At 36.2% G+C, this 72,089-nt stretch overlaps 3 protein-coding genes across 3 annotated transcripts; 1 reads left to right on the top strand and 2 right to left on the bottom strand.

The window, feature by feature from the left end:
* The first annotated feature begins 6,257 nt into the window (after nt 1–6,257).
* Nucleotides 6,258–13,961, top strand: LOC129235922 (circadian clock-controlled protein daywake). Its single transcript, XM_054870004.1, has 4 exons — nt 6,258–6,387; nt 13,119–13,359; nt 13,443–13,629; nt 13,719–13,961. Exons 1-4 carry the CDS (start codon nt 6,258–6,260, stop codon nt 13,959–13,961), a joined length of 801 nt encoding a protein of 266 aa, XP_054725979.1.
* An 8,073-nt stretch (nt 13,962–22,034) lies between these two features.
* Nucleotides 22,035–23,059, bottom strand: LOC129249778 (circadian clock-controlled protein daywake). The gene is made up of 3 exons (XM_054889414.1): nt 22,900–23,059; nt 22,459–22,833; nt 22,035–22,393 (listed from the first exon to the last, which is right to left on the bottom strand). The coding sequence occupies exons 1-3, from the start codon at nt 22,997–22,999 to the stop codon at nt 22,092–22,094; spliced, it is 777 nt and encodes a 258-aa protein (XP_054745389.1). The 5' UTR covers nt 23,000–23,059; the 3' UTR covers nt 22,035–22,091.
* A 9,650-nt stretch (nt 23,060–32,709) lies between these two features.
* Nucleotides 32,710–63,003, bottom strand: LOC129235956 (inhibitor of nuclear factor kappa-B kinase subunit beta). Its single transcript, XM_054870051.1, has 6 exons — nt 62,892–63,003; nt 35,105–35,511; nt 33,996–35,039; nt 33,738–33,925; nt 33,223–33,657; nt 32,710–33,034 (listed from the first exon to the last, which is right to left on the bottom strand). Exons 1-6 carry the CDS (start codon nt 63,001–63,003, stop codon nt 32,974–32,976), a joined length of 2,247 nt encoding a protein of 748 aa, XP_054726026.1. The 3' UTR covers nt 32,710–32,973.
* Nucleotides 63,004–72,089: the final 9,086 nt, after the last annotated feature.

Raw genomic sequence — 72,089 nt, 5'->3', positions numbered from 1 at the left:
TGTCGTTTTTGAGTCGCTGTATTGCAACTCTCACTTCGGCAAGACTTGGGGTCGGCATCAACACTCCATCATCCCTGATGCGGGATTGCGGAATATCAGCTCCAGAGGCAGGATTGTTGTGTTCTGCATCTGCAAACAGCATGGATAAGTGTTTCCTCTACAATCTCAGCACACCTTGCTAATCCGTTACCAGATCAACATTTTCGTCTCTACTGGATGACGCCCCGATCTGGAAACCTTATGACAGATACTTCCCTTATTGGAAAAATTTTCTGGCGTCATTTTGGTTGTGACTCATCTTTCCGTTTTTTGCGTCTTATGAGGTGCCTTTCTTCCCTTCTTAGACTGCACAGTGCGTTGGTAAGCGGCGTTTTTCGCTACGGTCGCCACCTGGGACTCATCGTCATACCATCGGTTACGTTTGATAGTGCGCTGGTGAGCTCGATATGCGCGTACAATGTACACCAACCTCGTCAGGTGTGGGATGTTGTTAGAGAAGTTCAGTGAGATGAGCGGAGTAGGCGTAGGCTGTCTGTTGCGATAGCAGCTTTTTGACGTCCAGCTTTTCTTGCCACATTGCTCGTTTTATTTTCGCTACACATAAGCGTGTGCGTGCCTCGGCTGCTACAAGTAAGTGGTCGAAGTCGATGTTTGAAGCCCGCGTGGTACAATAATCGAGGATGCTGGAAGCGTGTCTTTTGTCAATCACAATATGATCAATTTGATTCCGGGTTCGCTGATCAGGGAACAGCAAGGTTGCCTTAAGGATATCGAGATGTTGGAATCTGGTACTACAGACTACCATGTTTTGTGCGCCGGCGAAGTCGATCAACCATGGTTTGAGCTGGTGCGGTGTAGTCTGAACTTTCCGCCAGTCGCCCGCAAGACTTCTTCTTTCCCAATTTGTGCATTGAAATCCGTGAAAACAATTTTATCGTCGTGTTTTGAGCAGCTTCCGTAGATTTTCTCGAGTAGCGCGTAGAAGTCGTGTTTCGTCGATTCATCCTTCTCAACCGTCGGTGTATGCGCCCATATGAGGCTGATGTGGAGGAACTTGGTTTTAACGCGTATTACTGCTAGCCGTTCGCTAACAGCACTAAATCACGACACAGCGGCTCGCAGCTTCGCGCTTTCCACAAATCCACACCCAAACAAGTGCCTTTCCACATGACGGCTATAGTAGATATCGCAGGCTGCCATATTATGGGTGCCTTCTCCTATCAATCGCATTTCCTGAATGGCGCTAATGTCAGCCTTAAATTTTGAGAGGGCACCGCCAGCTGGATAGAGACACCTTCTCTGTAGAGCCTTTGGCCATTCCACATGCTTGTCCGCAAATCGTGGTTCTTAAGACGTTTGCGGGAGTCGTCTACAGAAAGGCGGTTCTCATCCGAGGCAGTTGTGCGTCTTTTCATTGGTTGGTGTTGTTATGTGGCGGGCCCGAATCCTCGATATCCTGGGTGGTATCGCCTTCTCACATTAGCTTGCTCTTTTCAAACGGATGTTCAGAAGCTACCCATAGGATATTTGGTCAAAGCCCGGAAGTTGTGAGTTGCTTGAATTGTGTGTAGAAGATTTTGTGCTGGCCACTCCCAAGTGAATGGCGATCAGAGACTTTCCTCACTTGCGTGGACTTCTACACACGGCTTAAACGCTGTGATAAATTTCCGCACCTATCCGGGTTTTTTATTTCGTAATTCGGCTGGATTATTGCATAAAACATATGCAAATAAATTTTTTTAATAATGTTTACTAAAAAGTTTTCCACACGCAGCACTGCAACGATTTCCGTGGCAAAAAATGTCCACTTCCGCAGCTTTACTGTTATAGCAATCAACAACAGACTGTTGCGTTCATTATGGCTGTCTTTGATTTGGTTTTTTATTGTACACACATACCTATGCACATTATGGTTCGTTTGTTGCATGCAACCTAGAAAAGCATGCAATTGAATATTTTTGAAAATCTGCACCATTTTCCCGTTTAGCGCGTGGTACACTGTAATGCAAAATTTACACCTCACAACGTCAAGGCAATTTCGTATTAGCACATAAACTCTTAGACAAAATACAAAAACGAAAAAAAAAATGAACAGACGTCAACAAAAACAGAAATTAACGAGATTACTGGAATGTCAACTTGAATATAAAAATGACAAAAAATATGAGGTAAACTCGCACAAGCGAACATTGGCAATAGACTGTAAATTGACGCGCCAAACGTGACTTGAAATCTCAAAGCAACAAAAAACGAGAAAGATCACAATAAAATTTGAAGTAAACGCAGCACGACAACTATAAACGGGTCGAAAACGCCTGAGCAACAGCTGCTGGCCGCTTTGCCAAGAAAGGGGGGAAAAAACAAAATTGCATAATGCGACGAGTATTTTGACGCCGACAGCGCTGGCAGTGGCGGAAGACCTGCCGATTGCATGGGCGCCTTCTCTGGCGTTACCGGTACGTCACAAATGATGCGTTGTTGTTGTTGTTGCTTGCTATTTGACACCAGCCATGAACAAGTTGTATTGTTTACAAATGTGTAGTTGAGTGGCATGGATCATCGCTTATCCCATCCTCTCATATACTTTGCTTTCTTACTTAGTTTCAAATAAATCTACAACTTATTAATGACATTTAATGACTTTTCCGCGCATTGGCTACGCACTCTACCATAAATAATTACATATATAATAATACAGATATATATTTATGTATTCCATTGTTTGATTGCTTCATTTAAATCTTAAGTAACTTGATTTTTTGGGTGATGGTTTATTTTGTGATTAATGGGGGAACTGGTTCGCCAAATGGGCAGCTCTATGCCATACTGTAGCAGATGTACGGGTATCTATTATGTAAAAAATTTAGTAACTAAATGTTAAGCCTCGGTGTTATGTAATTCGAATAAACGAATGAACCGTCATCTCCTCGGTCATTGCCAAATGCTTTTGTAGCAGCGGGCAAGCCGAGTACTGCAAGCTACTAATTTTAATCTCTCACTCGAATAAAAGCAAAAAAAAAACGAGTATTGATTAATGAGTTTTAAGCTTAGTTAAGCGTTGAGTGGCTTAAGAAGAAGGTGAAATTATATTTTGTAATCTAAAAAAATAGCGAGGCTTAACCCTCTGAAAATGAAAGACTTTGTAACGAACTTCGTAGTTACAAGTCTTTGAAATGAGTTTACATTCAGCCCGATTCTGAATAGAAACTTTCCGGGAGATTTTTCATTATTCCTTTTCCTCCTAATATGAAAAACATTTTTTCTTAGTTCTTCCTATCATTAACGAGTTTCGAAGAAGAGAAATTGTGTGAAAACCAAGTGGGTATTACAAATGTAAAAAAGATAGAATTTCATTTTCAAACCAGTTTTCCGCCAGCAAAGTGTGACGGAAGAGTGCACCAACATGTAAACATTTTGACTTTTGAATGGAATGAAATGCTAAAGAACTGTTTTCAGGTCGATTGTGCTCGCCATTCACTGTAACGGCAGCCCCTTCCTCGTTTCGAAAGAAATAAAGACCGATAACGCTGCCAGTGCTCTATGAATTTCGCGAAAAGATTTATTTATTAATTATTTTCAAAGTCAATTTCCACAATTTGGAAGCGTTATTCTGCCGATACACGTTTCTTGCTGACTTGCATGACATTGCAATTGAAATTTGAAAAGGTCGAGCCAAGGAGCACCAGGAGATTTGGTGGCTCCTAAAACACTCAGGCTAAAAAGCCCATTATATTATATTTAAAGCTCTGGAAAGGGGTAGATAGTCAAGGAGGGAAGGAGAAAAGTATCAGAGGAAGAGATAGGAAGGAATAGTGACAGAGATAGAGATAGTTAGTCCTGTGATAATTTTCCAGATTCCTTGGCAAATCTGTAAATATCTTCCAGTTTTAGAGAACGAATATTACTCATTCTCATGATATCGGAACCCAAAACTCGTAGCCGTGCTCTAGCAAAGGCAGGACACTCACAGAGAAAGTGCTCGGTGCTATCCGCCTCCTCCAAGCATGACAGGCATATCGGGTTCTCGATGATTCCAATGGTGGACATATGCTGACCCCATGGGTTGTGTCCTGTAATGATACCGACCATCAACCGAATGTCTTTCCTTCTAAGTTTTAGTAGAAAATTTGACAGTTTTCGGTTCGGACTTGTCACAAAACTTCTAGCAGTTCTGCAGCGTTCTAGACCGGACCATCGCTCTTTATATAGATTGTTTCCATAATCGCTGATCCAATTCATGATTCTTGCGGAACTGATTCCGATTATTGGCTGATTCACGGTTGGCCAATTCATCGGCAATTTCGTTTCCTTGAACACCACATATTAACAAAATCCGACCATTCATTATTTATTCTTTGTTTTTATTTTTTGGAATTTTTTATAAAAATATAGGTCATATAACAACAAAAAAATTAGAAAAAAAAGTTTTATGACTTGTGAAAAGTTCATAAAAATTCGGCAAATCCGCATTGAAATTTTAAACTTTTTAGTCAGAATTTTTTGAAATTTTTTTTCATTCCTTAAATTTTTTTTTCTAAAAATTCTGAGTACGCACTTTTATTTTTATAGCGCATTCAATTTTAGTACTACAAAATACAAGCTTTAAATAGTTCAAAATTTTTGTTATATTTTGATAATTTTTTATCCTGACGCGGTTCTTTTCTTCATTTGATGAATGTCGTTAATTATTTTTATATGGAGAAAATTTCAATATTTTTAATCCCATTCAATTTTAGTAAAGTGCAAGTTTCAAGTGGCTCGAAATTCGCGTTGATTTTTAACAATTTTTCTACGCTGAGGTGCTGTGCATTTTCTTCCTCCTTCGTTACATGGAGAAAATGCTGAGTATGCACCGATGTATTTTTGTTCTTTGTTACATTTAACAATCATAACAATTGGAATTTTGTAATATTTGAAAATAAAAAATAAGAATTATAAAAATAATACGAATGTTTTATATGCTTTAAGAAATTGGATTATTGTTGTGTTTTTTGTTTTTTTTTTTTTTTTGGATTGGAGATGTTGGGTGAATAATTTTCTTACCCAGTTGTCAAAACTCATCCAATCTCTCAGGATGGGTTTGACATTAGCAGAACTATTATTATTGCAGTAGGAACAGATTCTGGAAAGGTTTGGGTCGGACAGTTGCTCATGTGTCAATTTTGTCTGTCCTAAACTGAGGCGAATGTGCCTGGCTAGGACTAGTGTATGTATTAATGTATTTTAGCAACGCTAGTAAAAATATAAAAAAACCGATTTTAAATGAGAAATATGTCCGTTGTATATCTTTCACCTGTTACTGATGTTTCCAAAAACTTTTGAAAAATATAGAAAATTAAATTTTTTTTTATTGCAAAACTGTTTTGGGGCAGTATGACACTTCAGATACAGCTATTAAAAGTATGTGCATATAATAAACTCTGCAACAACAAAGTGGTGAATGCCTTTGCCATAAATGTATAGGCAGTTAAAACCTCAGTTGTATGTAAGTTTTGACGAGCATTAAGGAAACGCCTTTGCAGCTAAAAACCAGAAAAAATGTCAACTTAAAGGCCGAATAACTGCAACATTTGTAAAAACGGAAAGTGGTCAAACTGCCATGCCATATATACTTATGCACATACATATACATATGCATACACATATGTACATATCTGCATACCGGATCACTGAAAGACATGTTTGTTATTGTTGTTGCCTTGTTTTGCTTGCGCACTGCATTGCATGAAGATGGAAAATTGGCAGAAATAGCTTGGATCATTAACAACCACGGTGGTGGTGGTGGCAGTGGCAACAACAGCTTTGACTTACATTTTGCTACAATCACAACAAACACATGTTTGTATGTATGTAGTTACAACTACCAAAAACAAATATTGCTTAACCATTTCGACAGGTTAGCTGCATTTGCTGGCAGCTGTGAAGACTTGGTCCAAAGTAGCCACTAAAGTGGCGTCACATTTCGCTGCGAGTCGTCGCGCTTAACGGTTGTGGTCGTGTTCGAGTTGGCAACAAATTGAAAGTAAAACTCTTTTTAAGGAGTGCGCGAAATCCGTTTACCTCGGCAGCAGAAGTAAAAGGGATTGAGGGCAGACACATTGAAATACGCGCAAAAGAAGTGGCACAGAGTTGTAAATAACGGTTATAACGATTGCGCAACATAATACAATTTTCTTCTTTTTTTTGTTTTTTGGCCAAGTGACAAACTGCAGTATCGGTGGTATTTACAAAATAAAAATTAATAAATCGGTAAAAAAATGTCACTCCGTTACGATATTTGGAAAATCCAATACAGTTTGTGCATTTTTGGTGCGATTTGCCTATCACAGGCGGCCGCAATCTATACCCGCGAAATAATCAATAATGCACCGCAGCTGCAAGTGCGACGTAAGGAAATTTGTATTGCATAAATGTTTATAAAAATAAATGGATTACACAAAATTTAATGAAAAAGAACAAATAAGTGAAAAAATACCGAAAAAAATGAAGAGAGAGCAAACATATTTTCTTATACTTTTATTTAAATACGAATGTTGGTTTGTTTGTTTGTCTATTGTTTACATAACTCCTAAACCGTTAATCCGGTTGCGTTGAGATTTTGATAATTTGTAGTCGACATGCCTGGAAAGGTTTGAAAGCGAGGTGGCGCTGTGGTCGGCATAGTCATAGAAATCGTATTTATGGTTCGACTCGGTTCATGCTCGGAAAATATATTACTTGTACGTACAAGGTGGCGCGAAATTAATCATCCAATCTTGTTTTTGAAAATATAAAAAATAAATAAAAAATAAAAATAAAATTAAAAAATAAATAAATAATAAATGATTTTGAGTGATGGAAATCTTCATTTTGACCTTTTCGCGCTCCATTGTTTGTCTCTATGTATACCGCAGCTGTCTAGCTCACAAGTGTCAAATATGATGGATGTACGTTGGCACTTGCAAAAATTATAAAAAAAATTGTTAGATCTTCCGATAGGGTGCTTAATTTTGCGCCACCTTGTACACGTACACTGCGTTGAAAAACTATAGCACCGAGACTTATTGACAAGTTTTGACCAATTATTTGTATCCTATTAAATTTGAATAATTTGTTATGAAAATATAGTTCATTCAAAAATCATATGAATTCATTTTTGTGCAAGTTAACAAACTTCAAAAAAATGAAAAACATCTGGTCAATATTTTCCACTTTTAATCAGAAGTTTTAGAAAATGTTCATTAATGCAGTTTTATAGCTGATATTTAGAATTTGTTGAAAATTTCCAAGAACGCAGTTTTATAGCTCATTGAATTTTGGTCCAATGAAGTGAAAGTTTTAAGTGTCTCAAAATTCGCGTTGATTTTTGACAATTTTTTTGCTGACGGTGTTGGGTATGTTCTTCCATATGAAGAAATGTCGATCATTTAATGTATGGAGAAAATGGGTAACACCCTCAAGGAAAAAAATTATAAAAAATCAACGCGATTATCGAACCACTTGAAGTTTATACTTCGTTTTACTGAAATTTGATGGGCTATAAAACTGCATACCTGAAGTTTTTCTAAAAATTTTCATTATGTATTATAAAACTGCGTACTCGAAATTTTCTTATAAATTCTAATTAAAAAGTTTGAAATTTGGATAAAAAGTCTTGGTTTTTTTTTTCAATTCACTAAAATTCAACGGGCTATTTTATAGCTTAATCGATTTTTTTGCAAAAAATTCGAATGAAAACTGTAAAATTTTGATGGAATTTTTTAAAATATTTTTAAATTTGCACAAAGATTGCACTTGGATTTACTTGTATTTTGTATATATGGAATATATTTTCATAAAAAAATTATTAAAATTAATTGTAAACAACTGATTAGTCAAAGCTTCTCAATACCTCCTAGTGTTATAATTATTTAACGCAGTGTATACTTAAAAAGAAAGTGGTTTTAAAAAAAAGTTCAATAGATGGCGCTGAAGTTCAGATATTTCGAGAAATCGTATACGACCAGATTGGATAATATACAGAATATGTATGTTTGTACTCAACCTCCTCGAAAATATCCGAATGACAAGTTTAAAGGGCATCCGATTCATTTAAAAAATACGTCGGAAATTGTGAACTCTGAAAATTTGTCTCAATGTCGGGTTCAGCGGCAACAAAACCAGCGAGTAACGAGGTTGAAATTAATCTGATGAGTTTTAAAAAAAATGTTGAAATCAAAAAAAATATTCAACATAAGCTTTCCACCCAACTTGTGTTGAATATATTTTTAATTTTAATATTTTTTTTTAAATTCATGAGATTAACTTGAAACTGGGTGGAAAGCTTGTGCTGAACCTTTTTTTATTTTAATTTTTTTTTTAATTCAAGGAATTAACTTGAAACAACTGAGTGGAAAGTTTGTGTTGAAATTTTTTTTTTATTTTAAGTTTTTTTTTTAATTCATCGGATTAACTTGAAACTCGTTACTCGCTAAAAGAATTTTTTCTAGGCTGACAGATGACTCACTTTTCCTGAATCAATCGCGAAAGCAGAAATATTTTTGTAGAAAGTAGAGCCACTAGCTAGGAGGTGGAATAATCTAGCATTTGCAAAACCGCGAAAATCATGTGTACACAGAGTGCAGACAAACCGCCAGATTCGTACTAGCCCTGTCTAGAAAGAACAGCAGAACTATCGAAGGTACACTGACAGATCTCAATTTGTTACCGGCACTCATACAGTATGGGAATCACAAACAACGATATCTGCAGATTTTGCAATGAACTAGAAGAGAGGGAAACGCTAGAACACCTTCTATGTTCCTGCTCTTCATTAGCTAGAACCAGAAAAATGCTTAAGAGCTTTACAATATGAGAAGTTAGAGTACCTCTAGGTCTTCCGAGTTTACTTAGAGTCGCATAAGACGCAGACGTATTACAAGATGTCTACTACAAAGAAACGTAAGAGTCTAGCTCCATCTGTTAACACTAAGGATCAATATGTGATGGCTTTCAGCCAGCCAGGTCAACCTACCTACCAACATAACCTAACCTAGAGCCGCTAGCAAATTGATGCTGTGCTTGAGTTGTCTATAAAAATGATATAGGTATAATAAGAGCGTGACGAATTGCCAAATTTTAACTATTTTTTTTTTTGTATTTAACTATTTTTTTCTACAATAAAATTCATATAACTGAAAATTTCAAACCTTGTACAAGATCCATTTTAATAACATTGGCAAAGAAACCCCAAGCTAAAAAAAGAAGTTGTCTGTAAAGTCGGTTTACTGACGATAGTTTAACGTGACAACGTCATAAGAAAATACTGAAAGAAAAGAAAATTTAATTTTATTTGTTTGATAGATATTTTGTACGATATAGAGAAGGAGATAAATGGAATCGGAATGGTTACATTTACACAAACGTGAAAAATGACGAAACATTTATCAAATTCATGAAAGATATGTTCAATTTCGATTGTGCATCAGACGTTAATAAGTCATCAAGACTAAGAGGCAACATCATCGATTTGCCTTTTTCAATTCTACTTTCATTTCCTACTTTTCCTATCATCGTCCTATTCTCAACAGAGAGATGGTTCATTACCATGCACACAGGAAGAAGGGATATGCAAATACAAATATGTGAATTTATATACATATGCGCAGATACATACATATATATGCTCACTCAAGTAGGAGAGAGCCAGATGTCGAACGTTGCCGAACGCGTGGACCGATTGTGCTCTTTGTCGTTCGTTCCACGCTCTCGCTTGCAGTTCAAGCAAGGTAACGCCGCATGAACAAGATAACGCCGCATGAGCAAGGTAACGCCATATGAGCAACGTAACGCCGTATGAGCAAGGGCACGCCGCATTTTTTGGTGCGTGCAGCCGGCTACATCGAATTATAAGACGTTATCACGTCAAAATGTAAAAAGAATCGGCTGATCAGCTCAATGAACCAATCCTTTAAACTCTTCCTCAAAATTCTTCATAACCGCATAAATGCTATATGCGAGGCTGTCCTGGAAGACTCCCAATTCGGTTAAATTCAAAATTGCAAAGACGTACATAAGGACACTTTCCGATATTTCATAGATTATGAAAAAGTCTTCGACGGTGTAAAACACGACAAGCTACGCTACAGCTAACCACAGTCACTAAACAGAAATTAAAAAGATTTGCGCTGTATACAACAGCTCTATTGGAACCAAGCCGCAGAAGTTGGAGTAAACAATGAAAATACAAATGAAGTCGAGATATTAAAAGGCATTTCAAGTATGCATTTTGTCACCTATTCTTTCTAATATTTATTCAGAAGCGATTTTTCAAGAAACACTTTTTACTGCACACGAAAATCGTTCTAAAAGCCGGGCCTTAAAGTTGATCGGTATTTTTAGTATTTAGCTATTTTTTATTTATTAGTATTAGTTATTTCAGTATTAGTATTAGAAAACTAAAAGAGTGAAGTGTTAGTGAAAAATTGTTCTCGGTTCACTAAAAATATCCACATGGTCTTCCAAAACTATGCACTTACTTTTTGGAATTAAAAAATATTAAAAAAAGTGGATTTTCGTAAAATGTATTGAAATTAATTGGATTTCTTTAAACTCTCAAAAAATCCTACAATGCTTGAAAATGCCAATATAGGTGCTATATAGCGACTATTCTAATTTTAATTACCTTCATAATTGAATTGAAGGTTAAATATTTTATCAACTACAGCTCCGACTCCAGCTCAAGCAAGATGGTTCGTAAGTGCGTGATTTTCATGTATGAGTCCACTGAATGTTCGCAGAAGCGAAAAAAAACAAACAGATTATTCCAATAAAACTATGTATATTATGAAACCCAAATTAAGTTGAGAACCACCGATTGGTCAACTTCAAAGTTGAATTACTTGTAGAAGATCGGAAGCTATCGCACGCAGGGTTGCAGAGGAATTTTTGGCTTTTTGAAAAATTAAAACGTTTAACAGGTTTTTTGCATACATATATTTCTGAAAGAAGTTCTCATATTGCAGATTTTTACGAAAAAGTGCAAGTCAGATGTTAGTTTCGTTTTCTCTTTGAAATATCTATATGGTTGTTAATAGTGTTGTTCCCATACGAGAAATACTAATTTTTTTTGTTTGAAATCTCGTTGCTTATTCAAAAGCAGTGCAAAAGATTAGAAATCTGGTTTTATACGTGTTTGAGCAAAACAAGCAAAAAAAAATTTGTTCACAAATTTTCGAGATTTATAGTAGCACCGCTTTCGGTCTTAAAGCTCATAGCCCATTAGAAGAGTAGGAGGATCTTAAAAATAGCAAGGAAGTCTCTGAAGAGTGAATTTTAGAATAGATCTAATACCAGTAAGCATCGAGTACTTATCTCCGGCACTTTTCTTCGATACTTTTAACGAGTACAGATACTATCGGAGCAACCCTAGTTTTTAAGGCAATTTTTGCAGCAGGTAGGTATATTTTGAAGACAACTCCTATCAGGTTTTCTGGTTTTCTCAAAAAATTTAAATAAAATGGAGAGCAAATCTTTCTTGTTTCATACTATAGCTCCCATTGCCTACGAGTTTGTTGAATTCCAAAAATTCCAAATACAAGGTGGGGCACAAAATTAACAATCCAATTTGGTTTTTGAATAACTTTCTGTTTAAATTAAAGACAATTATTTTGAGTTATGGAAATCTATATTTGACCTTTACGTGCTCCATTGATTGTCTGTTGTATACTGCAGCTGTCTAGTACGCATGTGGCAAGTATGATTGATGTACGACACCACTTGCAAAAATTAGAAATCTTCGGATAAGATCATTAATTTTGCGCCACCTTGTATAAAGTTCAGTCTAGACCGCATTTAGTACCTCCTTACTTATTTTCAGAAAACCGAAAGTTTTAAAATACTTCGCTTAAGGTTTCAAAGCAGTTATATGTAAACATTCCAGAAAAGCTAGAGCGAGGCCTTCAGGAGATCAAATTTGGATCATTTATCGAGATTACCATTGGAATTATCAGGTTGCAGCAGAACTATTGCTGGAATTGCTTTATAAGCCGAATATCTTATCCAGGGCACTTATCAATTACTGCAAACGAAATGATAGATAAGAGTGGCCTAGAGCCATTCTGTGGCTTAGGAAAGGGTTACGTCTGCTCTCTTATTCAAGAAGTAGCGGAAAGGCAAAAAAGATCTTACTGGGGCAATCTACCAGGTTTATCGCAATCAAAATCAGAATTAATTGACAGATAACATTAACCTAATCCATTTTAAAGATTGTATGGATTTAAATTAGAATAGTTTGAGAATCATCACAGGAATTCTAATAGGAGGGTCGTTTGAAAAGGTCGTACAAAAATAAAAACTACTTACTTGTTTGGCGTACATTTTTTTTACTTTTCGTCATAGTTTCGTTTTAGGCCTACAAACTTCGTCCAATGCTGTTCTAGTTTGTTGATCCCTTCCGAATAATAGGATTTGTACATAAATATAATAAAATCCTTTTCCCACCAGCAATCTCTTCAAATTGAGGAACAAATAGTAGTTCGAGGGAGACAAGTATAGAGAATACGGGGGGATGTGCAACGAATTAGAACCCTATTTATATTAATTTTGAGACTACAACTGCTGACGGGTGAACTGGTGCGTTGTGGTAATGGAAAAGGAAAATCACTCGACTTCCTCGATTCAGACGAATGCCAAGCACAAAGAAATATACCGACCTGGCTGAAATTTGGTGTGTGTTCTTCCAAGAGATGCTACCAACTAAACTTAGCCTCGATGCGGATCAATAATGCCATCTCTCTGATTTTGTACGGGTTTTTCAAACGGTCCCCGTTTACTCCAATGGAATTTGCCCGTTCTGTAGAGAGCATGATGAAACCTCCAAATATAGTATGTACTGGCATCGTGCTCATCACTGATGTATAAGAAAGACAAACACCAGCAGGCAAACATACTATACCAAAAAAAGAAATAAAACTTGATAAAATAGGACAAGTACTAAAATTTATTGAAGAAGTTGAGCCCAGCGAAATACTCTGAACCCCTAAAGGAGACTCAATAATTCTTTCTGGTCGCAGTGCTAAATCTCCTCAATACTACCACTGAAACTAATTAATAACTAAAACATTTGATTACCACTAAACTTTTTCTCTTCTCCAAAACAGCGCCATGGTTGCAGACGTGTAAGCGCGCCAATCCCAATGAGGATAAATGTTTTCGTCGATTATTTGAAGGATGTTTCCCCGCCTTTGCGGCCGGCATACCAGAGATTGGTGTGAACAGTTTCGAGCCGCTGCACATAGACCAGGTTTCCGTCTCGAAAGGCAGTGGCAATCTGGTCTTATCGGGTGGTTTTCAAAACCTTATCATACGTGGGCCCTCAAACGCCACCGTGCGGCGAGCCAAGTGAGTCAAGCAAACAAAAACAAAACAAGGAAGAAAACTAAATTTTTAAATCAAAATTTTTTTTAACCCTCACCTCAACTTAGTCTCGACCTTGACAAGAAGTTGTTGAACTTTGAGCTGGACATACCGTTGCTGCGCATACGCGCCAAATACAACTTGAAAGGGAATATTCTCTTGCTGCCACTGATTGGTAACGGTGATGTGCGGATGGCATTGAAGGATGTGAAAACGGCTGTGTACACCAAAATACATCTAAGCAATGAGCCGGAGGTGCGACACAATTTGCCTTTACTAATTTTAGCAAACCAATACCTATGGGTTGAACAATTTGTGTTTTTGTTGTTTTCTTGCTTTTTTAGGAAGTCATTCGGATCGATGAGATGAAGGTGACTTTCCATGTGGGCGCCATGCGTATTCATCTAAGTGACCTGTTCAATGGCAATGAAATTTTAGCAGCATCCATCAATAATTTTCTCAATCAAAATGCCAACGAGGTGATTGCCGAATTGCGCCCAGATTTGGAGTTGGGCTTGGCGGATATTTTCCATGGCCTATGGAACAACGTGTTTTCGAAAATGCCGCTCAAATTGTGGCTGCTGTGATGATTATGAGTTGATTTTTTATAGCTATTAAATATTTGTTGGTAGTTGTATTTATTTGCAAATTATAGTTCACATACAAATATACTCAAGGTGTGTTTACATACACAAGTGCAAGTACTATAAGATCTTAGGTAAAATTTTCTACAATAAAAAAAATATTTTTTAATTTAAACTTTGTTATGGTACGTATGTATATGTACGTGGGTATGAGGGCGGATCAATTTGTATGGAACGATGTTTTTCGACAAATTCGGATTCTGTAAAAGATTATAAGATTATAAGAATAAAAGTCCATCAGAGCATAGCTCCAGTTTCCAATCCCGCAAATTTTAAAATAAGCTGCCTTTAATGTTTTTTTTTTATAAAATCCTCTAAACATTCTAACAAAAACATCAAATCATAAATTTTTTTTTTATGAAACTGAATTAGATTCAAATCACAATGGAATACATAAATAAATAAAACTATAGTTTGATTTCGAACGGAAGCGGAGAATAACTCTAGCCAACATGCGTTACTTTGGGCTCAGTAGGCACTTGAGAAATAGAGTTCTCTCTCTCGAAGGTCCAAACTGACACTCTACAAAGAGATCATCACTCCCAGCCTACTATATGGCACAGAAGCATTGACGATGTCAACAGCAGATGAAATAGTTTTGGGCGCCTTCAAGAGAAAAATTCTACGTAGTATCTTTGGCCCCCTCCGCTTTAGTCAAGAGTACCGCTACGGGGGAACAGTGAACTATATATAAGGTACATAGGGGCATAGACATAAATAAGCGTGTGAAAATACAACAGGTACGCTGGCTTGCCCATATGAAAGAAAACGCTCCAGCTAGGCGAATTTACGACACGGAAGGAAGAAGTGGACCAAAAGCAAGACGTGGAAGAGGAAGACCACATCTCCATAAGAAGGACCAAGTGCTGTAGGACCTGTCATCACTCGAGATTTCCAACTGGCATCAGCGAGCGCAAGACAGAAACAGCTGCCGCACTATTTTGAATTCGGCCAAACCGACACCCAGTCATAACGCCACATAAGTAAATATGTATAATTTGATTTCTACTCGTCGCTTGTCCTCAGCAAATTTATCTCTCCACCATGGAAATTTGAGTCTATTGTTATTGAAGCAGTTCATTAAGCCCTGCCAGTGCGATGTAGTCACTGGTCGTCTTCGTCTAACTCATCTAACGATAGACCCAAAAAACGTGCTGTTAGGTCCAGAGGGAGAGGGGTTATAGGTGAATATGTTTGATAGCGCATGCGAATAGGTAGGTGTTTGAACCAAAATTATGCGGGTATCACAAGGTAGTTGAAGCTCATCGTTTGCAATGAGTGGTGGTTGGACTGCGATGAAGGCGTTCGACGCTTGGGAGTTTAGGAGTATGTAAGAGGCTTCCGTTGAATGTCGTTTAATGTCTGTCTGCACACTGTTCGATCCAGAAATGGTAGTCGTGTTTGGTCCTGGATCTTATCAGATTGGCTGAAGATATGTCTCCTGACTCGAGGCTGGGTGGTGGCTCAAGCTCTGCGGTAACGACCTGGCAGGAATTGCTTGCTTAGCATCTTACCGTGCTCCTTAACGGGGAGCATGGAAGCCTCGTTGTGAAGGTGTTGCAAGGGATACATCACGCGACATTCCGTGGCTGTCTTGATAGCAATATTCTAACAGGCCTAAAGCTTTCTCCACTGCGAATCACTAGCGCCAGGCGGCCAGATGAGGGCAGCAAACTGTCGAAGGTGACATACAGGATTTTAGATTTGTTCAGCGGCTGGTATTGGTGTGTCCCCGGCTTTCACATTTGAACGAGAGTTTGACCTCCTTTAGTGGGGGAAAGCTGGATATTCCTCGCAGTGAAGAAGCGAGAAAGGCCAGCGATATAAATGTATATTATGGAGCACAAGTAATCAATGAGTCAATAGACTTCCTCTAACTTGATTAAGGCCAACTATTTTTCATTAGTTTTTGTGTCGAAATGCTTTTCAGAGTTCCCAGAATTGAATTCCTTAATAAGAAAACTAATCGCTAGAAAAATCTTCTTCTCTCGAAGATAACTGCCAATTATGACTTCATTTACCTCGACGAGTAATCATTTTTTATTCCCTTGACTGAGGCCGCAGAGGAAAATGTTAAAATAAAAAAAAAACGTTGAAGTTGTTAACTGTTATTTATTTTATTTAATACTAGCGTACCCTCGCCCGCTTCGCTAGACGATAAATTCAATGATTTGCTGAAAGAGAATAAAATTAATACGAAACAAAGCAAATTCTTTGATACAATTTCTTTCGAACTTTATTGTAACACTTTTTGGTAGACAACGTTTTTGGTTTTTTCATCTTTCGCATGAATAATGACGATGGTTTGCCAACTCGTGAGCAAGCTACATACAATTGTCCATGAGAAAAAATTGGGTATTCTAAATTAATACCGCCCATTTGTAGAGACTGTCCTTGCGCCTTATTAATTCTCATAGCGAAGGCAAGGCGAATAGGGAACTGCAAACGTTTGAAATCGAATGGTAAATCCGCCGGAATCAGTGGAATTCAGGGTATCAAAATGTCTTCTCCTTTGTACTTCCCTTTCAAAATTGTTGCTTCGATAACGTTACCCATTAGCTTCTTCACAGCGAGTCTGGTACCGTTGCAAAGTCGAGGCACATTACTATTGCGCAGCATAATAATCGGTGCTCCAATTTTTAATCGTAAATTATGAGGTGGTAAGCCTAGCAAATCGAGTGAGTTTAAGAATTCAGTTGGATAATTTACGACCTCATCTTGATCAGTAATAGTGTCCATTGACTTATACGCAACTATGTCACCAGGTATTTGATTCAAAATAGCTACATTTATATCATTGACGTCCTTATTTTTCCCAGCTAAAATTGCTCTTTCGCTGAGTCAATCATGGTTTTTGTAATGTTGAACTATGTTTGGAAATACACTCTGTATCAATGCCTCTTTAGACTGTGCAAAAGTGCAGAAATTGTTAGGCAATGTTATCATTCCTGTTGTTTTTGAAAAAAGGTTTATTTTTTTGGTTAAAAAGTGTTTTTTGAAGTTTTGAAAAACACTTCGCTCTAACAAATTTCTTCTCAGTTAATTGCTGAGAATTAAATATTTTGAAAAAATTATTTTTTTTTTAATTTAACGTTTTTGAGAAAATTTTGTTCTTGAAAAAATTTCATACTTTTGTAAAAGTTTAAATTGATTTGTTAAAAAAGATTTTTTTCCGCTTTGAAAAACACCCCCTCGAAAAAATGTATTCTCTATTAATAGTGGAATATGAAATGCTTTGAAAACACCATTTTTTTTTTAAATTTTGTTTGGTTTTCAGAAAATTTTGTTTTGAAAAAATTTCATACCCTTGAAAAAGTTTTATTTTATTTTATTTGTTTAAAATTTTTTTTTTGTGTAATTTTAGAAAAACACCTCTTCGAAGAAATTTGTTTATCTTTTTGAGGAAAATTTGGTTTTGAAAAAATTTCATGCTTTCGAAATTTTTTTATTTTACTTTATTTCTTCAAAATTTTTGAAAACAATTTTTTTTATAATTTTCGAAAAACACCCCTTTGAAAAAATGTTTTCTATGTGTCATAGTGGTATTCCATTAACTTTTAGGATTATAGTCAAATACTTACAAATATCTACGCTTTCACATATAGCAACAATAAACAAATTTCCTCAAAACCAAAAAATTTACTTTTTTTCTAAAAAAATTCTAAACAAACAACGTAATAAATTTAGAATTTTGTGTTCACGAAAAAACAGTATTGTTTTTATTGTATTAACTGAAAACCAAAATGTTGCAAAAAATCAAAACAAAACTAAATTAGTTTTTTGTGTTCATTTGGTCCATATGTTCCATAAAAAGTTGATATGGTAAATAATATGCAGGGTCTGATACACGCAAATTTCCATTGACCATTATAGTGACAAAATTATCGATCACCAATTCCAACAGGATTTCAAAATCAGAGTTGGAATGAGTTGTTGTGTGATGAGAAATAAACAAAATAAGTCTAAAAATTCGAATTCTAACTTTATCTTGTGTATGTTCTTATTACCTTTGAATTTTTCCAATGAAGCACCATTCATTTTAAATTTTCCAAGAATTTTTTTTTATCATTTCGCGTTTCTTTCCTTTTTCATTCGATTCCAACATTTGTTCATAGCCGAAAACATCGTTTGCAAACGCATTCATTTCCATATAGAATTGGTCAAAGAAAGCATTGCTCAATTGAATTGAAACATTATTTTCATAAATACTTAGGACCTTAACTAATGCACCTTGGTACATTCCTAACGCAGATATTCATCGCGACCTTGACATCGATACTAAGGATGAAACAATACAAAGTGCTAGCAGAAGACACATAAATAGACTATTAACGCATACAAATCCTATGATGAGAAGACTACCAAATAAAGAAAAATCTACCCAAAGTCGGCTTAACCGTCAAACACCAACAGATCTTGCAAAATCCTTGTAATCAATTGTCAACTAATCGTATATGTCATTGTTTGTTAACCACTTGTTTTTAAATAATATGTATATATTTCTTCTAAATGAGCTTGGGGGCATTGGCCCTTCAATATCACTCTCATTCCATCTTTTTGTAAATCAAATTACTTATTGTCTAACGACAGGTGTAATATTTTATGGAAGAAATAAACAAAAAAAAAAAAAAATTTCGTTCGAATCATTTAAAATTTCTGTATACAATACATTTCTGTATCACAATACAAATACAAAAAATTCAAAAAAAGTTGTACACATATGTAAAAGTACACATAAAATGAATGTCGATTCGAAACTTACTTTAATCTAACAATCGAGCAAGTTTTGTTTTGGACAATATTTTGATTTTTTCTTTTTTTTATATGAAGAAAATATTTAAAAGAAATTTTTTTTTGCTAAAAACCTTCCCCTAGTGGATCCCTATAATATGAAAAAAGAACGAATAAAATTGACCTCGTATCGGCCCAAAAAAATGCGGACAAACGAACATCATTTCATTTTTATATATATAGATGGTATATGGCCACCATTCTTTACAATAACCTCAAAAATCCGATTTGGATGGGAGTAATAAAGTGATTACGTTTGCCGTAGTCGTCATACGAGTAGGGGAGCTCTCACCCGAAGCTTTGCTTGTGCTTTCATTGGAAAGGATTATTACATAGCGGGTTTCGAACTCAGCGTGAAATAAGATATCCTGTGCTGTTTCGATTTCTCAACTGAGCTAGCTCTAAACTGGTGTTGGGAAGCCACCCAGAGGATCCTCAGGCGAAGCATGGAAGTTGTGAGATGCTTGAACCGTATATAGAAAAATTATTCTGGCCACACCTAAGTGAATGACCATACTTGCGCGAATTCCTACACACGGAGCCATCCTACAGCCTCCTTAATTTCTAAGCTCAGCCAAAACCACTTATTGCGTCGATCAAGAGGAAGAATAATAAAGTAATTTAAGATAATTTAAAGGCGATTTGGACCAAGCTGCATCAATAGCATAAATATTATCCATACAGTATTGTGAGCAGCGGGAATATGGCCGAGTTAAAAAAAAAAATTATAAAAAACAAAATTTATAAAAACAAAAATATTTTTATTATAAAATAAAAAAAAAATATTTAGCCCTATCATAGAGTCCGTCATAAAAAACCTTCGAATACGAATGTCTATTACGAATACGAAAAAATTGTAATCGTGGGTTCCATATGAATACGAAAAAAGTGCCGCCAAACTCAAATGTCAAATTTTGATATTTCGACAACAGCTCACATCTATTTAATAAAGACAATTTAGCAAATAATCTTTAAGTTTTCTGTCAAGTTAGCTCAATCTTCAAATTAAAATGTATTCGTTGACTTGTGCGGTTGTGTTATGGAGGAGGAAAGTAAGAGAAGCAAACCGAGTCTCAGAATTGAGCGAAAAATATTAAAAAAAAAATGCAAGCAACCCATTCGATATGGACGAGCCATTGCAAGTAGTGGCCTTTTTGTTAAAGAAAAAGTTTATTTAAATTTGGTTTAAAACAGGTTTATCAAAAATTACCGGTTAAATAAAGCTTCATTTACATACGTTTTGAGTTTTATTGACGACAGCACACGCTCAGCGAGGTCGTCGTCCTTAACTCCAGTTCTTCGACTATCCTCTGTTTTACAATTTCTTGCGAAGAGAGGCTATCAGCACGGAGTTGGCAAAGATTTCGGGGCAGTCGACGTTATCGACTATGTGCTAAAAGACGTATTGGCGTCACTACAAACACGATTGTGTCCTCAGTGGGTAAATCTCGACATCTATCAAAAATATAGATTTCCTGGAATCATTTTGTGTGTGGATGGGACGCACATAAAAATTATTTCCCCCACCAAAGAAAAATTCCACCGCAACAACCGGAAGGGCTAAAACAGTATTAATGCCATGCTTGACTTCTCCATTGATTGTTACAACTTTCCACCTGTGGAAGTCACATAAAAGTACATATACTTCAAAAACTTCTTTTTATTTATAGTTTAGCTAATATAGGACTTACATTTTACAGCTTTTTTATTTGCTTCTTTTTAAATCCTCTTTTTTTTAATCGTTCTAATTTGTTTGGCCGAGCTCATCCTCTTATTTGTGACAAGCGTCTTGATGCTGTTCCACAAATGGAGGGACCATTAGTCCGGGAGCCAGGGGTCGATTTTGGACTGCGTTTTTATACCGTTTTTGTTGTTTTTTATTTTTTTTTAGGTTGTGAAATGAGATGACCAGAAGTGCTGCAGCCCACGCCGGAGTGATCTGCATATGATTCTTCACGACCGTTTTCTGCCACCTCCATACCCTATCACTCAGGTTGATGGACGTTTGACAATTCCGGACTTTAAAGAACTTGACGGAAAGTCATTTGCTCCATTTCTAATACGCCTACCGATTCAACCGCTGAATGCCTTTATCAGCACGCCTTATGATCTCTATTGCCCAAGTATACGTGATGATTTAGAGAAAATATGCTGCAGTACATGCGGTATTTACTTCGCATCTATCACAAGAGCTGCAGAGCACAGGCGAGCAGCTCACATTGCACCAGCTAAGCAAGCGCGTATGTACCGCAAAGTGCGACCCTCACGGATTGTCACAAGACGAGCTAATGAGTTACTGTGCGCAAGCGTCAACGGCTTAGAGTGGATAGATCAGAACGAAGTTGAAGGAGCAGATGATTTTACTTAAAATCATATGGACATGTTGGTCCCAATAGTCTCTCTTGAAACCGCGCACGATTCTCCATGGACTGAATTAGAGTAGATATTCTTTTTTTAATCACAGTAGTTACGATTTAAGTCTTCTATTGTTAACTTTTTATTACACTTATAACTCTCAGCAATATTGATTACTAGTCTTAACTAGTCGTAAATAAAAGCACGAAGCAAATTTTTTTTCTTTTTACAATAACAATCCAACGCGTTTACATAAGAAACCCACATTTTGAAAAATCTCACGTGAGATTGGGGGATGGGGGAGGGGGTTGAATAAAATCTCACGACATCTCACTAGGGGGGGAGGGGGGTACAGAAAATTAAAAAAAACACCTCACGTAATTTATGGACGCCCCCTAATGATGGTCAGTTGCGTTTATAGTGGTGGGTCAGCCGAAGCATTGAAAATTCCTCGCGTCGCCGAGATGTATGAACGCAATGATACATTCTTGCTTCGGCTGACCAACCGCTATAAACGCAGCTTACCATCATTATTATATTATATTTTGATAATCAATTGGCATGAAATGATGTGGTCAAAATGTCCGCTGGCTCCCGGACTACATGGAGATTCGATCCTACGCAATTCCGAATAGTAGTCACGCATCAACCAATTCGGCTATAGCGGCCACCATATTTTATTAAAGAAAAATTTTAATCCAATACTAGCATACATTTCAAGAGAGTTCCATCGAAGCATCTTTAAAGTATTAATCCGAGACACATCAACAACAAACACGTTTTTTGAAATCCCATATAAATAGATCAACACTTCGATCTTCCTATGTTGGATATTGTTTTTGAAGACCCAAGTCGCAAACTACAAATGCATTACTTATAAAAAATACTTTACTTTTAATTTTCCTAAATTTACATCTTTGTAACAAATCACTCCGGCAGCAAGTCATCAAAACTGTAAGTATCGAATATTTTCACCGCCGAGGCGCGCACAATATCCGATATCGAACTTTCCAGCAGCGGCCGTAACTCATCCGAAAGTGAATTGAAATTCTCATTCAAAAATGTATTCATACGCTCGCCCAGCGCTTCATCGCCATTAAAAAGATTGCTCAAATGCAATTGCGCCTTACCCAGCGTATACTGCACCTTCACATCCTTCACTTTGCCAAATACGCGATCATCTTTCTCGTAACGTTCTGCGGTAATTACTGTGTCCAGTTCGACATCGGCTAGCAAAGAAGTAATACAAAACATTTATTAATCAACAAACACTTTTCGCTAACTTGAGACTCACTAAAATTCGCCCTGAAATCGCCCTCGCCACCTAATGGCATCATCATAATTTTGGCACTCATCGCATACTTCCCGTCCATGGTCACATTTGGAATGCTCATCAACAGCGACAATCTCATTTTCTCCGGATCAATGTGCAGCTCGTTGAGCGTGAAATTGGCCAAATTATTTATGGTGATATTCTTGAATGTTGAATGCAGATAAATTGCGCCCGAGTCCTGATACATTTTAATCTCGGGCACCACCAACGGCGCGATGGGTGGTATGAATAGCTCTGGAATGCCATAACTAAATAGGTCTTTTAAAGCGAGCAGCGATTGACGTGCGCACATATCCAAATTCGGATCATTGCGATGGCAAACTTTCACAAAAGATGCTATTGAAAATAGAAAAATTAAAAATTTATAGTTGAGAGGTGTAAAAGCAAAAACGTACATCTTACGTAATTGGGTGCGCTCCTTCTTAAGCCTGGATGCGGCCAACACGACACTGCTGCAAGTGGCCAACAGCATTAAAATGGTATAAAATTTCATATTTTCCATTGCGAAATTTGTGCGGAATTTTACACCCGCGCAGAGCTTAGTTATTTGTAAGCTGTTGCAAGCGCTTAACGGTTGGTTTTATAAAGCGCAGAAATCGCTGTGCTAATCAATTTCCTCAAGCATTCTTCAGGGTTACAGCCCACATTTTCGCCGGTCAACCATTGGCATTGCTGAGTTTGCAAATGGAACTTTTTTAAGTGAAAATCTTACTTTAAGTATCGTACAATGTATTTAACTTAAAACGCAGATGGAAATACAGGGTAGTCCAAATAAAAGTTTATTTTTTTAAATAAAATGAATTAATCAAAATCAATTTTTATCGCTGTGCAATTTTATCAAAGTGCCTCTCTTGATTGCCCTCGCAGTAGTGCAAGTTGTTCACTCAATTTGCCAAGGCCAGTTATTGACTGTTTCTAACTCTTCTAGTGGCTAATGAGTCGCACTATATGCGGCTGAAAGGCGAATTGTCAAGAGTGGAGAGTAGAACTGTTTCGAATAGTGATAAGTAAATATGTGTAAATTGCCAAGTATTGATATAAAAAAATGGGTTTCCTTATTCCCAGAATTATATTTTGTGAATTAATTTTAAATTAAAAACTGATCGCTAATATGATGCTATTAAGGGCCTATGGGCCTAAGCATTATGATCCTAATGAATTCTTTCATAGAAGAAGCGGATTCATCACGAAGTGGAAACTTTACTAGGCTTGGTCCACGTAAGTTTGTAGTTTTGACCCGGAATTCACGATAATTCTTACATTCCTAACTACTCGACAAACTACCTGTACTTATTAATTACCTCGGGGTGCCACGAGTTCGAAACCCCAGGCACGAAACACCAAATGATAGGAAATGTTTTTAATAGCGATCGCCCGTCGGCAGGTAATGGCAAACTTCAGAGTGTATTGAAAAAGCTCCTCATAAAAAACCACTGTTCGTTCGGAGGCTATGATTAATTGGTAACTTATGGATGTATTTGTTTAGGTTAGCCAGGTTGCTAGTCAAAGACAAGACACTCGATGGCCCTGCATTTGATTTCCATCCCCTAACTAAGTTGCTTAAATACTTAGATTCTTTTAAGAAGGTAACTAGTCCCTCCCGTGAGACATTTTGCAAACTTGTTCCCAGCTTCAAAAAAATAATCGCCAAGATATTTGGCACGATTTCTTTGAACCTAGGAACCTATTAAGTACTTCCGCAACCTTTATTTTAAAGGCGTATCGAGCTCAGATTGCCTAAGTATCCATCTTTCACGCGCATTGCTTCACAAAGATGCTCTATGATATCCTGACTTAAGCGGTATGTCAGGATGTATTCCATATCGTTATGAACCTGGACATTCCGCGCAAGTTCTTGCTCGTAATCAGACCCTTTTGAAAACGAAATGGTTTTTTACAAATTTTACTTTTACTCAAATTTTCTAGAGTAGCAACCCAGTGTCTTGCAAAGGGAGCCGATTTGTCAAGAGGAAACGAGGAAGCTGCTTACTGAGTAAACCTACAATATTATTGTATTATTGAATTATGACCTCATACATACAGGATCCGACACTCGAAGTGTAACCAATTAAAAGAGCCATAAATTTAGTTTGGAGAATTACTTTTATTCTATTCAAAGTATGTGTGAAAATAATACAAAATTAAGAATGAATTTACTTTTGCTTGATATGAACACCATTTTTGCCTTGACTATGGTCTTGAGACGGTCCAGAAACGAATCGCAAGCTGCCCGAATGTGACCTCCGGGTATTTTGGCCCACTCGCGGACAATGGCTTTTTTCAACGCCTCGGGACTGGTGAATCTTTTAGTTCAGACTTTGCTCTCGAAAATAGCCAAAAGAAAATAGTCCATCGGATTCGCGTCTGGTGCATTTCAGAGCCATTGAGCGGATGTTATAAAATTCGGAACATTGTTTTCCAGCTATTCTTGGTTCACTCGAGCTCTGTAAGACGTCCATGGTCTTCCACCGAATTGTTTGTCTGCCCACGTCTTCAAAGCAACCTCCAGAATACTTTCCCGATAATATTTCGCAATTACCTTGACGCCAGACTCGATGAAAACGATTGAAGAGCGCCCATCTGCGGTTATAACGGCCCAAACCATTACCTGTGACGGGTGCTACCTCCTGGTGGCCAATCGATGGTTCAAATTCTCGTACGATCGGTCGGTCAAATAAACCGTATCGTTTTGGGAGTTTACGAATTGCTCAATTTAAAAAATCTTCTCGTCAAAAAACACAATGTTTGGAAATTGGCTGTGTCGACGTTCACTCGCTCAAGTCTAACTTGTTGCTGCTTTGGTGAGAGATCATGCGACTTTTGGATCTTGTAAGGCTTGGCGTTCAGATCATTTTTCAGTATACGGCGGATGCTACGGTCAGATATTTTCAGTTCTTTCGCCATTGGATTGGCACTTCGTCGGGGACTTCGCTCAAGTCGCTTCTTCACTATTGGAACCATTTCACGTGACGTTACAGTCTTTTGATGGCCACTTCCATGACGCTTCGCGATGCTACCAGTATCATTGTAACGATATGGCGTGCTTCGTTAGTGCTTTCTGACAAGGTGAAATACCTAGGTCTAATCCTTGACAAAAACCTGACATGGAAGGCCAACATTGAGGAGAGGATAATAAAGGTTACAATAGCCTTGTATGGATACAATGGCGCGATTAGCAAAAGATGGAGCCTCTCGCCTAGAGTTGTTTTTTGGCTCTGCAACACCATTAAAAAGCAAACTTTGTTGTATGGGGTCATTGTCTGGTGGAACTCACTGGAGACGATGGCATCGGGGAAGAAGCTGCAGAGAGTTCACGTACAGCAATCAGACTGAGAGGACTATGGTCTATAAAACTTGAATTTTTATAAATCCTGCACAAAATTAATTGACGTTTTCACGATTAACGAACTTAGTGCGCAAATTAATTAATATTTCATGGACTAACGACGATTCCAATAAGAAACCAAATAAATGCCACGACAGTCGGTTCTAGGTAACCGAAACGACCCCGGTTTATATCCGGCCAAGGACTGTCACCTCAACAGTTCGATCAAACGGATACACTCAGCAAAAGTTCACATATGTGATGATGCGACCCCAGGTTTAGAGGAAACGGCTACAACAACAACAACCAGATTTAAAGTTAGGATCGATTTACAGCAGGTAGCGACGACTTTTTGTTAGGAGTACTTATTGAGCTCGGTAGCCGCCGAAACCGAATGAGTTGGCGCGTGTCTAACACCATTCGGAAGCACAGAGGTTCGAGACACCAGGCACGAAACACCAGTTGATAGAAACAAGTTTTTTCTAACACCGGTCGCTAATCGTTAGGCAATAGCAAGCCTCCAAGTATATTTCTGCCATGAAAAAGTTCCTAATAAAATCGTTTGTGGTTCGAAGTCGGCTTAAAACTGTATGTCCCTCCATTTGTGGAACAACATCAAGACGCACACCACAAATTGGAGGAGGAGCTCGGCTAAACACTAAACAACTGGTGTAAGCGCTCATTGAGCTCAAGAAAACTGAGAAGAAAAACATTTAAAAAAATTGTGAGCCCTTATTTATTTGGCATGAGGCTGTACATGCAAACTGATTTGACAGCTTGAGTAAATACCTTTAAGTCCTTACGTAACTTAAGGAGTTTACGTGAAGAGTAATTACACTATTAGTCATGGCAGCCAATCGGAATGTCGGGCATTTTCACAACATAGGCAATTTTCGTTATAAAAATTTGTAAAAATGAAAACGAGACATAAGAAAAAAACACATTTGTAATTTGTAACATTTTTAAAAATTTTTGGCTTTAATAACATTTTGTTAGTTCATATAAAATTTTTCTTAAGAATATGGTTAAAAAAATTCTTTGCTCAATAAAAGAGCAAACCCAATCTAAGACACATTTATTCAAGTCAGTATAATAAAAGTACCAAATAACGACATTTACAGCTCTTATTTCTTACCAACTCTACTTTTTAGGTATAAAAACTAAAAACAAAAAGTGACATGGATTGTATATATGTACGGTAAATGCGTATACAATGCCTCACAAAAGTATTTGGAAATCTAGTTTTCGTAGTAGAAAGTACATACAAAAAAAATAACTTTATTTCGGGTTCACATTCAAAACTCATTTTTTAATACATACTTATAAACGCTTTGCTTTTTTGAAAAAATAATTATAAGTGTGACCACTTGAATTCACATCACATAAGTATTCGGAATACTAAATCATAATAGGCTTTGCAAAGGTGCCATTATCCACACAAAAGCGCGTTGCTGTTGGTGTAATTTAATTTTCATTCTGTTAGTAAAGTTCGATGGTTTCCTTAGTTTTCACTTCATGTGTAATAAAATACGAGAAGTTGTTTAAAATATGGGTAGAAAGTCAAAACAAATCACTTTGGAAGAAAGAAAAATAATATTTAATTTACAAAATAAAGGTAAAACATTAAAAGAGATTTCTAATTTCAAAAAAAGATATCAGATATAAAAAAAAGCAATTCAACCATCCATAACATTTTGTAATGCGATAAACTTAGCACATCGATCAAGAGGTGCTGAAAAATTGAATTCCCACCAGAAGGTCGTTATTATTAAAAAAAAAATCAAGCGAGGGTCACGCACTTCAGCCCCAGAAATTTATAGGAGTCTCGCTGAGAAAAAAAATTATATTTCAATTGAAACTTAGACCACAATGAAATGACTGAATGAGTTTTTGAACAATAAATAAAAAGTGAAAGGAGTTTCCGATATTTTATAATCGAGAAAAAGTATTTCCGAATACTTTTGTGAGGCACTGTATATGTATTTACCAGAAGGTATCGTTGGAATCAGCGCACAGCTCTTGCATTCATTTCAATGTTTCAGAAAATACAACATTCAGAAAATGTTACTTCGCCAAATATTCATCTATAGGCGTACATACATACTCATAGTTTCGCCCATACACATTTATTCAAACCAATACAACTATTGACTTGCACTCATACAGTGTGCACTAATAACAACTGTGACTGCTGGCATTTGTCAAGCATCTGCGCCTATCATTAAAATTATAAAAGATCAAGTTTTTGTTGCATTATTGCGACTTATACGTAAGCATTTCTAATACATATATGCACATACATATACATTAATTAAAAGATATGTGAAGCATCCAGATGCAAAAACACACATTCGACATTAAAAGAAAAAGTGATTTACCACTTCCGCAAAAGTGGCGAAAAATATGATACTCAGAAGGATAAGTGCGAATTAATAAATGAAGCATAAAAGAGGAAAAACCATTTAACTACAAACGGTTTCATGCGTTACAGGAGACGTTTAGAAGGACGAAGATAACGACTAAAAAAATAATTTTATCTATTCGTAAGATAAGCATAAAAACTAAATTGGCTCTCTGACTTCTTTGAAATCAAACGAAAATATTTGCCTACAAGCACTTTTTGCCGTTTACTCAAATCTGCTACAAATTATGCCGAATATTTGTTTTTGCATTTAGACGACTCAGATTTAAAATACACTTAGCCATATTTGCCAGCTGGCCTGCAGTAAAATACGGATCAAAGTAGTAGTTGTTGAATACTACACGCTTTGTGACTGTCGTCGTACTTGACTACAATAAAAGTTACATAAAATATACATTTTAAAAAATATTTCTTAGATATTTAACGCTAGTTGTGAGAAATCCTGACTTATTGCAGGAAAGTTATACATCTGGATGGTCGAAACAAAAATACTATATTTTCTCGCTTTGCTGCCCCCTAAATCTATGGTAAAAAACATTAGTCACCTGTACTTTTATTTATTTAAATGCTTTATTCAAAAAAAAAGAGAATCAACTACTTTTTATAGTGAAAACTAGCTGAAAATTTCGCAAAACGAAAAAAAATGAATACAAACAAATTTAATAAAAAAAAATTATCATACAAAAAATTGAATTTAAAAAACAAAAAAAATTAATAAGAGCAAAACAAAAAAAAAAATTACAATAAAAATAAAAAAAGTATAATTTAAAAAAAAAAACAATTTAACAAAATTGTAATAAAAGAAAAAAATTAATAAAATCGAAATTATAATAAAAAATTGTATATAAAAAAAAAAAAAACAAATATAATAAAAAAAATATTAAAATCGAAATTATAATAAAAAAATTATAATGAAAAACAAAAACATTTTGTAGAAAAAAATGTATCCAAAAACAATTATATTTAATAAGAGCAAAAAGAAAAATCAATTATAATGAAAAAAAAAACAATTTAATAAAATTGTAATAAAAAAAATTAATAAAATCGAAATTTTAATAAAAAAAATTATAATGAAAAACAAAAACATTTTGTAGAAAAAAATTTATAAAAAAATTTATAATAAAAACAAAATTATCTTTAAAAAAAAAACGTATTACTTCCGTTTTTTCTCTTATTTTTGTAAACATTTTTAGTACATTTTTGAAGTGAAATTTAAGGGAGATTAAATAATATCGATCGATCTGTAAATCATTTCATACAAAATTTACGGAAGAGTGCATTTTTTATGCAAATTCAAGGCTAATTTCTATTAAAATGTAAAAAAAATATAATAAAAAACAAATTTAATAAAAAAATAAAAAATTTAATATAAAAAATGAAATAAATAAAAAAAATGTTAATCAAAAAATGTATTAAAAAATTATAATCCAAAAATGTATTAAAAAAGTATAATAAAAAAACTTAATAACAAATATTTCTTATATATAAATTATAATATAATTTATAGTTCTTATAAAATTATAATAAAAAAATTGTATAAAAAACAAAAATTTAAGAAAAAAAAATATAATAAAAGAAATTATAATTAAAAAAATACGTATTATGTTCTTATTATTGTTAATATTTTTTGTACATTTTTGAAGTGGAATTTCAAAGAGATTAAAAAAAAAATTTATAAAAAAATTTATAATAAAAACAAAATTATCTTTAAAAAAAACGTATTACTTTCGTTTTTTTCTCTTATTTTTGTAAACATTTTGAGTACATTTGTGAAGTGAAATTTAAGGGAGATTAAATAATATTGATCGATCTGTAAATCATTTCATACAAAATTTACGAAAGAGTGCATTTTTTATGCAATTGCTAATTTTCATTAAAAAGTAAAAAAAAAAATATATATATAATAAAAAAAACAAATTTTATGAAAAAACAAATTTATAAAAAAAATTTTATAAAATAAAAAAATTATAATCAAAAAATGCATTAAAAAAAGTATAAAGTATAAAAATAATATATTATAATATAATTTACAGTTCTTATAAAAATATAATAAAAAAAATGTATAAAAAACAAAAATTTTATAAAAAAAAGTATAATTAAAACCATTCGTATTATTTTCCTTCTTTTTCTTATTTTTATCAATATTTTTTGTATATTTTTGAAGTGAAATTTAAAGGAGATTAAATAATATTGATCGATCTGTAAATCATTTCATACAAAATTTACGAAAGAGTGCATTTTTTATGCAATTGCTAATTTTCATTAAAAAGTAAAAAAAAAAATATATATGTAATAAAAAAAACAAATTTTATGAAAAAACAAATTTATAAAAAAAATTTTATAAAATAAAAAAATTATAATCAAAAAATGCATTAAAAAAAGTATAAATTATAAAAATAATATATTATAATATAATTTACAGTTCTTATAAAAATATAATAAAAAAAATGTATAAAAAACAAAAATTTGATAAAAAAAAGTATAATTAAAACCATTCGTATTATTTTCCTTCTTTTTCTTATTTTTATCAATATTTTTTGTATATTTTTGAAGTGAAATTTAAAGGAGATTAAATAATATTGATCGATCTGTAAATCATTTCATACAAAATTTACGAAAGAGTGCATTTTTTATGCAATTGCTAATTTTCATTAAAAAGTAAAAAAAAATATATATATGTAATAAAAAAAACAAATTTTATGAAAAAACAAATTTATAAAAAAAATTTTATAAAATAAAAAAATTATAATCAAAAAATGCATTAAAAAAAGTATAAAGTATAAAAATAATATATTATAATATAATTTACAGTTCTTATAAAAATATAATAAAAAAAATGTATAAAAAACAAAAATTTGATAAAAAAAGTATAATTAAAACCATTCGTATTATTTTCTTTCTTTTTCTTATTTTTATCAATATTTTTTGTATATTTTTGAAGTGAAATTTAAAGGAGATTAAATAATATCGATCGATCTGTAAATCATTTCATACAAGATTTACGAAAGAGTGCATTTTTTATGCAATCGCTAATTTTCATTAAAAAGTAAAAAAAAAAATATATATATATTATATATATATATAATAAAAAAAACAAATTTTATGAAAAAACAAATTAAAAAAAAAAAATTTATAAAATAAAATAATTATAATCAAAAAATGTATTAAAAAAAATTATAATAAAAAATTATAATAAAAAAAATTAATAAAAAATATTTCTTATATATAAATTATAATATAATTTATAGTTCTTATAAAATTATAATAAAAAAAATGTATAAAAAAACAGAAATTTAAGAAAAAAAAATTATATATTAATAAAAAATTATAATTAAAAAATACGTATTATGTTCGTTTTTTTTGTTCTTATTTTTGTTAATATTTTTTGTACATTTTTGAAGTGAAATTTCAAAGAGATTAAATAATATCGATCTGTAGTAAATCATCTCATACCAAATTTACGGAAGAGTGAATTTTTTCTTATGCAAATTCAATGCTAATTTCACTAGTCTACAAGGAAAAGTATCCGAAATAATTTAAACTAATATCTGCTTCTCTGTCCATGCAAAATTCGGATTGATAACTAAAATTAATTTATTAGTTTGAGTTTTTACGATAATCGTATCTTTCGTGTTTAATGGAACTAGGCCGACAAAATTTAACCAACATTCAGACCCAGAAACCAGACTATATATTTCCGAAGGTTTATGATGCACTGAATCCAAATCTGGCCTCAGAATTGCTCTATCAGCTCTGGCTTTCGAGATATCCTAACCTAAAAGTGCAAAAAATACAAAAAAAACATGAAAATTTCAAAATGCGATATCTCTGCGAAAAAAAATGATATTTGAGCAAACAAAACGCCATTTGAAAAAAGAAGGATTGTATTTAAAGATGCAATCCTTTAATTTTGGTGAAAGAAAACATCTGCAAGGCTGCATAACCTCAAATATGGGCAAAAATGGGGTTTTTTGCACTTTTAGGTTAGGATATCTCGAAAACGAGATTTGGATTCAGCGCATCATAAACCTTCGGAAATATATAGTCTGGTTTCTGGGTCTGAATGTTGGTTAAATTTTGTCGGCCTGTGTTTTCATTAAAAAATTATAATAAAGACAAAAATTTAAGAAAAAAAGGAAATAAAAAGAATTATAAAACAAAAATTTAATAAAAATAATCATACAATAATTAAAAAAAGTTTAATGAAAATTATAATAAAAAATATTCAAAAAAACAAATAAATTATACTGAAAAAAATATATATTTAAAAAATACGTATAACTTTCGTTTTGTTTTCTTATTTTTGAAAACATTTTTTGTGCATTTTTGTAGTGAAATTTCAAGGAGTTTAAATAATATCGATCCGCAAGTCTATTCATACAAAATTTACGGAAGCGCGCATTTTTTCTCATGCAAATTCAATGCTGATTTTCAAGCGTTGGCAGCATAGTTAAAAATTAAAAAAAAAAACAAGAGAAAAGCAAACAAAAGTTTAGGTGACTAATTTCTTTGGCCTTAGAACAAATTTAGGTGGCAGCATCAAGAAAACATTTTTTTGTTTTTGCCATCTAGTATACATATGGACATGATAGGACATAATAGTAATTAAACATTAACACTTGTAATAAATAAATTTGTTATCACAATCAGTCATGTTTTGCCTAAACATTATCTCTTTCACTCATTCCAAATGCAAATGCGTATTTGTCTAAATAAATTTTAATGCTCGTCATTCGTCGATGGTGGCTGGCAGATCGCTATTTCTATTCATATCTTCATCGATATCCATCCTGTAATAAAATAAGAAACGATTTTATTTTAAAACTACAACATTTGGAATTTTAATCATAAATGCCACTAATTTTAAATATTTTTTTAATTCTCTCAGACTACACTTCTTCCTTTTAGCAATGGGCCAAAGGCCCTAGTAGCTAGCGCTTTAATATTATAAGTGCTTTAGTAGCAATGCAAAACTTACTGGATAATTCTCCCCGTAACTTCTTCGATTAATGACGTCAAAGGATATTGGAAAATTTCATTAATGCTGTTGGCCATTTCACTATTGCCATTAACGATTACAGGCGAACTTCCGTCCTGTGCCAAAGTGGTGCGTTGTACTTTGCCACTTTTGTAAATGTCCAGAATTTTGGTATGGAAGTTTATAGTGTTCTGCGCTAAGGCGTTCCGCATTTCGACTAATTCCTCTAAACTATGATGGACGATACGTTTCAACATGCCAAATTCCAGTTGCACTGATGTTATCGCCGAGTATGCATATTTTAAGTGCTCGTTCATAATGATTTTTTCCCTTTGACCCAGACAATCATACACGGCCGTTCTGCAAAGCTCCAAACGTTCTTTTCCGTTTAGTCTCACTTTCTGCACATTTTCAAGGTGGCGTCTAAACTCAAGGCTAAGCAGTAAATATAATTTAAATGCGTTTGTGAAACAAAGAAGCAATCAATTTGAATATTGTTTTATCTAAGAACTTACAGTTTGTAGGCGTCTTTATTCTTCAGTTGATCGAAAAAGGGATTAATCGCCATTTCTTTGGCACGCCGTAATCCGGATTTATAGTAGCGATTAACTTTGTTTTTGAGACCCTCCAAAGTAGCGAAATCTTCTTTAAATTTCAACGCACGAGCACACCATTCCCCAAAGAAGCCGTCACAATTTTCAATCTAAAAATTATAAAAATAAAAATAATTTTCAATACTTAAATGCTTTGCAAGCATTGCTAATAAATATCACCTGTGCTGCACACGCCTGCTTCGCCGCTTCAATATTCATGCCAAATTGTTCTACGCGTCCATGCATTTCGATGAGCTCGTTGAAGTATTGCTGCAACTTATTTCCATTTTGGTCTGTGTCGTATTGAAATATTTCGTGCTCCATAGTCAGCGCATATTCCTTTAACCCGCCGACGAATGCCTCGAGTTGGAACTGTTCATTACTAAGCAAAAAATGCGTACTTTGTTCGATGCTGCTCAACAGCCAATTGGGTATTTCTTCTTTTGAATGCAAATATTTTTTAAAATGTGTGGGAATTTCCGGTGGCGCTGCATTGTATTCACATTTCATGCCCGCAATATACAGCATCACCGGCGGATTGTTGCCATTACGATTGTGCTGCCATTCTTCAACGAAAAAATCGATCGGCCTGTAAGTTTGTGAAAGCACCGGCCTGGGATGACCGGTTGGAAAAATACAATAAATATCCGCTACACCCGTATCACTTTGCACAAGTTTTTTAAAATCTAACAGTGTCATGTCAGCCGTAATTTCCCATGAATAAAACTTTAAAGTTGGTAAAAAGAAAACGGTCAACACCTTTTGTGCCAAAATGGCATCTAACTCAGTATAAAATGTGAGCGTGCGCTCCTTTGAGGACGGCGCTAATCGTGTGCCGCGCGTGTGATAGTTCTCATCCAAAGCTGTGGTTAACCAATTCTCAATTTTATTTAAAAATACTGGACTCATGTGATTCTCAACTGAAATTCGCTCATGAAATTCATACTTTGCTCCTTTCTCTCCGCTAAAATTCTCAGTTATCGCAATGCATTTGGCTGGCTTCTTGCGTATGCTTGTTACGATATCGTACAAAGTTTGATGCGGTATGAATGGTAGATTACCGCAAATCAATTCGTAGGCAATTATGCCCAATGACCAATAATCGACCGTATTTTTATATTCCGCGGTGTCTAAAACCTCTGGCGCTACATAGTTTCGCGTACCGACAATGCTCTTCAGCATCGTATTCTCGGTGATGGTACGTGCGAAGCCGAAATCAGTAAGCTGGAGAAGAAAATGGAGATGTTAGAGTAGTTCAAAGCATTTAAAAAAAAGCATTTACTTGGTACCTTATAGATCCGCCGTCCAGCTTCCTGATGTATGACCACATTGTCCGGCTTGAGATCTCGATGCTCGATATGGCATTTGGTGTGTAAATATTCGATGGCGTGACGGAGTGCATGCAATACTTCGCGCACTTCGAATTCCACTAGTCCATTTACATTGTGAACTAACTGTAATTGCGTCCGCAGGTCCCCGCCGTTGCAGTACTCCATTACAACGGGCTGCAGCGGCCGCCAGGGGTGGCGCTCTGTTAGATATGCGATAAACTCTTGATCGACCCGATCGTTTAGGCCACGCACTATGTATGGCGTGTCACATTGCATCATCCATTGGCATTCTTGCTCCCAACGTTGGTGTAGTTTGGCCACTTCATCTTTGCTGAGATTGGGATTCTCCTTTAAACTTTTTGTGGCTGTGAGATTGAGTCAAAAAACCGATCTTTATAACGTTTGTTTGTTAAAAAGTAATCAGAAAATTTACTTATTAAAAGTACGCCATAAGCAAGCGTAGCCTTCGGCGGTCTTAACCCTCTCACACCCATTGGAAAATTTTGAAGCATTTTACAAGAATCTCTACATTTACTTTTATAAGAAGTTTTTCGTTTCTACTTCCAATTTGGAATATATAGCACATACATACATATTTATAGGAATACTCGTTATACAAGGTGGCGCAAATTCAATCACCCTATCCGAAAATAATTTTCGCAATTTTATTTGACACTCGTGAACTAGACAGCTGCAGTACACAAACAGGCAAGCAATGGAGCGAGTAAAGTATAAAATAAAGATTTGGAAAAGTTTTTTTGACAGATCGCGCGTGACTACTGTCAAAGTAAATATAATATTTCAGTATTTATTGATATTTCATCATGGAAAGACTTACACCTCATAAATTGTACAATTTTACAACGAAAATCGACGCTTTGTGAAAAGTATTCTTCGCGCGCTCAGGCCAATTTATGGAGTATATAACCGTCCTACCGAAGGTATTCGGTAACCATCGGCAAATGTGAGAATAGTTTTACATTATTGGATGATACTCGACCGATTAGGCCACCTACAGCCCGAAAAGAAGAGAATATTGCGGCTGTAAAAGAGAGTTTAGCCGAAGACCCCGAAGAATCGATTCGGTGCCGATCTCAACAACTTAGCTTATCTTATGGCACTACTTGGGCGATTTTACGCAAAGATCTTGGTTTGAAAGTGTATTAAATAAACCTAGTACAAGATTTGAAGCCGACCGATCTTCCAAAGCGCCATAATTTCAGTTGTTGGGGTCTTGAAAAGTTCGCCGAAGATCCGCATTTTGAGACCCGAATTTTGTTCAGCGATGAAGCCCATTATGGCTGCGTCAATAAGCAAAATTTCCATATTTGGACTGAAGAGCTACCCGAAGCCATTCAAGAACCAACAAGCAGCCATTACATTCATTGAAAGAAACCGTTTGGTGGGGTGTATGGGCTGGAGGAGTCATCGACCCATATTTCTTTAAAGACGAGGCTAGCGCCAATGTAACAGTGCATGGCGAATGCTATCGCGCCATGATAAACCACTTTTTGATGGCGGAAATGGAAGCCCGTGATCTCCACAACATTTGGTCCCAACAAGTTGGCGGACGGCTCTACTTGCCATACGGCTCGTGAAACTGCATCGTGGATTTACGGCATCGTCGTTTCAGCGAGCAATTTATCTCTCGTCTCGAACCAGTGGATTGGCCACCAAGATCGTGTGATATTACACCTTTGGACTTTTATTTGTGGGAGTATGTGAAGTCTAAATGCTTTGTGGATAAACCAGCTTCGATTGAGGCATTGAAAGCCCGCATTACTAAAGTTATTCACGAGATAGCAACCGGAGTCCTCCAGCGAGTCATTCAAAATTGGTGTTTACGGATGGCCGAATTTGGGCGCAGTTGCGGGCAACACTTGGGAGGGATTATCTTTAAAAAATATTATTTTGTGTCATGGATGGTTCTGCACGAAAATATTAAAGATTGCCCAATTACACAATTTGAATATTCTTTGTTTTATTTCAATTTAAAATCCGATAGCTCTAAACTGATCACCCTTTATAAGGTAAACAATCCTTTAGGAAATAAAACAAATGGCTTGAATATTTAATGCGATGATTTTTTAAATATTTTATTTGCGCATTCCTTATAACTATAAGTTATTTTCTCTATTCTTTTGGAAAGGGCATAAATTCAAAATCAATCCCAAGCAAAAATAATCAACTTGAAATTTGAAACTGATTGTTTATGGTTATATTTACATGAATGTATATGTATGTATGAATGTATGTCGTATGTACTTTGTTTTCATATGGCATTTGCATACTCTGGTAAGCGATTTACGATGCCGGGAAATTTGCAAAACAAACAAAAAATCATGACTGACGAATTGCGGGAATGGCTCTATATACATACTTTACTATGTTTTTATTAGGGTTTTAGCAAAACAACACACAACGAGTGGCGAAATCAGGGATTTTTAGTATTTTCTTGATGACGGCGACTTGAGAATGAATTTGCCTATTAAACTGCTGCCAATGGCCATTTTTTGAACGTGTGAATTACAGCGGCACAGCGCAGTGGGCTGGGTTTTTGTTGATATGAATATAAACTTCCGTATATTTGTAGGTATGTATGGATGTACATAACTTCAAAATTTCTGTGAAGCACATACACGTTTTGTTTATTTATAAATGCACATATACGTGTATGTGTGTGAATGTAAGCAAGCAAACAAATCGCCAAATGTAAAAATGTAAAAACGTACGCATTAGAGTGCCTCACCAAAAAACAGTTGGGATTTTTCCATCGGAATTATGGCTGTGTGCGCGTTCGTCTAAATTTTAGCATCTAAACTAATATTACACTGGAGATTTCCAGTACTGCTTTAATTTATTGTGTTGGCAACTAAGTATTTGCGTAGTACAAATGTAAAACATATTTTGTTATTTGATTTTTTTTGTCGGGACAACTAGCAAATGCAGCACTCAGACATTAATTAAGTCCATTGCACTACACTTGGATTCCCTTTTACTTTTCTTTAAATCTACCCGATCTCCGAAGAAATCTGAGTAGATCTTGTGGTGCCAAGAAGCCAAGATGGTCGCTTCTTAACACATCAGAAGGGTTTGTCGATCGGACATGACAGGTAGCATCAGTTTAGTCCATCTGCAGCTCCTCTCAGCCTGCCAAGCTCGCTTGTGGGTGGTAGTTACCCATTTGCTAATCGTGGCTTTGATGGCCGCAGAAGGGAGTGGCAAAACGGGCTCTGGGCCAAAGAAGTTGGCCTCAGAGCCCATCTTAGCTAAGGAGTCAGAGGTCTCGTTACCCGCGATACCCACGTGTCCGGGGATCCATGTTAGCATCAGGATATTATGTCTACCGACATAGTTCAGCCTGGATTTACAGGACTCGATTACCCCTGATGTGTTTGGGGGGCTGTCTAAGGCCATAGGCGTAGCTTGGCTGTCGCTGCAGATACATATGTATATGTAGATCTGCCTCTTCACCGGTTTTTCACAACAAAGTTCAAGCCTTCTTGAACTGCATACACCTCCGCTTGAAACACAGATGCATGCATTCCAAGAGCAAAGTGCAGTTTTGTCTCGCTGGATTCCACGTACACCCCAGAGACGGAGCCATGCTCGGTCCTGGAGCCATCCGTAAAAACGCGAAAACAGTGTTTGCCGGGCTCATTTTCTGAGTCTCCCCACAACTGAGCCTCTGGCAGCACTACACTGTATCTCTTTTCAAGTACGACTCTTGATGGCAAGGAGTCAAGGGGCATGGAGAGAATCGTTGGATCGACGTCCATGCCTTCTCTGTTTTCCAATGCCAGAAAGCTGTCAGTGCCTTGGATGTCTCTGTTTCAACGTGTGATTTCCATAGGAGCTTACTACCAGATTACTCCAAGATATTTAATTTCCTTGGATAGCTGGATTGTGACTCCGTTTAGCTTAGGCAGAACGAGTCCATCAAGCTTCCTCCTTCTGGTGAAGAGGACAATACCAGTCTTGGTGAGATTTGCCGATAACCTATTCGCATAGCACCAAGTGTCAATCAGATCCAGAGTTTTCTGCACTTTCCTGCAGATGTTCATAAGCGAAGGGCCTGTTATCAAACAAGCAAAATCGTCTGCATATGCTTGCGCGTAGACTCCCGAATCGTTTAAGGTGGTGAGCAGAGGATCGATTACCAAGCACCAGAGGAATGGAGACAGCACACCGCCTTGGGGGCAACCTCTATTAATCCCGGATGACACCAGCAGATCTTCCTCTGCTCGCACCGAGACGATTCTTTGGGCCAGCATCGAACGAATCCAATTCACTAGCACCCGGTTGCTATTTGATAGTTGACAATTCAGCTGTTTTGATCGGCTGGGCAGTTTTCGTTTGGCGTTCGTTGAAAAATGGAAAATCAAAAGGAAGATTTTTGTCATATTTTGCTTTTTTATTTCCGCAAAGGGAACACCGCATCGCAAGCTCATAAAAAGTTATGGTGGCGAAGCCTTAAAAAAACGGCAGTGTCAAAATTGGTTTGCCAAATTTCGTTCCGGTGATTTTTCACTCAAAGATGAGAACGCTCTGGTCGTCCAGTTGAAGTTGATGACGTCCTAATCAAAGCAATAATCGAATCGGATCGTCACAGTAAAACACGTGAGATTGCAGAAAGAAACGCATTTAACACAACGCATTAAAAGCTGCGATTTGCTAAAGAAACGCAATGAAAATGATCCATTTTTAAAATGACTGATAACTGGCGATGAAAAATGGGTTGCTTACAACAATATCAAGCGGAAGAGATCGTGGAGCAGGCCAGGTGAAGCTACTCAAACAACATCATAAGCTGATATTCGTCAAAAGAAGGTTTTGTTAACAGTTTGGTGGGATTACAAAGGAATTGTCTACTTTGAACTCTTACAAACCAATCGAACGATCAACTCAGATGTCTACATTGAACAACTAACGAAATTATCCAATGCAGTTGAAGAAAAGCGGCCCGAATTGACAAATCGAAAAAGTATTGTATTCCATCATGACAATGCAAGGCCACACACATCTTTGGCCACTCGGCAAAAATTATTGGAGCTTGGTTGGGATGTTTTGCCACATCCACCATATAGTCCTAACCTTGCACCATCTGATTACTTTTTGTTTCGATCTTTACAAAACTCCTTGAATGGTAAAAATTCCAATAATGGTGATGATGTCAAATCGTACCTGGTTCAGTTTTTTGCTAATAAAAACCAGAAGTTTTATGAACATGGGATTAGGATGCTGCCTGAAAGATGGCAAAAGGTCATTGATTCAAATGGGCAATACATTATAGAATAAAGTCTTTGATTTTCTAAAAAAATCTGCAATTACTTAGTTGCCAACCCAATAGAAAAGTAGCAGCTAAAGAGTGCGAATTCGTTTATCAACCAAAATTTCTGGTTTTCAAATTTGAATTTGTCTACTTTTATCAATTAAATGTATAAAATGAATAATTTTGTATCGACTTTGGTACCTTTAGCAATATAATAAATTGTGCGCAATTTCCTTACGAATATTATAAAAACTTGCTCACTCGACAGTTCAATTTAGGTTGAAATACTAGGACTGCAACCACAGCATTCCCGACATGTTCCAGTGATTTAGGATTTATTTCTAGATACAGGGTGGCTGATGAATTTTGCTACATTAAGAAACTCAAATAACTTTTTTTTTAGTGTATGGAATTCATTTATTTTTTTTTTCAAGTTGAAGGTCATTAAGTTTTATAAAATGTAGCTTAACTAGTTTTAAAAATAATTGCCCCCTATGCTCGTTGACACAAGTGCGGCATCTTAGTAAAAAGTTGTTCATTGCTGCTTTGAGAGTTGCGACAGGAATAGCCGCAATTGTTGCCCGAATGGATTGTTTTAGTTCATCCAAATTTGTTGGCTTTGTTTTATAAACTTCTTGTTTACATAAACCCCACAAGAAAAAGTCAGGTGCAGTAAGGTCAGGCGACCTGGGGGGCCAACGAAATTCGGAGTTTCTTGAAATCAGTTTATTGGGAAATTTCCGTCGCAACTCTGTCATAACAGTCTGGGCTATGTGAGACGTTGCCCCATCTTGTTGAAACCACACAGAGTTGAAAGGAATTCTCTTTCGGCGTAGTTCTGGATATAAAAATTCTTTCAGCATTTTCAAATAACGGTCTCCAGTAACCGTAACGGTGTGACCATTTTCTTCAAAAAAATAAGGCCCGACAATACAGCGTGAAGAAACCGCACACCACACTGTCACGCGAAGAGGATGCAATTCCGTCTCGTGGAGTATCTGTGGGTTAGAAGTACTCCATATTCGACAATTTTGTTTGTTCACATTGCCGTTCAAATCGAAATGGGGCTCATCAGACATGAAAAGGCAGTTTAACATGTTTTGGTCTTCTTCCACCATTTGCAGGATCTTCTGGCAAAATTCCAAACGAATCGGCAAGTCTGCTGCATTCAGTTTGTTAACCATTTGAATTTTGTAGGGAAATAAGTCTAAATCTTTGTGCATTATTGTTTGCAAAGTCGGCTGACACCAAGTTGAGCAGATAAGCTTCTTGTTGCAACCCTTGGATTGCTTTGTATAGCTGCAGCTACAGCAGCGATCGTTTCCTCCGTCCGAACTGGTGGGCCTTCTTGCGACTATTCCTTGCTCAGCAAAATTATTCACCAGTCTCATTATGGTCCATCTGCTCGGGGGATCGCCGTCAAACATCCGCCTGTACTCTCTCTGTACCAAAACTACGGACTCCAGTGCGTGATAGCGGCGGACTATCCAAATTCTTGTTTGCGTGTCCCAGTTATCCATTTTAATAAATTTTAAAGATCAATCTTCCAATTAAAACAAAAATGGAACAGATAACTTAAAAAGAAAAAAAGTTATTCAATTTTTTTCTGGTAGCGGCTTTCATTAGCCACCCTGTATTTAGGTAACAATTTCACTGTGGATCAATTTCTGGTCTATGTGCGATATACAGGATCAACCAAGTCTAGCCTAAAATGTATTATACCTAAATCGATGAAGTTTTGGCTGACTTGTTCCCGTTTTTCCTAAACCCATACTGCAAAAAATAAGTCTAAAATAGATCGAAAAAAATCGCATTACTTTGCTTGAGAAGGCGTCTTCGGTTCGCCCCAAACGTTAGCGAGTAGCGAATAGATGAAGCAATTGGAATGCATAAACCTATGCAGGCAAAACTGGGAAGGAGCTGCCAAAAATTACATTTCTTTGGAAGTACTTAATGAGTATTAGTAAGACCACAGCTTTTGTGGCTTTAACGCGTTACTTGTGACGCTCGTGCCCTGTCAACCCCTTTTATGTTCCCCGTTCTTGTCAATGTTGTTGTTGCCTGTAGATTAAAAACTAATAATTGCAAAGTATGCGAACACGGCGGGAACATCAAGAAAAAATTCGCAAAATTGAAGCAACAAAATTTGCACTGTATGCACGCGGTCTAATGAAACTTACGAAATATCAAAAAAGAGAGTTGGGAGCATTAGAAATAGTGAGTTTTACCAGTTTTATGAGATAAAACCAAGGACGATAGATACCAGGTTTTCTCGTTAGGTATGGTGAAAAAAATGAGGGGGACTTCGGATTCTACGTCATTCGTTTTGTGTTTCACAAAATTTAGCTTTGGCTTAGAGAAACACAAAACGAGTGACGTCGACATACCTGTCAAATTCGTTCAGAGGCGAATAACGATCTCATCACGATCATACATCACTAACACAATCTCAGTGACGTCAGCCCATCAACTGATTCTGTCAAAATCGTTCAGAGTCGAATAATGGTCTGCTAAAAACCTCACCTTTAACATCTTTTCACTATGACCCATACCGGCTAGCGGCGAATCTTGCTCGATAGCTTTGTTGTTGATTTCGCATGCAAATGTTTCATTAAGCGAGCAGGTCAAAAAGCATAGCGAGCAGAGAAGTGGCGATTCGAAGTCATTTAAATTTTTGAACATTTTTATGCAGATCTGCTTAGCTTACTAAATTTTAAGATGATTTGTTGGAAAACATATTTTTTAAGAGCTAATTTTATTTATAAAAAAACTCGATTTTCGGAGGTACTTTCACAATGGTCCAGCTTAGGTAAGTCTTAATATTTTTCCGATTTTTTCGTATGGAGAATGATGCACCCTAATATATATACATACATATTAAGTACGCAAATGCCACACAATGTGAAATGTTCCTTCATTTACTTGATGCAATTTTTATTGTATAAACAAACAATTATACAAACAAATTTTGAAGTGGATATTGAACAACTGAATTAGGGCTCTTAACCCTTTATGGCATCATGTAACAGATATGTATGTACACATATTGGCAACGCGGGAATAGAGCTGCTTTAAATTTCAAGTGTTTGTACGACAGTGAGTTTTACAAGTCTAATGAGCTGTAGCCATACTCGCTAGCGCGAATCTTGCTCGATAACTTTGTTGTTGCTTTCGCAAGCAAATTTTTCGCTAAGTTAATCGAGCATAGAGATAACGAGCGAGGAAACTGGCAAATAGAAGAGGCCTATAGTAGATTTATCTTCTTTGTGGGCATTACATCGCATTACTTTCATTCGAAAAAGACTCCGTTCAAAGGAATTCCCTTACATTTTCGAGCAAAAGAAAATAATTTTTTGCCTTTATGCGCTAAAAATGTTAAATAGGCTAATGGAATGAAAGAAAAATACTTCGTTTTTAAGTTTCTCTTTTGATTTGCTAATATTGCCACTGCAAAAAAATCGTATACAGTCTGTGTCAGAAAAATAGAATCAGTAACTTCAAGATATATTTCGTTCTGCTTTCTGCTGCATAATAGTTCCACTCAAGGGCTACGACGAAAGTGCTAACTCAGGTTAGTGTCGTTCAAAACTTTTCCGTAAACGCAACCAAACAAAAATGAGTGAGAAGTACGCGAAGCATTTTTAGACGGTATTTTTGTGCACGCATTCGAAAGGACCGAAATAATCTTACACCGTGGCTGCAAAAGTAATTAAAATTGATGACTTTACAAAAATGTTGATGACTTTTCCGAGCGCGGCTTAAAGCGAGTGACGACAAAAAAGCAGGATAAAGTGATCGTCCAACTTTTTAAGCGGGACCCTTCTTTGTGACTACGCCAAGCACGATCTGTTCTTGCTAAAAAGGGAATAGATGTGAGTATCAACACCAGCGAACGTCGACTGAAGGAGGCGAACATACTATATCCTACCGTCCCACATCGTCAAAACCACTGCTCTCAGAAAAACACATTGAGAAACAAAAAAACAAGAAAATGGCGTCACAGTATTGGACTGACCCTCCCAGTCCCCAGACGCCAACTCCATTGATAATGTGTGGGGAACTATGAAAACGCATCTTGCCGGAAGGCCAGTCCATGATTTAAAGCAATTCGTGCGTCAAGTTCGCAAAATCTAGTCCTGTTTGTCGACAAGATACGCAGAAAAGCTGGTTCAAGGCATGAAGAAGATGCCAGGCTATACTCGACAACGATGAAGACTACACGGCTTATTGAGTAATTGAGGCTCGTAATTTTGTACACATTTTCATGTAAAAAAAATTTCAATATATATCTTTTATATCATGAATAATCGCGGTTCTTTTTTACTGACACAGACTGTATATGAAAATATAGCTGCCAAAACGCCAAGGTGGCAATTCATTGCATGCGATAAAACTAAAACTCATGCCATAAGCTCTGCGATGAGTGGTCTCCATTTGCATTATTTCCCATGAGATGGTTTGCGTGCGATCAGCGTTCGCATGCCGACGCAGGGGATAGTAAACACCAACAACATGGGAATTATTTTCTTTCCCGTGGCGAACAACGCGAAATGAAAATTGTCAACCGATCCCCAGTGTGTGGCGAAATGAATCACGATTTACATAATGCAGAGATGTAGCCAACATCGGACCTTCAATCGGTTCTCAGCGGCTGTCAATGAATCAGATGATTTGCTGAGACTCCAGCAACATTCCGCAAACATATAGAAAGCATGTTTAAGCTGTTACAAAACCATATTTTAATGTCAACATCTTTATAGTTCACCCTGCGCAATGTTAAGATATTCTATAATAGGATTTACTGAAAAGGCAGGCAATTAAGCAACAGACGAAAAAAGTGACAAGAGAGCGAAAGAGCTACAGAGAATGTTGCAATGTTAGAGTAATCACACTGGGAGAGGAGACACGGGGACGCTCCCACGATCCCACGACAGTTTGTTCTACGTTACCGGAACCACCCGGATTTCTATTCGGCCAAAGACTGTCACTCCAGCAGCATTCCCCGTACATGCTTGGGAAATATTTAAAACAACAACAACACGGGGACGATTATTAATCAAATTTTGTTTATATGCCTTTCCAAAATATTTTGAGTGTCTTTATGAAGCTTATTGTAAAAAGCAAACGTTGAAATCGACATTACTTGTATAGTTTTTTGAGTAAACTTTGTTTGCCCTGTTCTCAGCAAAATAAACCGCAAAAATTAATTATCTTACCCAAAAACCACATACATATGTATGTATGTATTGTATGTACAAACATTCTCTTAAAACTTAAGAAAATTTAAAAACCAAATTTATTGTGGATAAATAACTAAAATTAAAAGTAAGGAGGTGCATTACACACTTCAGAGCCGATACACAATTGCCGGCAAAATACATTCTGTCAAAAAAATATCGGAAATTGTTCATTTAAAGAGCGCACGTTACACATACATAGTAGTTATGTCTAATTTTTGACGTGATAACGTCTTATAATTCGATTTAACAGGCTGCACGCACGAAAAAATGTGTCGTTACCTTGCTCATTACTGTTCATTGCCGTTACCTTGCTCATACTAGTGTTACCTTGCTCATTACTGTTCATATGTAGTTACCTTGCTCATATGTAGTTACCTTGCTCATATGTAGTTACCTTGCTCATATTAGTGTTACCTTGCTCATATGTAGTTACCTTGCTCATATGTAGTTACCTTGCTCATATGTAGTTACCTTGCTCATATGTAGTTACCTTGCTCATATGTAGTTACCTTGCTCATATTAGTGTTACCTTGCTCATATGTAGTTACCTTGCTCATATGTAGTTACCTTGCTCATATGTAGTTACCTTGCTCATTGCATTGAATGAACTGCAAGCGAAAGAGCGGAAGGAACGACAAAGCAAACAAAGCAAACGAACGGCAACGTTCGACATCTTGCTCTCCCCTACTTAAGTGAGCGTATATATGTATGTATGTATATGCGCATATGTACATATATAAATTCACGTATTTGTATTGGCATATGCCTTCTTATTGATTATTATTATTTTGATTTACTTGAGAATTTCAAATAAAACCAAGTTTGTTAATAATACCTGTTGTTTTAATGTTATTATTATTATTTTTTTATTATATCTGAAGGAAAAAATGTATGGTAATATTTACCATATCTATACTAATATTATAAAGAGGAAAACTTTGTTTGTTTGGTTGTAATGAATAGGCTCAAAAACTACTGGACCGATTTTAAAAATTCTTTCACCATTCGAAAGCTACATCACGAGTAACATGGATTATATTTTATTTTGGAAATAGGGCTCGAGATATAGGTCAAAACGTGGACCCGGGTAACCTTCGGATGTGTATGTACAATATGGGTATCAAATGAAAGCTGTTGATAAGTGCTTTAATACGGGGTAATTTTCATACCTATTGATGACTAGGGTCTGGAAATATATGCCAAAACGTGGACCCGCCGTGTCTTTGCACCGAATTAAACCAAACTTACACACATTGTTAAGTAGGTATTGAAGATGATTTCCGTATAGTTTGAATACCTATACCGAGATATAGGTCAAAACGTTGACCCGGGTAACCTTCGGATGTGTATGTACAATATGGGTATCAAATGGAAGCTGTTGGTGAATGCTTTAGTTCAGAGTATTTCCATCCGCTCCGTGACTAGGGTCTCGAGATAGAGACCAAAACGTGGACCCTAGAATGTGTTTGTACAATATGGATATCAAATGAAAGCTGTTGATAAGTGCTTTAATAGGGGGTAATTTTCATACCTATTGATGACTAGGGTCTGGAAATATATGCCAAAACGTGGACCCGCCGGGTCTTTGCACCGAATTAAACCAAACTTACACACATTGTTAAGGAGGTATTGAAGATGGTTTCCGTATTGTTTGTGTACATATTGGTAGATATGGTCTCGAGATATAGGTCAAAACGTGGACCCGGGTAACCTTTGGTTGTGTATGTACAATATGGGTATCAAATGAAAGCTGTTGATAAGTGCTTTAATACGGGGTAATTTGTTATGTTATGTTATGTTATGTTATGTTATGTTATGTTATGTTATGTTATGTTATGTTATGTTATGTTATGTTATGTTATGTTATGTTATGTTATGTTATGTTATGTTATGTTATGTTATGTTATGTTATGTTATGTTATGTTATGTTATGTTATGTTGTGTTGTGTTGTGTTGTGTTGTGTTGTGTTGTGTTATGTCATGTTATGTTATGTTATGTTATGTTATGTTATGTTATGTTATGTTATGTTATGTTATGTTATGTTATGTTATGTTATGTTATGTTATGTTATGTTATGTTATGTTATGTTATGTTATGTTATGTTATGTTATGTTATGTTATGTTATGTTAAAGTATATGTTATGTTAATGTTAACTCATTCTCTATATCCATACAAAATATGTATCAAACAAATAAAATTAAAATTTTCTTTTGAAAAATGCAACCATTCAATCAGTATTTTCTTATGACGTTATCACGTTAAACTATCGTCAGTAAACCGACTTTGCAGACAACCTCTTTTTTCCTGGAATGTTGGTACAACTGTCCTCTTTAGTGCCGCAGAGTTTGAGCGCGATCTGTCAGTTAGTGTGTTTTTGGCATTTAATTATATCAGTCAACCGCAGGTGTGCTCTGCGATTTTCACTATGGATAAAAATATCGAACAAAAAATTTGTCTTAAATTTTGTGTGTTTGAACAGGATTTCATGCGCCATTTTGTTGAAAATGTAGCAGAAAGCCTATGGCGAGTGTGCTTTATCAAACACACGGGTCTACGAGTGGTATAAGGCTTTTGCAGAGCGCCGAGAAGTCGTGGAAGATTTGCCCCGATATGGTCCCCCATCAACGTCTTCAACGGATGAAAACGTCGACAAAGTCAAGGAAAGCGGTGCTGGAAAACCAGCATTTAAGTTTGGGGGCAATAGCTCGTGACCTTAGCGTGTCTCACAAACCAATTCGCAACATTTTACACCATCTATTGGGCATGAGACTCGTGCCAAGAGAGTTGAATTACTTTCAAAAAATTCATCGGAAGAAGGTGGCTGAAGACATGCTTGAGCAAGTGAATTCGGACCCACCGTTTATCCAGCGCATCATAACAGGTGAAGAGACATGGGTATATGAGTTTGACAAAACTTAAATTGCCACTCCGCGGACGTCGCTTTGAGTCGATAGAGGTCATTAAGGAGAATTTGCTGAAGGAGCTGCAGAAGATCTCTTCAAATGAGTTTAAAAGGTGCTTTGATGACTGGACTATCGTTGGCATATGTGTATTGCTTCGAATGGAGCCTATTTTGAAGGCGACAAAATAAATTTTGATGATTAAACAATAATTTTGCGTTTTATTGAACGATTCTCGGTACTTTTTTGACAGAACGTACCTCAGTCGCCGAAACAAAGTGGAGAAAAAATTTTACCCGACTTAATGTACATACATATACATACATATACATACATATTGATTCATATTTGGATACTTGGAAGAGGAGAAGGTGTTGCAAAAATTTGATCTAGAGCAATTTGTACACCCGTTAATTTAATCCGCTAATTGAATAAGTTTCATTTGCTGACGCTGGGATATAAAAACATCTTCTAGAATACTTGAAATGGAAGAGACATTGGCGATGTCATACACAAAATTTTTAGCGAGCCGAGTTTCCTTTTGAAAATAATGCCTGATACGAGGTGTGTTCAAAAAGTATCGCGAATTTTGAATTTTCGCAGGTTACGTATATTCGAATTTCGATTTTTTTGTGGCGATATGTTGGTACTCATGTCTCTCACTCATGTCGACGAGTTCAGCCATTTTGAATGTTCAGTTAATTGTTGACAGCTGCTTTACTTGCACGTGTTACGATTTTTACCTGTTCAAAAAGATGGATCAATGAACCTGTATCAAATTTTGTGTGACAAACGAAATTAAGTGCACAAATGCATTCCGAATGTTGATTGTGTCATACGGAGAAGCTACATTGGACCAAAGCAACGTTTATCGGTGGTACAAAATGTTCTCGGAAGGCCGAGAAGATGTGAACGACGAAAAGCGTGCCGGATGCCCGAGCACTTCAACAATGGACGGAAAAATTGATGAAGTGAAAAAAAATGGTATTGGTCAATCGTCGAATCCTCGTTAGAGAAGTTGCTGAGGACCCAGACATATGGATTGGCTCGTGCCATTCGATTTTTTTCAATGATTTGGGCATGAGACGGGTCGTCGCAAAATTCGTACCAAAACTGCTCAATTTCGACCAAAAGCAGCATCGCATCAATATTGCTAATGAGATGTTGGACTCTGTCCGCGACAAGACAAATTTGCTCCAGAGGATCATAACTCGTGCCGAATCGTGGGCCTATGGTTATGACGTGGAAACCAAACCTCAATCATCTCAATTGAAGCTGCCGCACGAACCAAGACCGAAAAAAGCGTGCCAAGTTCGGTCGAATGTAAAAGTTTTGCTTACCGTTTTCTTCGATTGCAGGGGCGTTGTGCAACATGAATTCTTGCCGCAGAGTAAAACGGTCAATAAGGAATATTACCTGCAAGTTATGCGCAATTTGCGCGAAGCAATCACCCAGAAACGCCCGGATTTGTGGAAAAACAAAAATTGGCCCTGAAAAGGCCTATGAAAGGACGACGCTACTTTACGATTGACGCGATAAAGACGGCATCGAAGGAGGATCTGAGCAAGATAAAAAAAAATAATTTTTTGAAGTGCTTCGAAGATTGGAAAAAACGTTGGCACATGTGCATAATATCTCATGGGGATTACTTTGAAGGGGACATCTATTGTTAATGAATAAATAAATAATTTTTGAAAAAACACAAAATTCGCGATACTTTTTGAACACACCTCGTATGTTTGGCATATCATGGTCTATCCTGTATAAGTAGCAGTTCCACCTGTTACAAAATGCTGAACGTACATAGACGTTTTAGTGTTACGCGGTTCATACGAGACAGCTCGAGATTTTCATTTGCCATAGGTGGTTGTTGGTATCCGATAACGACATGCATGTTTCGATGACGGCATTCGAATTTAGATGTTAATTGACTCTCGATGAATGCCCGTTTATAGTTCTTCCACGTATCTGGCAAGCGAATCGGCTGTGCCCTACAACTGTCTGATGGAGTTGGGCCTGTGGTAATCAAGTACAGGGTAGGCCATATAGCGTTTGCTTTTTGAACCACCTATTTTTTGAGAATGGTAACACAAATGACATGTCAAATGTGTTCATAATTTACTTAAAGGTTGGACATTTACGAAATGGGACGCTATACGCTTGAACAAAATTGGGAAATATTGAAAACCTATTTCCAAAGTGGTGAGTCTTCTTCTTCTTTTCTGATGAAGCTCATTTTCACATCGGTGGCTACGTCAATAAGCAAAATTGTCGGAGTTGTGGCTTAGAAAATCCACACGTTACTGTAGAAAAGCAAATGCATCCACAACGAGTCACTGTTTGGTGCGGTTTTTGGTCTGGCGGCATCATCGGGCCATTTTTTTTCGAAAATGAGCGAGGAGCCGCGGTTACAGTAAATAGCGAGCGTTACTGTGACATGCTCAACGAGTTGTTTCCAAATATTGAAGAGGATGGCATGGACGACATTTGGTTTCAACAGGACGGTGCAACTTGTCACACTGCCAAAGTTACACTCGAACTTTTGGCTACCGTTTTTGAAAACCGAATAATCAGCCGAAATTCCGATATCAATTGGCCGCCTCGGAGCTGTGATTTAAGCCCGTCGGACTATTTTTTGTGGGGAGCCGTTAAGGAAAAATGCTTTGCGAACCATCCAGAGACGATTGATGCCTTAAAACACGTAATCGAAGTTGCCATTCATGAAATTGGAGCCCAAACAATCGAAAATGTGCTTAAAAATTGGGTTGATCGAATGGCCTACTGTAAAGCCAATCGTGGAAGTCATTTGAGCGATATTATTTTTCATTCATAAATGAAAATGTTCAATCTTCAAAATAAAAAAAAAAGTTTGAAAAAATATTGATTCGTTTTTTTTTTTTATAGCCGATTCAAAAAGCAAATTTTACATAGCCCACCCTATATTAGCTGCCTTGACAGGGCTAGTTAAATACCTGGGAGCTTCTATTTGGCCTCACTGCACATTATTTTGTGAGGTGCTTTAAGAAGGTAATCTGGTTTAAACGCCTTAATTTTAGGTATTTTTAAAACTAAGATAAAAAAAATTAAAAACATTTTTCCTATCCATTTTTTATGGTTTTTATTAATATTGGAAAAGTATAAAAAAAATATATAAAAAAAAAAATAAAAAAAATCGTGGAATTACAGGCCTGCGGTGTGGGAGCTACACAAAAAACGGTGCTCCATGGTTGACATGATTCCAACCCTTGAAGTGATCTAAAACAAACAAATTAAAAAAATTCTTCATTAGTTAGGATGTCGCTATCGGATTACGCCAAATCAAAGAAAAAAAATTCACAAAATGGCGTCAAAGTGACAAAGAATTTTTTTTTGCCCTCTTTTGTTACCTTTTCAAATTTTTTTAAACTGCTTCAAACTTAAATTTTTCAAAATCCGAGACATACGCGATAGACATTTTTATCAAACTTCAAAGCGATCGGCCTAGTAGAACTTGAGATATTATGACGACCATCTCAAAAAAAGTAGTTTTGAGAAAATCGCGTTTGAAGTTTGAGCAACAATTCCAATAGAATAACTTAGATCGCAATATTTACTACTCACTCTGGATTAATCGGTGATATATTTCCAGGTATGTATATATTATAGAAGTATAAAGTATATACATACATATGTATAGAATAAATAAAGGTTGTGTGGGATACAAAAGATTTTCTGGAAAGAACGAGTCCTCGTCACGTCACAAAATCCGCTGTATCTCCGAAAATAATTCGAATTTTGAAAAATCCGTTGAAGGGCATATTTTTGAATGTCTAAACTTTAAAAATATGCAAAAAAAAATCGATTTTTTCAAATTTCTAGACCAGCACATCCCCTTAAAAACTGATGTATTGCAGACAATCCATAAACCATTCCTATGGGCAAATGCCAAAGCTGCTGTTTCTGAAGTAGAGACAAAAATGGTTTAAGATAATTGAGTTGACCGCATGTATTACTGAGAAACCAGCCGAATCAAGTCTGTATTCCGCCCGGAGGGGAAATGGTTGTATTCTTTATGAATATAATAATAATAAAAAATAACTTGCAGAACGGCTCCCGATCTGCGCGATTTAGTAAGTTGACCGAGTAATTTGTTTTAATAAAAAGGAGCTGCAGACATTTAAATTATCGAATAAAAGTTTAAAAGAGATTAATACACAAGAGCAAAATAGTATCTTTCCATTAACGCGGTAGGAAAAACCAAAAGATAGAAACTATTTTCTAATAGCGGCAGTCGCCACTCGCCAGGCAAAGGCAACCACCGAGTGTTGCTACGGCATGGAAAATCAGTTCATAAAAAGTAATTTGCCGTTCGGAAGCAGCTTAAAATTGTGTCGTTTTTGTGCAACAGCATCAAAACGCACTCCACAAATTGGAGGAGAAGCTCGGCCAAACATCTAAACACAGAAGTGTATGTGCCAATTTTTTATTTGATTTTTTATGTATAGTCATAAATTGGCCACCCAAGACATAAATACATATAAAGGGTGATCAGATTGGAGGTACTTTTTCCAATAGGGTTTTTTGACAAATCACGCGTGACTATTGTCTAACTAAATACATGATTGTTTTCAGTATTCGTTGGTATGTATTCATCATGGAAGGACTCAACAACGTTTACAAATCGTACAATTTTAGTACGAAAATCGATGCTCTGTTAAAAGTGTTCATCGCGCGCTCAGACTAATTTATGGAGAATATAACCGTTCAGGGATGAGGCCCGTTTTTAACTTAATGGTTAACGTCAATAAGAAAAATTACTGTGTTTGGGCTGAAGAGCAACCCGAAGCCATTCAAGAACAGCCATTATATCCACTGAAAACAACCGTTTGGTGCGGCCAATGAGCCGGAGGAGTCATCGACCCATATTTCTTTAAAGACGACGCTAGCGCCAATATAACAGTGCATGGCGAATGCTATCGCACTATGATAAACGACTTTTTGATGGCGGAAATTGAAGCCCATGAACTGCACAACATTTGGATCCAAAAACACGAAGCTACTTGCCATACAGCCCGTGAAACAACGGATTTACTGCGTCGTCGTTTCGGCGAGAAATTTATCTGTCGTCTCGAACCAGTAGGATTGACCACAAAGATCGTGTCATATCACACATTTAGACTTTAATTTTTGTGGGTTTATAAAGTCTAAATACTTTGTTGGTAAACCAGCTGCGATTATCTTTAAATAATAAATGCCATGAATGGTTCCACACAAAAGTAATAAATATTGTCCAATCAATTTGAATTTTCGTTGTTTTATTTCAATTTAAAATCCGATACCGCTAAATTCATCTCCCTTTATAGGTACTTACATACTAACGACATGAGTTCTGAAGGCGTGATATAATTATAAACAACAGAGACCGGCATCGGCTCGAGCCGTCTCGTGCATCATCCTCTAAATTTGGTACAACCGTCGCCAGCTATGCAGACATGTACGAGACGAAACATTCTATTTTCGAGTTGGCATGATTGCTGGTTTGTATTTTTGTGTATGCGTCGTGCCGAAGGCTTGTTAGGTATGCATTCAAGGAATAACACAACAACCAGCAGCCGTTCAGCAAATGCACGCAAAGGCAAACAATACTAGAAGGTCTCGAATGGATCGAGTGGCTCCCGCCATAAAACGTTGGAGGTAAGCCTGCTGCAGTTAAAACGTACATTAGCCTAAAGCCTTAACAACCTTTTTACCCCTGTTTGCTACCATCTTAAGAAAAGTTAAGTATCCTGCAGCAGCCTTGTCCAAAGCAACAAAGGCTCTCATGATCTGCAAGCATCTAGGGGGAAAATCCTGAGGCTGTAGCCCAAGAACCCTGAGATAGATGTGCAACTGATAATAAGACCAATGATAACATATGGAGCGGTCGCTCGGGCATCGAAAACCGCTCTGTCGACAGTGCAGGCAGCGCTAACACAGGTTATTTTAGCAGGCGTGGAGGTAATGCTTGAGCTGACACCGCTTCAATATTATTGATATTATTACCAGGGATGGCTTCGGGAGAGGAAAAGTGATGTCATAGATATCACTAAAGTCATCAAATTCGAAAAGAAGTTCAGAATTGAACTGGATGATAAGTTAAACTGGAATAGACCTGCATTTGAAAGGAAACTCCAGGAATGTACCCTGCACAGGTACACATATGGCTCGAAGACACAAGAGGGCATAGGCGCTGGAATACATGGCCCCCGAACCAAGCCGATGGGTAGTTTTTCAATCATCTCCAAGCGGAGATGGATATCATCTGGCAATGTACAGAGATCAATTTAGACCGATCAATTTTAAAATGAGCGAATTGCCATTCTAGGCGACAGTCAGGCGGCACTCAACGCTCTATCATCCTGTGAGATTAAGTCCTCACTGGACCTTGAGTGTATCGAGAAACCGAATCTGTTCAGTACGCACAATCGCAGGACACAGGGGTATAACTGGGAACGAAATACCGGACACATTGGCGAAAGAGACTGCGGCTTCGCCTTTAATAAAACCCGAGCCCTTCCTTGCTATAGGACAGCATACCCTCTCGGAGAAGCTTAGGGGTGAAGGGCTAAGGATAATGAGGTTTGCTGGCACCAAATTATGGAGCTACGCCAGGCAAAATCCTTATTAGGAGCGTCCAACCAAAAGAAGTTTAAAATACTTGTAAAGGATAAACTGAGACTCAGTCTCAGACTGAACAGTCATCGGTACATGATTGGGCTATGGCCTACTGAATCTTGCCGTTACTGCGACTAATCCCAGGAGAACGCAATGCACCTTCTTCTTCAATGTAGCGCTATGGCGCGGAGAAGGTTGAGATATCTCGGCCAACTGCAGCCAAAAAAGGCAAATCAATCGGGGATAATATTATATAATTAATTTATTTAATGAATCTGATATCAAAAACATTAATTTAATTAAGTTTTGTAAATATGATATTATATATCGATTATTTATAAGTGTGCACACCAGGAACTGGATGGTAATTGCCTCTTGTAATTTGTTCAGAAATGAATTCTATTGCATCTGCCAACTTACGATAATTTCGATATAAGGGGGGGGGAGTTGGAAACAATTCAACAACTTTTTTGCAAATGCCGGGCTCTAGCCAGAAGCAGGAACCGTTATTTAAGATCCTACTTCGTACTGAATATGGATGATCTATACACTTTAGGTATCAACAACCTTTTACGCTTTGTCCAAAGCTCAGGATGATTCAATCTGGAAGGGGAAATGTAGTCCAGCCTCTGCTGCTCACATCGGACCTATTTCGTGATCTGAGTGGCATCGCTGTCCCAATGTGCGATGTAGCTGCCAAACCTAACCTAACCTAGCAGGTAAGAAATATTTTAGAAAATAATGTTCAGTTTAAGAAGATTACTCAACCTCACTAACGTGTTTGATTTAACACGGATGTTAAGTCCCGCTTGAATAGCCTAGAGATAGTCGCATGTGCTGTGTAACGGATCTTTTTTGCATCGCCACATGAATAATACGAAAAACCCATTTTTATATATAATATTTTAAATATTGTTTAATGGCGGCTGCCTATCAAACAATAATGAATATCTAGATATTTATAATTAAGTTAAATAATTACAAACATTTGCATGCACACACACCTGTGCACAGTAGGCTCCTACACGATTACGTTAGGCGTCGCACGATTGCGTTACTATGAATGAATGACTGAACATTAAGTTTGCGCTTCGATCGTAGCATCTTTTGCGAACTCTACTCATCACAGAGCCTCATACAAACCCAGTTTACTCAATAAACCTAGAATGGCAGCGGGTGAATTTTTTTTTTTGTAATCTTCATATTCATTTATTGCAATCTGTTTTCAGCAATATTTGTACTTAAAACTAAGAACTTTTTGAAAGCTCCCAGTAGTGCAACCATTTCTGAAATGGTCCCTTGTTGACTTCCTCTTCAGTCTGTTATAGCAGATGGGATTGAGAGGTATTTCTGTGACCAAAGTGATTGTGTGTGATTGAAGCCTTTTACGCCAGCTAAACTCTCATAGAGTTCAGACTATTCTTCGTTTTGTTTAACAAAGAAGTGTCACTCTTTGAGGTAGGGCTTGATAAAAGTACAATAATTAGTGGCTAGCCGTCGCTAGTGGCCGTGGCAGCCGTCATGCCATCCGCGGTCGAAGGCTTGAGATATGTTGAGAAATGCGGCCGTGTGAAGCTTCTTCTGCTCAAAAGCTTTGTGAATACTATTCACGACTCTGTGTACCTATTCGATGGTACCGTGCATTTTTCTGAAGCTGAATTGGTGATTTGGGATTAATTTTCGGTCTTCAATTATGGGCATCATTATTTTGGAAAAAAGAGATCCCATAACTCTAGAGGCAATGGGCAATAAGCTGATGGGACTATAAGATTAAACTTTTTAGGCGTTTTTACTGGTTTAAGGATCATATTTATTTATTTGTGCCAATTTCCATTGAGGAGGAACAACACCTGTTAGTTAGAAAAGAGATTGCTTTATCGGGCAGTTGTTTGGGTGGTTCTCCGGTGATGAGATAATATCCGAGAGCTTTCTTTGTTTTGAGCCTTTCTATTGCTGACTTTACTTCATTTTTCGAAAAAATTTTTATGGACGAGTCCATCTGTTGGATAAGTTCCAGGGTGTCTTTGACTTATTGGGCAGTGCTTAGCGAGGGTTCGAGATCATGGGGTATAAAGACTCGGGATAAGTGAAGAGCAATAAGTGACGGGCGAACATATGTGCCTCTCTTTTCGACGTACTCGGCCGAGATAACTACCCTACCCTACTAACACTTTTGGCGATTACGTTGCGAATGTAGCATTGTGGCAAGTATACACACCGAATTGGTATCGGTATCGCTATTACAGGCCTGCCAGAATAAGTTCCCTGCCTCGGTAGCGGCAACGGCGTCGATTGGCATACCGATACAAAATGCAGAGGGAAATCGAAATGAAAGTATCGCCCCATACAAAAAAAAAATCAACTGTTGTGTGTATGTAGTATTATATGTTAATGGTAATGGTGATGCCGGATGTTGAACTTGTTCTTATCTGTCCTGAAACCAACGTGAACTATTAATAAACTTTAGAACGTCCCTGATCTCCACCGAGCTGAATTCTTTAAACCCATTGAAAAAGTATTTTACTTACTTTCTTACTTATATGGCCTAATCAAGGATCACAACCCGTTACCGGGTTAAGACCGACTGCAACAGGTCTCACCAGGTGGCTCTGCTGTGTGATTTTCCGAAGCATCTTTCTCTCGAATACCCCAAGAGCGGCTGCATCAGTCTGTGACACAACCCATGTTTAAGCGCCATGGAGTAGCACGGGTAAGATGAGGGATCTCTTTTGATAGCGGAAAATGCTGCAGTAACATCTCGTAAGGAGCTGGACAACTTTTGGGGAAAATAGTATCATTTCAATGAACATCGACTCTCCGCGGTACCCTTTCCATGTGGAAGTTGAACAGGTTAAGAGGGTTAAAAGAGATCTTTTTTTACCTTGACAAAGCTGGACATGTTTCTCATTGTCATTTTGAAAGGCGAATCAGTTTTGCGGCAATACCGAACTCAGACATTGTGACGTATCGGCCTATCGAAGGCAGCCTTATAATCGACAAAGAGATGATCGATAATGTCGTCATCTTTTTCATGGGTTTTTGTCAGGATTTGGCATAGCTTGAAGATCTGGAAAATGGTGGACCTAACCACACTGATAAGGTACAATTAGTGAGCTGGCACATATAGTAGTTAAAAAAAAAAAAAATATATATATAGACAGTGAAACCTCCCCTTGCGGACACCTCCAATAAGCGGACACTCCCCATAACCGGACAAAAACTGAGGAACCAAGCTTTATGTTGTGTTTTTAGAACGAATTCCACTCTAATAACCGGACGCGGACACTTTTTCTCATTTTTTTTGTTCTAATCACCTCTCGAAAGCGGACGCGGACCTCTCGGTAACGGACAAGCAAAATATAACACTGAACAAATGTGTAAAGAAAACCATAAAAACCGCTCATAAGCGGACGCGATACTCTAATCCACGGACAACAAACGTAGTAGATTGACAATAGTTGAAATAAAAGATATTAAAAGAATATGGATGGGCGGTGATAACGTCAACAAAAAGAAAAAGTTCTTAAACGCGGATGGCTCAAAAATTTACCATTTGAGTTTCGAATGGTTCGTTAAGGCCAGAAGCCAAAATATACCAATATCGGGTATTATTATAAAGGAAAAGCAAGAGAAATCGCTGGCCGATTAGGTATTCAAAATTTTTCTGCGTCAAATGGAATCTTCCGAGGTTAATTTCGAGGATTGTGTACCAATATGGTTGGAGATAAAGAAAAGCCATTGGTTATCGGAAAAGCAGCATGCCCACGCGCCTTTAAAAGTGGCAATATAGGAAGTTTGCCAGTGGAATGGAAGTCAAACCGGAAAGCTTGGATGTCTCGTGAAATTATGTGTGAGTGGCTAGAAATGCTTGATAAAAAAATGGGCTGCCAGAAGAGAAAAATTTTATTATTTTTGGACAATGCTACAACTCACCCTCGAGATATTAAACTAGATAACATAAAGTTGATCTTTTTACCTGCTAATACAACATCCGTTTGTCAGCCCCTCGATCAGGGTATAATACAAAATTTTAAGTGTCATTACAGATGCCATATAGGTAATCAAACATATTTTGACAAAATTAGGAGACATTCCAATGAACAGACTTTCAAAAACTTTTGACATTTTGGAGGCTGTTTTTTTATTAAATCTTCATGGGACAACGTAACGGCAGAAACAATTAAGAATTGTTTTTCGAAAGCCGGGTTTCAAAAAGCTCCGCTGTTCTGACTTCGAGGCAGAGGATGATATTCCCATATCGACACTAGCGGCTTTGATAAAGATTTTAAATGAAAATCAGCAAGGTCAGTATACAGAAGAGTTTTTGTTAATCGACGAAATTGTTAATACAGAAGACATTAATATTGACGTTGTCATTGACGAAATTAATACTGAGGGATTATCTGACGGAGAAAGCGAAGACTCAAATCATGTATGTGTCCAGGATGAATGTCAGATCAGGTCATATCCTGAAGCTTAGAACAACTGCGTCGCATTATGTGATCTTCAAAACCTTTTTCTGAAACATAAACAGGAAAATCTACGACAGACTACGGTATATGAATTTTTGAAGCCTAAAATATAAATATGTTCAATCAAATACATATGTACATTCAAATGTGTAACTCATTGTTCCCAATATAAAAATGTACATACATACATATATATTTTTCAATAAATATGAAAAAAAACTGAACGTACCATAAAAGAACATAAAAAATTATTTAAAGAGGTGGGATAGTAATTTTAACCAGTGAGAGGTTTCACTGTATATAGTAGGGTTGCCTTTCTTAAATACAGGACAAAGGACACTGAGATTCCAATCATTGGGCATGCTTACTCCTAGCTGTATTTTACTGATGCATGCACCCAATCAGCTCATTGCCGCCGGCCTTTAACAGTTACGTACCGACTATAAAATGGTAAATCTGCGTCAGGATAGAGCAGGACAGAGGCGTAGAAAGTGTAAAGTCATTGTTGTTGTTGTAGCAGCCTAAACGTTCCCTTACACGTACGGGGAACGGAGCCTTGGCCGGATATAAATCCGGGTCGGTCCGTAAAGTTGTGAGTCCCCAGTTTAGCCTCCTGTCCTGGACAGAGACAGAAATCCCGCTAGGTATTGAAGGTTGCCTACATTGTTGTTGCGCCAGACTTGTCGTGCGGCATAAGTAGAGCGTTGCCGCCTTTTGTCCTTTACGTCAAAACGTGCGGCACGATAAGGCACTTTCCATACAAATACAGAAAATTAATTCGGCTGTCCGTCAAAAGCGGTACCGAAACGTACTAATTCTGGCAGGCACCGGAAATACGGTTGCACCGCACACTTGCTCAAATAGCTTTATTGCACTTATGACTTTTTATCTATAATACCATTTTTATATTTTTCCAGGAAAAACTCGTCCATCAACTTCTTATCAATGAAAGTGCTTCATTTTCAAACCCTACAACCATTCGAGCAAACTCAAACGAAGAATGCAACTACACACGGCATTCGCAATATTTTAATGATTGTGTAAATTTTGCTAAACAAACAAATAAATTCATTTCCTTAACACAAAAATGTATTTAAGATTGCGTTTGTGTAGATATATATGTACTAGCAAACCCGGCCCCCTTCGCTGGGCACGCTAAAATAGAATAGATATGGTTTAGAACAGAAAATATATGGTTTTCATATTATTTATTTATTTATTCTTTATTCAAGCGCTTTGGCATAAACAATATTTTATGTTTTTCTATTTGTTTTTGAGTAAATATAAAATATAAATTGAAAATCAGGAGAAAAGAAGATTGTTTTTAAATTTCAAATCAACGCATATGAATTAACAATCGTCTTTTTTCCTGATCATCTATGAATTTTTCGTTTCAATTTATATGTTTTATTAAGCATTGGAGCTTTTTTAACCATTATCCATTTATATTTTTCAAAAAAAAAAAAAAAAACCAAAAAAATTGTTTTTTCCACGAACACATAATTTCATTCGGATTTCACATTAAATTCTCAAATTTCGTAAGAAATTATTCACTGTTCCAAAATCCACTCCAAAAAAATTCACAAACAATTTTTACATGTTGCATTTACGTTTTTTCCTTATGGCATCCAAATCAGAAAGAAATATTGACACATTGTAACTCACACTGTCAATTTGACAGTTCAGTTCCGCCCCAAGCGTTAAAAAAGTAAGCGACATTATGGCTGGCTCAAAAGAACGCTGTACCCGTTGCCAGTGCTCCGAATTACAACCAAACTTTACGAAACCCATTTTCAATACTTAACAATGTGCATAAGTTTGGTTTAATTCGGTGCAAAGACACGGCGGGTCCACGTTTTGGCATATATTTCCAGACCCTAGTCATCAATAGGTATGAAAATTACCCCGTATTAAAGCACTTATCAACAGCTGTCATTTGATATCCATATTGTACATACACGTCCGAAGGTTACCCGGGTCCACGTTTTAACCTATATCTCGAGACCCCAGTCACGGAGCGGCATGAAAAATACTCTGTACTAAAGCATTCACCAACAGCTTCAATTTGATACCCATATTGTACATACACATCCGAAGGTTACCCGGGTCCACGTTTTAACCTATATCTCGAGACCCTATCCACCAATAGGTATCCAAACTATACGAAAACCATCTTCAATACCTTCTTAACAATGTGTGTAAGTTTGGTTTAATTCGGTGCAGACACGGCCGGTTAGCGAACACACACAAAAAGTTGACTTTATTTTATATATAAGATTTTTTTCAGTTTGTGTCCGAAAAATCCAAATATCTTACGGAACCCTATTTTTTTCCAAAATAAAATGTAATCCATGTTACTCGTGGATAATGTAGTTTTCGAACGGTGAAAGAATTTTTAAAATCGGTCCAGTAGTTTTTGAGCCTATTCGTTACAAACAAACAAACAAAGTTTTCCTCTTTATAATATTAGTATAGATATGTATATATATAATATATATACACCTTCATATATTAATGCGTTTATATATGTATGCACATTGTTCTTCTGTACAGAAATATTTATGCATTTGATTCGACAAATGTTTGCTCCGCGAAGTGATAATCGACACAGGGCATAGAACTATTTTAATCTCTTTGGCAAGATGCCATAACACAAAAGAATAATTTCTCCCTTTTAAATGTATGGACATATGTATATGTCACAAGGTAGGAGTATTTTGCCGCTACATAAACAAGAACAAAGTTATATTTGGTGTATTTGTTATGAATGCAATAATAATCGTAGTAGGACAACAATGCATACAACAACTCTTTAGAAACCTGTGCATATGTGTATATTACAAGTAGCGGTGGCGTTTAGCTCACAATAAAAATAAATTACTATGGATGTAATAACTAATGTACAAAACACGCGCGCCAACTAACCATGCGCCTGCTATCAGTATCCAACATATATACATATGCATATACCTACATATGCAGTTATATTAAGAATTCTCGGAATTGATACGGTGACTAATGCAGTCAGTTTTGTTTTGCCGTTTGTTTATATAGATTGCATGTGTGTGCATTTGCAAACTTTTAATATCTATAGCTAATCCACTTGGCACAGATTTACGAAAAATGCTATTGTTTGCATGTAACTGTAGTGCTCAACAAAATGTAAGTTGTTACCTTTATTAGAAATCAGACATTAATAATAAAATAACTAATTTTGTACACATACCAATCTCTTGTCCAGTCTTAACATTCTGCCACAGGTGCACCTCCCCAAAGCCGCCCACACCTAGTTGACGCTTCAACTGCCAAGGACCGAAATATCCCAAGGAGTTATTCATTATCAATATGTTACGTAGGATTTAAGCGCGCAAAGTGTATCTTTTTTTAGTCGCGAACCAGTTCAGCGCCACGCAATTGTAATACCGGCCACCCGTTTAACTTCCGCACTAAATCACATCAAACAAGCAATAGACGACAAATAACAAATTCAGGTTCACAAACTTGAAAAATGTCGGTATCGTGGAAATTAAAATCAAAACAGAATAGAAGTTGATAACGCACCAGTGTTGCCAGCGCCACCAAGTGTGCTATGAGGAATATCAGACTATAATTACAAATACAATATTCACTCCCACGTACAATTTAGAATAAACAAAATTTTGTATTGCTAAAAGTAGAAAAAAATAGTTATTCAGAAAGCACTAAACGTAAGCAGCAGTTCTTAGAAACGCTTCACTAAAATTATACGGAATACATTTGGCAGCGAATCTCTAAACGGTGGATTTTTGCGCTATAGTTGAGGAATTTTTGATGTAGCACAGCGTTGCATCTCAAATCGTCCCCTATACATTTTTTGATGTTTTGAGAAAATGAATTTCAAACTTTTTGTCGAAAGAAGCTCTCACTCAAATCTCGTTATATCTGTAAATATTTATTATTTTTTGACTGACGTTTTGACCCACTTTGTGGAACTAGAATTTGACAAAATTTTGACCACATATTAAATTGACGATGGAGAATCCAAAAATTCAATAAAAAAATAAAAGCCCATGAGCACATAGGCTATTGTTATACTAAGGGGACGAAATATATAATAAACGCTTCTGATAAGTCCAGCTTTACACAATTTCAAATCTGAACAGAAAGCAGATTGTTTGCTTCTCTCGTTGATTAACACAATTATAAGTAAATATAAATATTCAAAGTAAATGTTCATACATGAAATGGTGAAATAGTTGACGGGTCAGTCTGGCACTCCGCAAGTAGCACTAAAGCGCCGTTTTGATAAGATTTTCATACATATGTGTACAGAAAATTTCAAAAACGAAAAAAATTGATAATGTCACCAATTCCGTCAAACGGTGATGAATTTAAATTTGATTTTTACCCTCCGTTTGGCACATTTTTAAAAATTTTCGGTTGGTCACCCGGGTTTGGCCTTTTTTCGTTTTGTTCGCGGATTATTTTTAGAAAATTAAATTCTAGGAATTTACCTGGAAGTTCAAATGGCTAGCCATAACAGAAATACCGCGGCTTCCAAATAATTTCATGGAGGCGAACTACTGATACTTTGAATGCTGTATTTTGAAAGCTAAGACTTAAAAAAAAAAAATTTAAATATCAAAAAATGTATACATACGCAATTGTAGTCTAAAAGAGGGACTTCATATATTTTTTTAAGCTTTAAATAAAAAATATAAACAACAAAAACACAGAACAGTTCAAAATGTTATGTCACATCTTATTTCATGCAGTATTCATTTTTTCTTAAATTTAAGTTAAACAAATGATTTAAAAATGATTCAGTACTTTGTGTGGTATCCCTTGGCTTTATTAACAGCTTTTAACCTTTCTGGCATTGACTCCACTAGCTTTTTCGTTACTTCCGGACCGATTTTGTTCCACTCCTCCCAAATTACGGTTTTTATCTCTATGGCTTAAGTGATGTGTGCGGATTTTTGTTTCCAGTAGTGAGCATAAATTTTCGATGACGTTTATGTCAGGCGATTGAGCCGGTGGTTGCATTAAATGTGGACAGTTCCATATGAGCCATGTCTGCACGATTGCCGCCTTATGTTTAGGGTCATTGTCCTGGTAGAAACGGAAATCTTGAGGTATTCCAAGCTTCGCAGCACTTTGGAGTAGATTATCTTTTAGAATATTGAGGTACATTGTTTTGTCCATAATACCCTCGACAAACACTAAATTTCCTACTCCGACATACATGCCCATACCATTCCACTGCCACCACCATATTTCACAGTCGGTTTTATATTGCCTTTGTGGAGCTCTGTATTTCCACCAGACGTACATAAGACATTCCATCTGAGCCGAATAGGTTGAATTTGGACTCGTATGAAAATATTACCGTTTTCCAGAAATCAAAATCTTTAATGTCGAGCTCTCTGGCGATGGAAACTCGGCTCAATTGATTTTTTTTATTTATGAATGGCTTCTTCAAACTATTTCTGCAATTTTTCGCTGCGACTTTCCGCTTTGAAAGTGCTTGATGACCAGTTCTCGCTGTTCAATCGTAGTACGTCGGCCCATTTTGTTTTGCAAAGAGTGTTACGTCTTATGTTTTCTGGTGAAAATGAGTTCTAAAAAACCCGTGTGCTCGACATTAAAACAAAGGGCTAAAATTCTCAGCTTTTTAAAAAAAGGCTCATCTGTCACGATTTTAGCAAAGAAATATGATGTTGCTAAATGAGTCATTTATTCCACAGGTGAATATTCCTTTTAAGTTTTGTCCGATTTTTAAGGTTAACTGGTTGTTTTTTAAGGTTATATCGTTTTTAAAGGAGAAAGCTTTACCAATTAAAGCTTTCCTCCTAATCGACAACGCTCCTTCTCACCCAAATGGAGCTGAACTGACAACGGAGAATGGGCAAATTTCGGCAAGGTTTATGCCACCAAAGGCATGAAAAAGCTCCTCATAAAAATATCTGCCGCTCGGAGTCGGCTTGGAACTGTAGGTCCCTCCATTTGTGGAACAACATCAAGACGCACACCACAAATAGGAGGAGGAGATCGGCTAAACACCCAAAAAGGGTGTACGCGCCAATTATATATATATTATGCCACCAAACGTTACTCCCCTCATTCAACCGATGGATAAGAATGCTCTAAAAATCACTAAGTTGCATTACAGAAACAGCCTTCTAGCTTCAATAGCAGCGACAAAGTCTGATTTGCTCGAGTCGTTGAAAAAAATTAACTTATAAACAGCTATAAATCTTTTGGATGCGGCTTGCTTTCGTGTTGGTGAAGCAACATTAGCTAAGTGCTGGAACAATATTTTAAATTTTGCAGTAAACAATGATGTTCCCGAAGATAATGTTCCGTTGGTTTTTAAAAAAAAAAAGTAGGAAGCTGAACTTCGCACCTTGATGAGCAACACCGTCGATCTCCTTAGTAGTTTAAATCGTGTTCGCAGATATGCTCAAAGATATGTATGTGGGTTATTGAAAAAACTTTCTTTTATTTCAGATTGAATTCACGTTAGCAGCCATTCATGAATGGAACGAAGATATCGAGGAGGGCAATGCATATGACGATCATCAACAAGAGGACAAATCCGATGTTGACAGCGTATCAGAGCAACTGGAGAAAATGAATCCGACTGAAGCAGTTGAAATTTTCAACAAAGCGTTAATATGGGCTGGTCATGAAGACGTCGATCAAAATAATATGAGTGTGCTAAGACGGTTAAGGGAGAAAGCTGTGCTTCAAGTTTTAGACAAACAGAAGATACAAAAAGCGATGACTGATTTTTTTAAATAAAACCATCGTATGACTTAATTTTAAATTAATATGTAACCAAAACCAGAATAAAAAGTGAATTTAAATGTGAAAAAATATATTTACATAGTCTTTTTGGGCATTCCAAAACGTAAACACTTTTGTTAACGTGAACTGCCTTGGTTTGAATAAGTTCACGTTATCGAGCGTGCGCTGTAATTTAAATTCATAAACTGCAACTGCTTGAAATAAGCTGTGAGCCACTGTATCTTAAATTCACATCCAAATACGAAAAAGTGGAGCCAGACCCCAGTGCCCAACGGAGGGTTTATATGTTCACACCTGTACAGAACAATTTTAATAATCTATGGTAACGCGTGCAACTGTAATAACGTAATAAATGATTTGATTTGCGTTATAAATGATTTGATTAACCTTTAAGTGGGCCATAGGTCGCAAGTAAGTAACTACTACTACGCAAAGGGTTAATGACACCGGAAGCGAGACTTTAAATGTCCGATACCGGTTTTTAGCACAATGTCAGTTCTACATACTATATTTATGGGCATGCATACATGCCATACATATATAATATGAAAATAAATTCAAAAAAGTAGTTTGATTTCATAAATATCAATTTGCATTTCGTTCTTGATCAAAAGGAAAGAAGCGGAATAAATTTGCCAATTCCTCGCTAAAATTTTTTCAATTAAAATCGGTTGTTATGCAGCTATTAAATTGAGTAACAATTTCAAATGAAATCAACTGCAAGTTTTTTTTTTTTTTTTTTTTTTTTTTTTAATGGAAATACCTTATTTGCAATCTATCTTAGAATACAGATATTCAGCAAAAGAGATCTTATTATCTAATGACAGCATAGTATTTACACTGGTGCAAAACTACATAGAAAACTATAGAATTTTTTCTTTTTACAATTCTTATGCATATTTTATGTTATTAGATTTAATTTTTTACTCGAAAATTGTATAACTTGGTTGGTTGGTTGGTTGGTTGCCACATAGACCGCAAGTTGGGTCCGTTGTGTTGCCCTAGAGCTCATTATGTTATGTGATTTCCCCACCTAACCGAGATTTTTATTGTTGATTTTGGTCAAAGATATTAATTCGTTTCGAGAATTTGATGAGAGATTCGATTTTCAGGTTCGAGAGTACTGAAAGATTGTCAATTGTTGGAGAGCCTAGAAGAGCGAGTCGACTTCTGGCTAGACCGGGACAACTGCACAGCAAATGTCTGCTCGATACTTCCTCATCCTCGTCCCCGCAGCACCTGCACAGGTCGCTTTGAGGAACCCCGAGCCGACGTGCGTGAGTGCCCAAAAGGCAGTGGCCGGTGATAAGAAAATTAAATTCAAATATTAAAAAGAAATTTAATTAGAAAGTTAAATAAAATTATTAAATTAAAAAATTAAAAAAAAAAAATATTAAAAAAAAGTAAAAAAAAAGTAAAAAGTAAAAAAAAAGTCTTTCGAAACACGAACTAAGGCATATAATACCTTAGTTCGTGTTTCGAAAGACTTTTTTTTTACTTTTTACTTTTTTTTTACTTTTTTTTAATATTTTTTTTTTTTAATTTTTTAATTTAATAATTTTATTTAACTTTCTAATTAAATTTCTTTTTAATATTTGAATTTAATTTTTGTTTCTTAATTTTTTTGTTTATTATATTATTATTTTTTTGTTTATTATATTATTATTATTTTTTTTTTGTTATTATTGTTGTTTTCATTATTTTTTATTTTGTTATTTTATATTATTTTATTTGTTATTTTGTATTTTCTTTTAATTGTTCCTTTTTTTCCTTTATTTTGTATTTGGTTGGGTTGGTTGGTTTAAGGGTGACCCCGCATCGGAGTGCCACATAGACCGCAAGTTGGGTCCGTTGTGTTGCCCTAGAGCTCATTATTTTAAATGATTTCCCCACCTAACCGAGATTTTTATTGTAGATTTTGGTCAAAGATATTAATTCGTTTCGAAAATTTGATGAGAGATTCGATTTTTAGGTCCGAGAGTACTGAAAGATTGTTAATTGTTGGAGAGCCTAGAAGAGCGAGTCGACTTCTGGCTAGACCCGGACAACTGCACAGCAAATGTCTTTTCGATACTTCCTCATCTTCGTCCTCGCAGTATCTGCACAGGTCGTTTTGAGGAACCCCGAGCCGACGTGCGTGAGTGCCCAAAAGGCAGTGGCCGGTGATAAGAGATATTATATGCCTTAGTTCGTGTTTCGAAAGACTTATAAGGGTTTTTGTCTGTTTCAGATTGTAGGATGGCCAGATTTGTCTGGTCGTAACGCAAGTAGTTTCCACTCGCCACCTCCGATCATGTATAACTTATATTAGAATTTTAAAATTTATTGGAGCATTTTAACAATTTCATATTTAATTTTTTTTTTTTTATTTTTTTTTCTTTTTTTTTATTATTATTATTATTAAATTAACTTACTTCATGTATAACCTAGGTATATTAGAATTTTAAAATTTATTGGAGCCTTTTAACAATTTCATATTTAGCTCTTTTTTGTTTTTTTTTTTTTGTTTTTCTTTTTTTTTATTATTATTATTAAATTGACAAATTTAAAGGAATGGCAAGTCTAAGACATGATTGCGCTTTAATCGTCTAATTTCATTGGTTGTGTCCAACAAGCAAATAGCATTTGTGTTTACATGATTTGACAATCGTTCAATGTATCTCTTAGAATATACTGAGATTTCTCTCTTAACAAATGGAATACCTAGATCCTTGTGTATGGCTTCGTTTGTGATAAACCAGGGAGCATTAACAATTGTTCGCAACAATTATCCGTCAAGAAATATGTACAACCGACTCCATGAAAATATTTTTTTTTGCCAAAAAGTACTTACGTTTTACCCTGTCACCGTTTTTTGAAAATGAATCACTTGCACTTCAATTCTGCTTTTTCACCCCATGCACAAAATTGAGGTTATTTCGAAATGTCATAAAATCATAGACACGTTTTTTGCATTTTATTTTTGCTAAATACAAATTTAATGGATTAAAATAGTTTAAGTTATTTTATAATACTTAATTGGGAAATAAAATCGAATCAATATGCGGTAAAGGGTTAAGTCATGGAAATCTTTGTTTTGACCTTTACGCACTCCATTGCCTGTCTGGTTGTATACTGCAGCTGTTTAGTTCACAAGTGTCAAGAATGTATGACTGACGGACGACGCCGTTTGAAAAAATTATAAATCTTCCAATGTGCCACCTTGTATAAAACGGGTGAACGATATGAAGTGTTACCCATTCAAAACACCATAACTTTTTTGTGTGAAATTAGTTTTTATTGCTTTGAAAGACAAAATTGTTCAAAAATGATGACCATATGACCACCTTTTGCCTTAACTATAGCCTTCAAACGGTCAAAAAATGAGTTGCATACTGCACGAATGTGATCTTGAGGTATTTTGGCCCATTCTCGTATAATCGCTTTTTTCAGCGCATCCATACTGACATATTTTGTAGTCCTCACCTTGCTCTCTAAAATGGGCCAGATGGAATAGTCCATCGGATTTGCGTCTGGCGAATTCGAAAGCCATTGTGTGAACGAAATGAAGTGTGGAACATAATTTTTTAACCATTCTTGGTTCACACGAGCTTTATGAGATGGTGCCGAGTCCTGTTGGAACGTCCATGGTCTACCACCGAAATGTTTGCGTGTCCACGGCTATAAAGAAGCTTCTAAAACATTTTCCCGATAATAAGTCGCATTCACTTTGACACCAGGCTCGATAAAAACGATTGGAGAGCGTCCATCAGCGGTCACTGCGGCCCAAACCATTACTTGCGATGGGAAATTGCTTCGAGTGGCCATACGTAGGCTCAAATTCTCGTATGAGCGTTCGGTCAAGTAAACACGATCGTTTTGAGTGTTTATGAACTCCTCAATTGGGAAATTTTTTTTATCAGAAAACACAATGTTAGGAAATTCGCCACGTTCGTGCAAACTCAACAACTCCTTTGCTCTTTCGCAACGAACTTTTTTTTCTGGGGTGAAAGATCGTGTGCTTTTTGGAACTTGTAAACCTTGACATTGAGCTCATTTTTCAATATGCGTTGAATGCTGTCTTGCGATATTTTCAGTTCTTTGGCCATTTTTCTTTCACTTCGAGGGGGATTTCGTTCAAGTCGAGCCTTCACTTTCCGAACTATGTATTTCTGGCGTTGTTGCGGTTTTTTTTGGTCCACCTCCATAGCGTTTTGCAATGCTACCAGTATCATTGTAACGTTTTATAATGCGATACACAAAAATTTTATTCACTTTGAGGTGACTGAGCTCACGAACAATGGCTGGTTGTGATTTTCCAGCCAAATATAACGCAATCACACTATTACGTTTGAATTCCATCACAGAAAAAAAAAATTCAACAAAACTGAGACGCAAATGCTTTTGATGGTTTATAAACAACTAGCAAACCCGGCCCCCTTCGCTAGGCACACTAAAATAGAATAGATATGGTTTAGAACAGAAAATATATGATTTTCATATTATTTATTTCTTTATTCTTTATTCAAGCGCTTTGGCATAAACAATATTTTTTGTTTTTCTATTTGTTTTTGAGTAAATATAAAATATAAATTGAAAATCAGGAAAAAAGAAGATTGTTTTTAAATGTCAAATCAACGCATATGAATAAACAATCGTCTTTTTTCCTGATCCATTGGAGCTTTTTTAACCATTATCCATTTATATTTTTCAAAAAAAAAAACGAAAAAATTTTTTTTTTCACGAACACATAATTTCATTCGGATTTCACATTAAATTCTCAAATTTCGTAAGAAATTATTCACTGTTCCAAAATCCACTCCAAAAAAATTCACAAACAATTTTTACATGTTGCACTTACGTTTTTTCCTTATGGCATCCAAATCAGAAAGAAATATAGACCCATTGTAACTCACACTGTCAATTTGACAGTTCAGTTCCGCCCCAAGCGTTAAAAAAGTAAGCGACATTATGGATGGTTCAAAAGAACGCTGTACCCGTTGCTAGTGCTCCGAATTACAACCAAACTTTACGAAACCCATTTTCAATACTTACTTAACAATGTGCGTAAGTTTGGTTTAATTCGGTGCAAAGACACGGCGGGTCCACGTTTTGGCATATATTTCGAGACCCTAGTCATCAATAGGTATGAAAATTACCCCGTATTAAAGCACTTATCAACAGCTTTCATTTGATACCCATATTGTACATACACAACCAAAGGTTACCCGGGTCCACGTTTTGACCTATATCTCGAGACCCCAGTCACGGAGCGGCATGAAAAATACTCTGTACTAAAGCATTCCCCAACAGCTTCAATTTGATATCCATATTGTACAAACACATTCTAGGCTCCACGTTTTGGTCTCTATCTCGAGACCCTAGTCACGGAGTGGCATGAAAAATACTCTGAACTAAAGCATTCAGCAACAGCTTCCATTTGATACCCATATTGTACATACACATCCGAAGGTTACCCGGGTCCACGTTTTGACCTATATCTCGAGACCCTATCTACCAATAGGTATTCAAACTATACGGAAATCATCTTCAATATCTACTTAACAATGTGTGTAAGTTTGGTTTAATTCGGTTCAAAGACACGGCGGGTCCACGTTTTGGCATATATTTCGAGACCCTAGTCATCAATAGGTAT

The sequence above is a fragment of the Anastrepha obliqua genome, chromosome 1 (genome assembly GCF_027943255.1).
Source record: "Anastrepha obliqua isolate idAnaObli1 chromosome 1, idAnaObli1_1.0, whole genome shotgun sequence".
Classification (NCBI taxonomy): Eukaryota; Metazoa; Arthropoda; class Insecta; order Diptera; family Tephritidae; genus Anastrepha; species Anastrepha obliqua.
The sequence above is the reverse complement of the archived record's forward strand: the minus strand, read 5'-3'. Positions and strand labels throughout refer to the sequence as shown.

What these genes read in the sequence shown, in the direction of transcription:
- LOC129249778 (XM_054889414.1), bottom strand. Translation starts at nt 22,999, where the DNA reads ATGGAAAATATGAAATTTTATACCATTTTAATGCTGTTGGCCACTTGC. An exon ending in GAAGGAGCGCACCCAATTAC is followed by an intron (nt 22,834 to 22,899) that starts GTAAGATGTACG and finishes TATTTTCAATAG; the next exon opens with CATCTTTTGTGAAAGTTTGC. An exon ending in CGATTTCAGGGCGAATTTTA is followed by an intron (nt 22,394 to 22,458) that starts GTGAGTCTCAAG and finishes CTTCTTTGCTAG; the next exon opens with CCGATGTCGAACTGGACACA.
- LOC129235956 (XM_054870051.1), bottom strand. Translation starts at nt 63,003, where the DNA reads ATGAATAACTCCTTGGGATATTTCGGTCCTTGGCAGTTGAAGCGTCAA. An exon ending in AGCAGGCGTGTGCAGCACAG is followed by an intron (nt 33,926 to 33,995) that starts GTGATATTTATT and finishes TATAATTTTTAG; the next exon opens with ATTGAAAATTGTGACGGCTT. An exon ending in AATAAAGACGCCTACAAACT is followed by an intron (nt 33,658 to 33,737) that starts GTAAGTTCTTAG and finishes TTTACTGCTTAG; the next exon opens with CCTTGAGTTTAGACGCCACC.
- LOC129235922 (XM_054870004.1), top strand. Translation starts at nt 6,258, where the DNA reads ATGTCACTCCGTTACGATATTTGGAAAATCCAATACAGTTTGTGCATT. An exon ending in ACCGCAGCTGCAAGTGCGAC is followed by an intron (nt 6,388 to 13,118) that starts GTAAGGAAATTT and finishes TCTCCAAAACAG; the next exon opens with CGCCATGGTTGCAGACGTGT. An exon ending in ATCTAAGCAATGAGCCGGAG is followed by an intron (nt 13,630 to 13,718) that starts GTGCGACACAAT and finishes TTGCTTTTTTAG; the next exon opens with GAAGTCATTCGGATCGATGA.